The sequence below is a fragment of the Vigna unguiculata genome, chromosome 4, assembly GCF_037176805.1.
Source record: "Vigna unguiculata cultivar grain cowpea cultivar isolate G323 ecotype 2 chromosome 4, ASM3717680v1, whole genome shotgun sequence".
Lineage (NCBI taxonomy): Eukaryota > Viridiplantae > Streptophyta > Magnoliopsida > Fabales > Fabaceae > Vigna > Vigna unguiculata.
The window spans coordinates 32,751,283-32,823,371 of record NC_140795.1 but is presented as its reverse complement, the minus strand read 5'-3'; the positions used below and the strand labels follow the sequence as shown (position 1 = coordinate 32,823,371).

The window sequence follows — 72,089 nt, the reverse complement described above, 5'->3', positions numbered from 1 at the left end:
TTCTTTACATCAAAGCCCTCTACGAGGCTATAATCATTGATTTCTATGTTACATCAAGACCCTCTCTAATGGAATGGTCATTGATTTCTTTCTTTCCATCAACGCTCTCTGTGAGGCTATAATCATTAATTTCTTTGTCACATGAAGACCCTCTCAAATGGAATGGTCATTGATTTTCTTATGTTTACATCGGGGTCCTCTGCAAAGCAGTGATCATTGATTTATTTGTAGCATTGAGATCTTCTTCGTAGGAATGATCACCAAATCATTTTATATAAAGAGCCTCTTCTTAGGAATGGTCGAATTCACGTATAAATTTTATTTATTTATTTATTTATAAAGAAAATCTAAAAAAAAGGGAGCAAAATCTAAAAAAATATTTCTTTCTTTAAAAACAAAATCTAAAATAGAAAAAGTCAAAATTGAAAACAAAAAAGAATTTTGGAGTTTGGCATCACGACCCTCTTTAATAAAATGGTCAGTGAGTTCTTTCTTTCCTTTTGGATAAGACCTTTTTCTTGAGAATAATTGAGTTTGTTTTTACTTTCCAAATCATGACTCTCGTTATAGAATCGGTCTTTGCATCCCTTTGAATTGGTTTTTATTCACCCTCTTTCTCTTCCTCTTCCTCTTTAAAACTCTGACGAAATTGGTGTCTCATCTTTACTTATCTTTTATTATTATAATTTAAAAATATTATATTTTCATATTGTCTAGTAAAATCTAACTAAATAGGAGTAGTTATCCACGCCCAATCTCATCTTTTACTTATCTTTTTTTCTTTTCTTTTCTCTCTCTCACATCCGTAGGACCCACACTCTCTCACACACATCACTCATTCACTCTCTCACTCACTTTATTCACGTCACACACTCCTCACAATATCACTTTTTTATTCTTTTCGTTTCTTTTCTCTCTCTAACATCCGTGGGACCTACACTCTCTCACACACATCACTCATTCACTTTCTCACTCACTTTATTCACCTCACTCACTTTACACTCTCTCACTCGCCATTTTCATACACTTTTTGGTCTAATGGATACATATTACCTCACATTTGAATTTAAATTTTTCATTCTTCCGAGACAAAAGAAAAAGAAAGAAAGCCATCAACACACGCATCTACCAACAACATTAATCATCATTTTTCTCTCCATCAACATCATTGAACATGCTAAATTGACTCCTCGGGATTCTCAAAGGAAGCATGCTTCCACTCCATTTTTTCACCCGCACCTTCATCCTCACAAGTTAAATATCATATCACCTCCATTATCTTTGGGGGGATCGGGAGACAAAGGAAAAAACATACTTCCTTCACAGCCTCAATTGACCGAACCAACACCACCAACTCACGGCCAGTACAACAGAAATTCTTTTGGCAGCTAGAGGAAACCACTGTCCTCTTCATCTTACCATCACTCTCAGCTTGACAACACTATTGGTTATCAAAAATCTCTGCCCATTCTCCCTATTGGTTTTCACCCTTATCATCCAACACCAATCTTTCCTTCTTCATTTTTTTCACCATCCACTAAATCTCAATGACATTCACAAAGCCCAAGCTCACACACAAACATATCCATTATGCACTATCAACCAACACGATTTCCTTCGCCTCTCCCTCTCCCGGTTGTCATCCATTCACCATCGGGTCCCTCCAACACTAGCCACCGCTCCAACATTTCCGGAATACAATACAAACCAACACCACAAAGGAAAATAGAAAGAAAATAGACAATTGTCGGCACCAGCATCGCTGCTGGTGAGTCGGAGCTTCGGATGGAGATGCGCGACAGTGCCATGCGAAGAGTGAGAAGTTCGGGTGACGCCGGTGGAGGCTCCGACTGCGATGGACATTACCGACGATGGCTTTCGCCAATGCGGTTGTTGTGTTTCAAGCATTCCACTGGAGGGAAGGAGGATGATGCCACTACAGCACCGACGATGCCTTCTGTGATGGCTAGCGACGTTAACGGGCACTCCGGTGATGAACGGCTTTGTCGGTGGCGAACGTGGTACGTGCAGTGGCTGTAGTTTCTGTTTGCATTTGTGATAGTCTGCGGGGGTGCTTGGTGGGGAGACGTCCCACGCTGCATGAAGGAGGAGAATAATCCCTTTAATGGCTTTCTACAAAAGATAGAAGAAAGGGCTTCCTAAACCAATCATTTTTTCGTGCACCCCTGGTTTCATCTCTTACACCTCCTCATTTTGTATTGACTTGTTCTTGTGCACGCATATTTTGTTAATGCGCACCCATGTTGACTTTGTTTATTGTTCTGGGCCTGTTTTTGCTCGTTGTACCCTTACTTCCATTACACACACTTCACAATGCACTATTCTTTTGTTATTCCCACATTTCATGTTATTTTTCTTTTCTTTTCTTTTTTGTTATTCGGACCCATTCAGAAATTTTCAAACAGGCACAATCCAAAAAATAAATAAATAAAAATATGTTTTAAAAGTAATTATAAAAATAATAATTTTCTTTCTAAGATAATATAAAAAAATTATAAAATGAAAAATGAAAAAATAATTAAATGTGTCTTCAAAAGTATGAGTACTTGTGTGATCGTCTGCATCGTCCTAGTACTTAATATATTTCTTTTCAAAATAATTAAATTCGTTTTCAAAGGTATGAGTACGTGTGATCGTCCGCATTTGAGTACTTATTTTTTTCTTAAATAATTAAAATACGTTTTAAGGACCTGAGTACTTGTGTGATCGTCCGTATCCTTCTAGTACTTGATACCTCTTCCTTTTTTCAAAATAAAAAAAATATTTTATTCTTTTGTCTTTTGTTATCTGTCTGACCGATCGTGTCGTGTGATACTTATTTTCAAACAATTCAAAAATATTAAAAAATATGAAATTTTTCAAAATATAAAAATATCAACATTTTCAAAAAAAGAGTCTTTTTTAAGAACAATGTGATCCTTGATTCTCCATTATAAGATACATAGAAGCAAGGTCAGTTCTTGTCAAGTTCACCTCTAAAAAAAATCAAATCATTTTTTTTGTTTTCCAAAGATCTTGTAAAGAACTACGTAACCCTGATTTCTCACTTTAAATGAGAATATGTAGGACCAAGGTCAATCCTTGTCGGGCCCAAAAATAAAAAAAAATATTTTTGTTTATTTTTAGTATTATTTGTCTCATTTTTTGGGGAAAATTAAAAAAAAAACATTTTGTTTCTTTTTTGGTTCGTCATCCCGTCGCGATTTCAGTTGTGACACTATCAAAATTGGGTTTTAGAACCCTAAAAACAGAACATAGGAGAGTGTTAGAAGGCTGGAAGGAGTGCCCGAGGGTGTAGATCAAAAAGCACTTTTGGAGCTGGAATTCTAGGTTAGGGGAGCTTCCATTTCCTGTTTTAATGATATTATATGCAATTGCGTTATATATATTGATGCATGAAAGTCTTTCCCAAAACCAAATTCTTGTTTCGTTTAACTTCTTGATGTTTGTTGTATATGGTTTTAGAGAGAGTATACATGTGCTTGTGGTTTCCATTGTATTGAGTTGTCTTTCTGAACTCATCACTTCTATGATTATTATGATTCTTCTTTTTGCCTTGGCGTAATGTTTAGAGTTTTTCTTCTATATACGACACACTTATGATTATTATTTACTATTATTATTATTATTATTATTATATTACTATTATTATTATTATTATTATTTTATTATTATTTTATTTTACTATTATTTTATTGGTATTTTTATTATTATCCTTGTTTTATTTTAATGATTATTTTATTATTATTATTATTATTTTATTATTATTGTTTTATCTTATTAATATTACTATTTTATTTTTATTTTTCATTTTATATTTTTATTATTTTCATTATTTTTTTATAGTTTCATTTTATTGTTATTATTATTTATATTATTATTTATATTTTATTATTGTTATTATTATTATTATTAATTTCATTTCATTTTATTTTATTTTATAATTATTTTTATTAGTATTATTGTAAGGTCCACTTTTTTTGCTCCTAATGTTTAAAGGCCTAGCCTTAACTATTAGGCCTAAGGCTAGCCCAATGGGTACCCTAAAATCCCATTTCCAACCCTAACCCTCTCATTCTGTCGTTTTCTAGAAACTGTTCCTCTCCTTCCTCTAACAGCTGAAAAATAAAGCTCTACTAGGGTTTGAGTGAGCTCTTCCCTTCCTCCAAGCTTGGTGAGTGTTTCCCTCCATGTAAGTTGAGCTCCAACTTTAGCCTTTCTTTTTCCAGTCTTTTTGCTCTGGTTCAAAAATGGGTTCTTTCCAAAACCCCACCCTCGTGCTGGTGTTCATTTCTTTTTAGTTTTCTGGCGTTCTTGAAGCTGTGGTGCCCTTCTGCTGGTGTCTAAAACCTCCTCTTAGTAGCTTTTGTTAAAGTAAGGGAAGCTAGGGTTTTCTTATTTTTAAGTTATTTTGCCTATTGGGTTTGTTTTACATTATGGGTGTTTGATATATATTGTTGGTCGTGTGAGAATACATTGTTTGTGCTCATGGTGTTGTCTGAATCTGGTTTGGCATGCGTGAGAGCAGGTGGATTCTGCTGAACTTGCCAAGGCGAGCTGGGTGGTCGCTCAAAACGAAAATTGGTTGGATGCTTGTATGTTCCCAATAATTGGTTGGTCTATTGTTTTAAAAAGCTCAAGTATGATGCCTTGTATGTTTTATATGATATCATGGGATTGGAATTGATGAGTTTGGTATGAATAAAGTCATGAATCATGATTGGTTGGTTGGTTGGATATTGGCATGAGATTATTATGCCTAATAAACTTGTGGTTGGTTGGAGAGACATGACTGTGGTATAAGATGGACGTAATTCCATGAATCTCGTGGTGAGATTTCATGGTGGTGTCGTAGTGTATATAATTAGGTAAGGATTCAAGTAAGGATTACATCCTGAAACTCTAACGAGTCAGTTAGTCTTACTAGAGCAAACTGAATCAAGCGCAGGCATCCGGTGAATCCGACCGATTATATGTATCCGGATAAATTAAGTCTTAGAGTCATGTTGTTTTCTATTACATGCTTGGATGATTGATGTGTTCTTGATTTTAAATCACATGCCTAATTGTATGATAAAAATATGTTTACTCCAGCTTACCTTATTTGCTTGTGTTTATCTTCTTGTGTGGTTTTCCTTTTTACAATGATCACCAATTTCTTTGTGTGAGCAGATATAGGAACCCTTGGTAATCGTAGTGACGATGGGAATGCTGCAACGTAGTAGTCATGCGATGATGTTGGGCTCACTGTTGAGCTCACGTTTGAACTACTTTTGTAGTTTTGTAATCCCTTCCTTATGAGCAAGCTCTTTTTGATAATTGTTGAACTTTTAAATTTTGTTCATGGCATTGTGTTATGTCTTAGTCTTTCTTTTCGAGTATATTTTGAATAACTGTAATGGTTGATACATATATACTCCATGACATTGCTCTTTTATATTATATCATATCTGATGTTTCATTTATAAGATTTATTCTCTATTAAATGGGATGTTACAATTTTTATTTAATTTTATTTACTATTATTTTATTATTATTGTTATTATTATCATTGTTTTGTTTTATTGATGATTTTATTATCATTATTGTTGTTTTATTATTATTGATTTATTTTATCATTATTATTATTATTTTATTATTATTATTATTATTATTTTTTAACATTATTGTTTTATTTTATTTAATAATTATCTTTATTAATATTATTATTTTATTATTATTGTTATTATTATCATTATTTTATTTTATTTATGATTTTATTATCATAATTATTGTTTATTATTATTGCTTTATTTATTATTATTATTATTATTATTATTTCATCTTATTAGTATTATTGTTTTATTATTATTATTTCATTATATTTTATTATTAATTTCATTATTATTATTATTATTATTATTATTATTATTATTATTGTTGTTGTTGTTGTTGTTATTTTTTTATTATTATAATTATTACCATTTTATTGTCCTTGCGATATTTTGGGGCAACTGTATGTGTTCTTCTTTGTTTGTATATTGTTTGGTTGTCCAGAATTGTGTGTTGGGTATAACATTTTGTTTTAATGGTTTTATGTAGATTTATTGTGATTCTCTAGGATGTATAAAAGCAAGAATATGGTTTGATGTATGACTATGTGATATTGTGTAGTTAAGTTCAACTTAATGATATGAAAGTATATTTACCTGTCATGGATGCATGCTTTCCGTGAACTGAGTGTCTTGTGTAAATCATTTTATTGCCCGTGCGATATTTTGGGGCAACAGTTATGTGTTCTTCCTGGTTTGTATATTGTTTGGCTGTCCAAGATTATGTGTTGGGTATAACACTTTGTTTTGATGGTTTTATGTGGATTTATTGTGATTCTCCGGGATGTATAAAAGCAAGAATATGGTTGTGTTTGATGTATGACCATGTGATATTGTGTAGTTAAGTTCAACTTAATGATATGAAAGTGTATTTACATGTCATGGATGCATGTTTTCCGTGAACTGAGTTTCTTGTGTAAATAGGTTCATTAGAACCTATTCTAGAGTGTCAAATACTAGTAAATTATCAGTTATTGATGTGGCATCTGACATAACGGTGTAAACCGCCAAGAGATAGGCCACAAAGTGAACTCTAGAGTAAAACCCGAGAGTAGGTGCTTGGCGACAGAAGTGGTCTCGCCAGGTGGTGTGTTGTAGAATTGGGCTTGGACCAAAATGCAGTGGGTTAGCGCCAGCGGCGCCAAGTGTTTTACCAGGTGGTCTAGAGTGCGAGTTAACCTAGCGACGTGGATGTTGTGCTAGGCAGTTTTGGATGCAGTGGTGGATTATGTGAGGGATTCTACACAACTTTGGATGGAGGTCTTGATGTGATGCTTTGCTGGGGGCGTAGTTATGAGTGCAACTTGTATTGGGGTAACACATGGCCACTCGAGGTTGTAGCTTGGTGGTTTTGGAAGTCCAATGAAGTGTGCGAAATCGTGGCTTGTACGGATGGGTTCTGGAAGATTGCCCTCCTCGGTGTTATTAGACGAGTTTGGTAATTTTGGGACAAATACGGACTATGGTTCGTATTGGGGAATTCCACTTGGTGTCGCGGATCGTGACCGTGGTAAATTTATTCTCACGTGTGGACTATTAGGTGGTGGCCTATAGTCGGAGGGGCGAGTAGACACTCGTGGTAGCAAGGATCGATCAATGTAATCATCAAATGGTGTAGAATCAAGAAGCGTCCAGAGGAAGATTTGGAAGTCGGGGATTAAGGATTATGCCTTGTGAGTCTTAGGAAAAGCAACACTCTTATTGGGTTTTGGTGAACAGGTAAAGGTTGTGCTCTTGCTAGATTTTGGTGAGCAGGCAAGTGTGGTTGCTTGTAAGTCCTAAGGAAAGTAATACTCTTACCGAGTTTTGGTGAATAGGTAAGGGTTGTTGCTTGTTCTTCCGAAGAGGCGTTAGGGTGTAGGAAAGGAAACTGGTTGGTTATGAGAGAATATTATACTATGTGATAAGACTTGGGAGTATTAGAACTGTTGGAATATTGTATGGTTATTTATTATATTGTGTAGTGCAGTTTTATTCTATTGAGCTCACCCTATCTGCTTGTGTTTGGCGATGATCGTGTAATACGTTACATGAGAGCAGATGATGTTACAGGTGGTGTTGGTGAAGCATAGATTCGGAGAGGGGCTAGCTTGGGGAAAAACCTTTATGATGTTTTATTGTTTTATAGATTTTAAACATTTTGTAATCAGTTATCTTACTAGATTCATAGTTTGTAATCGACAATCATAGTTTGTGGATTTTGATTTATTGCGGTATAATAAATTGTAAATTTCCTTGCATTTTGGGAAAAGGAATTATTATAAATGCGATTTCATACTTTTCCCTATTCTAATTATTTAAATTAGTAATGTCCAACCAGAATGTTACATTTAAGAAGTAGCAGCCCTAATATAATCGAAAACAAAAATGGTAGGCTCCAAAGAATTAATGAGTTGCACACTAGTTACCTAGGATTTCAATATCCTTTACTATTTCCATATGGTGAAGATGGATATAGACATGATGTTAGTCACCGAGATATAACGATTGGGAATAATACAAAGAGAAATTGGCTAACAATTAGAGAATGGTTCTATTTTAGAATTCAGACAAGACAGAAAGAAGCATAAACAGTACTAAGATCAAAGAGATTGTTTCAACAATTTGTGGTTGACAGTTATACTATGATAAAGTCTAAAAGGTTGTCATTTATTAGGAATAACCGATCAAATCTTAGAGTGGATAAGTACAATAATCTTCGTCAACCAAGGTCCAATATGCAAGAAGAAGGATCAAATAAGGGGAAAAGGGTGGTGTTACCTTCGACTTTTGTTGGAAGCACAAGATTTATGAATCAATTATATTTTTATGGAATGAAAATTTGTAGTTATGTTGGTTTTCCATATTTGTTTGTAACTTTCACATGCAATCCTAAATGGTCTGAGATACGCAGGATACTATCTAATATGAAGTTGACACCTTCTGGTAGGTAAGACTTGATCTCAAGGGTGTTTAAAATTAAATTTGATCAACTTCTAACAGACCTAACCAAGAATCATTTACTTAGAAAGGTTATTGCATGTTAGAATTATTTCAATTTTTATGACGAATAAATATTAATAGTTCCTTATCTCATGTTATAACTTTAATATGTTTTGAATGCAGATATGTATACTATGGAATTGCAAAAGCGCGGTCATCCACATGCACATCTACTACTATTTTTTCATTCCAATTGCAAATACCCAACTGTAGATGATATTGATAGGGTGATATCAGCTGAAATACAATGTACTAAACAAAAACCAAAATTATACCAATGTGTCAAGGACCATATGATTCATGGCCCATGTGGATTATCAAACAAATCTCTACCTTGCATGAAAAATGGTAAATGCTCACGATTTTATCCCAGGATGTTTCAAAAACACAACTACTATTTCTAAAGCTGGTTTTTCACACTACCATAGAAGGGATAATTCAATAACTATTGTAAAGAATCATATATCCTTAGACAACCAATCTGTTGTTCCATAAAACTCAAAGTTGTTGCTTAAAGATCAAGTTCATATCAATGTGGAATGGTGCAATAGAAGTACCTCGATCAAGTACTTATTCAGATACATTAACAATGGTTATGACACAATAACAACAATTATAGTTGATAATACCAATCTTTCTTCTGTTTTACATCAACTTGTAGATGAAATCAAACAATATGTTGATTGTAGATATATATCTCCAAGTGAAGCATGTTGAAGAATATTTTAATTTCCCATTCATGTAAGAAATCCAGTTGTAGAAAGACTATTTTTTAATCTTCTTGGTGAGCAATCAGTGTATTTCAAGGATAACGATTATATTGACGATATACTAAGAAAACCTACTATTGCAGAATCAATGTTTACAAATTGGATGGAATGCAACAAAATGTATGACGGTGCAAGAAAGTTAACATACCCACATTTTGTTTCAAAGTTTGTATATGTAAAAAAGGATAGATGTTGGAAACCAAAGAAAATTGACAACATAATTGGAAGACTAATTTGGGTTCCACCAATAATAGGAGAACTTTTCTATCTGAGGAGTATGTTAACTGTAGTCAAAGGGCTATTGTCTTACGAAGACATTAGGACAATTAACAATATAGTGTACCCAACATTTAGAGATTCCTGTGACGCTTCTGGATTCTTATCAAATAATAATGAATACATAGAAGCCATTAAAGCAGCGAAAGATTGGGGATGTGTTCACTTCCTAAGGAAACTATTTGTAATAATGTTATTTTGTGATAATCTTAATAGATAAGACCAAGTATGGGAAAAGACGTGGCATTGGTTATCTGATGGTATATTGTACAAGGAAAGAATAACTATTGCAAATCCAGGTAAATTAAATATATTCACCAAAGTAACATTGTTATTTAACACAAAGATATTATGTTACTAATTCAAATATTATTGATGCAGAACTACAACTAAGCAATGACATCTTAAAAAATTTAACTTTATCTGAAACATAGCACCTTCTACAGATTAATAGAAGAAGCTTGAAACAGTTTCCATCAATCCCTTATCCTAATCATTTTGTAATAACAAATTGTGACAGTAGATTGATATACTCTGAACTTGATTATAACATGGTCGAAAAAAATAATATATTTCAAAGAAACTTCAATTGCATGACAGGTAAATCATTGTCATCTAATTTCATGTAATGACTTGGTACTAAATATTTAAAATAATTTGTTGTTTATTAATCATAACGTCAATTGACTTATTTAATTGTATAGGTGAACAAAAGAACATATTTGAAAAGGTAAACCAGGCTGTTATGAACAACATTGGAGGACTCTTTTCTTTGTACGGATATGGTGGCACAAGAAAACCTTTCATGTGGTTAAGATTGTCCTCAGTGCTACGATCATAGGGAAAAATTGTCCTAATAGTGTCATCAAAAGAAATAGCATCACTTTTATTACTTAGAGGAAGAACATCACATTCTAAATTTAGAACTCTCATTCCTACACTAGAAAATTTGATTTGCAACATCGAACAACGTTTTAATGCAACACAACTATTAAGACTAACTCATCTTATAATATGGGATGAAGCACCAATGACACAAATTTTGTTTTGAAGCTCTAGACAAAACATTATGAAAGACCACATCACATGTAATTCAGCTTTTGGAGGAAAGGTTGTTGTATTTAGAGGTGACTTTAGGTATATTCTACATGTCATTCCTAGAGGAACTCGATCAGACATTGTCCACGCAACTGTTAATGCATCATACCTATGGGATCACTCTCAGGTATTCACATTGACCAAGAATATGCGATTATTACAATCAAGACTACAAAAATCCACAACAACAAAAATTCAATAGTTCTGTGATTGGATAGTTAAACTTGGAGATGGAAAGTTGTGTGAACCAAATGATGGAGTAGTTGATATTGAAACACCACATGAATTCTTGATAACATAATTCAATGATCCTATTTAAGCTATTGTGGCATCCATATATCCATAACTAATTCGAAACTATAACAACGAACATTATCTGAAGAGTAGAGCGATATTAGCCAATATAATCAAGATTGTTGATGAAATCAATCAGTACATTTTTTCGTTGATTCCTGGTAAATGCATTCTTATTTACTTATCTCCATATATTTATTAATACCTTCTACATAAAAAATAACTATTATTAATATTATTATGTAGGAGAAGCAAAAAATATCTTAGTGCGGATTGCATTGATAAATCTGATAATTTTACAAATGATGACATGAATGTCATTACTCCAGAATTTCTGAACTCATTGACTACTTCAAGAATGCCAAGCCATAACATCAAACTCAAAATTGGAGCACCTATAATGTTATTAAGAAACTTGGATCAATCAAAGGGATTGTGCAATAGAACCAAGTTAATTATCATAAGATTAACTAATCATGTCATTAGAGCAAGGGTTATTACGGCAAACAAGAATGGAAATAAGGTATATATACCACGAATGTCTATGTCTCCATCTTAGTCTCCATGGCCATTCAAGCTAATTAGAAGATAATTTCCAATTATGTTATCCTAGGTCATGACAATAAACAAATCTCAAGGTCAATCATTAGGTTTTGTGGGATTATACTTGCCCACACCAATTTTTAGCCATGGACAACCATACGTTACAGTTTCTAGGGTTTAGAGTAAATCAGGATTAAAGATATTAATCCATGATAAAGACAAAAGACTTTGATTCATACAACAAATGTTCTATTCAAAGAAGTCTTCCAGAATGTGTAACAGAAAACAACTTAGATCTATATGAATGTTTTGTATGTCAACATTATTTACTATTTGCATTTTTCTATATCTATTGCAGATCTACTATAAATAAATAAATAATAAACATAATTGAACGCTTAAATGGCCAACATGATCCTCGCAACATAATTGAACAAATTTTAAAACAAACACATGTATATATTTATACAACATTATTCAATTTTTTCAATTTAATACCTATTAAAACAAAGTCCAACAACTATATAAACAAAATCAAGACAAAGCATTACTTATTCTCAATTCAAAACAGGAATGAAATCTAAAGAAACGAATTGCAGCGGTTTCGATCCTTACCAATAAAGTTGTACTATGCTTCCTTTTTCACTTTTTTTTCCTTTCCATCTTTATCTGATACATTGTATAAAATAATCTTACCCAAAAATCATCCTTTATCATTTAAAACAACAACCAACTATAACATCCCGACCAGATATTACGGATTTAAATATTAAAATAAAGAAATATAATTAAACTGCATTTAATGAAATATAATTTCCCAAAAAATGCGGGAAATTTTAAAAAATTTATTACCTCGACAATAATCCAAAATCCATAATAATAAATACTATTATAATTATCCAAAAGTCTAGTAATATCAATGATTACAATTTATTTGAAGTCATAAAAACAATATAAAAACTCTAAGAAAATCCTTCACCCAAGTCTAGGCTCGTTCCGGCTCTATACCTCACCAAACCCACCTGTAACATCATATGTTCACGTATACCACGTATATGATCATCACCACATACAAGAAGATATGGTGAGCTAACAGAATAAACATATATATAATACATTTATATACATAACACAATCACACCAAATGAATTTCATCCTTTGCGAGCCACAACTAGCACACTCACACCGACAACACTCGCCAAAATCATTTAAGAATATAATATCACGCCCCACAACCAAAATATTATATAAAAAAATTATATAATTAAAGTAATTATAATTTAAATAGCACATAAATGACACACATAGGACTTGAACTCAAGTCCTCTCACAACAACTAAGTACTCTCAACCATTTGAGCTAGTACTTTTCCACATCATACTTGTCAGAATTAAATGCCATAAAGGCTTCTATTGCACGCATTTATTAATTAATTAATTAATTAAATTTAGCGGATCTCACACTAACAACCTAACCAACACTATAACAATAAATGATTAAGTTTTTGACCCTAATGACACCTAATATATTTCTATATACACCACCACAAATTAAATACTAACAATATTATCATTAATACAGTTACCAATAAGTTGTACACATATAAATATTCAATATACATGTTCTATTTCAATGGACCTCTTATTAAAATATGGTATTTTGCAAAGTCCACCATCAAAGAACACATACTAAAGATACAAAAATAACATCTCCAAATTATATTAGCATCTTAACAAAAGAAACCACTATAAACTTATTTGTGCAACTACATCACACTTTCTTCTTACAATCAAATAATTCATCTATATTTTCAACTATAATTGTACCTACTAATATATCTGGATAATCAACATTTTTTCATTAATGTTATTCGGTTTTTATCTAAGTAATAATTACGACGTTTAAATATAATTAACACATTTTATAACTTCATCTTTATCAAATCATTTTATGTATTCCTTTTCATTGCTTGACTAAAATTTTGTAATTATTACAAAATATTAAATTTCCTTTCAAATAAATAAAAAAACGTAAAGATCAAGCATATTGATCATAACGTGCCCACAATTTTCATTAATGTATCAGTATTAGAAAATCGTTTAGTCAAATTATTTTTATATAATAATAACTCATATTTATTTAATTACTACAAACTCATTATTATATTTTCAATATTCATCAATATCTCATTTACAATGAAAAGTATTAATTATCCATCAAATTATCTTACACCTTAAACAAATGTAAGTAACATGTTAGCAAGTTAAAGAATGAATATATATAGTAAATTAAACACTATAATGTGAAACCAAATTAAAATAACGAAGACAAATTTAGGTGGGAAATTTCATAGTAACTTAAACAAGGTATGCAATATATAATATCCACAATGGCAAACACTATATTGTCAGGGATAAACAACATTTACTACGATATTTCCCATAAGTCTAACAAAATAAAACAAACATTCCTTCATAAGCCATCTAGTTAAGCAGTGGCAAACCGACCAACTTGGTCATGTACAAAATCCACCGAACTCAAAACTTCTATGCACCAAGACTTTTATGGTACTCATTTGGGGGCATTTGTAGGTCATTCCAACCAACATATTTCAAAAACCACGAAATTCATTTTTTCCCAAAACTCCCTACTAAGCAATCTAGCTAAGTCGTGCCACACCGACCAACTTCGCCAAGTGCAAAACCCACCGAACTCAAAATGGTTTGTGCACCAAGACTTTTATGGCACTCATTTAGGGGCATTTGTAGGTCATCCCAACCACCATATCTCAAAAACCAAGAATTTCATTTTTTTCCCAAAACTCCCTACCAAGCCATCTAGCTAAGCCATGCCACACCGCCAAAAGTAGTCAAGTACAAAACCCATTGAACTCAAACCTTTTATGCACCAAAACTTTTACGCTACTCACTTGGGGACATTTGGAGCCAATCCCAACCACCATATCTTAAAAACCACGAATTTCATTGTTTCCAAAAACTCCCCAACAAGCCATCTAGCGAAGTCGGGCCACACCGCCAAACTTGGCCAAGTACAAAACCCACCAAACTCAAAACTTTTGTGCACCAAGACTTTTATGGTACTCATTTGGGGAAATTTGGAGGCCATTTTAACCACCATATCTCAAAAACCACGAATTTCATTTTTTTTTCCAAAACTTTTGTGCACCAAGACTCCTCGCTCATTAGTAGCCGACGGGAACTCAACCAGTTCCATGCCCATCATGTGTCGAACCACCGAGCACATCCCAGACCCCTATTGGACTTAGTCCTTCAAGCCCAAACACCACACCACATGCATATACATCCTATACCTAGGATAAAGAAGCCAAATCATATACACAAGCACACACAAACATGGAATTTCGCATAAACTCGCTTAAGCTAGGGACTCTCGCCAAGGCTAATTTACCTAGCCTGAGCGAGCTTAAAACAACAACCTCATCACGTTATCTCGCTTAGGTGAGATCCTCTCGCCTAGGCGAGATCATCTCTCGCCCAAACACCCAATTCAGTCTCACGTGAGTTATAATGCAAGCACACATCCACTTGGATCGCGACATCTCACTTAGGCGAGACCGTCTCACCTAAGTGAGACCCTGGTTCGTTCAAAACCCACAAAACTCCTTGTCTAGATGAGAAGTCGCGCTCAACACGCGCAAACTTCATCACTACCTCGCTTAGGCGAACCTGACTCGCCTGAGCGAATGTATGTGTCGCTCAAACCCAATCCTCATCGCCTGAGCGAGAAGCTCGTGTGGCAACAAGTTTGCGTTTCTGCTAATCTCGCCTAGGTGAGCCTGGCTTGCCTGAGCGAGAAATGCAGACTCCTACACTGATCACGCATGCAACAACAGCAACCAAAACACCAATTCACACTCCACTTCATACCAAAGCAGCTCGTATCGATTGCAGCAAACATACAACATATTTTAAATACAATACCGTTCCCCAACCCTTACATTTTCACAATAGCAGCTTACCTAGTGCAAACATCCATCATGATCATACATTTAGGTAAAAAAAACACCAATAGAACAATACCCAAATAGCAACCCGTAATTCCTCACATGGGGAACACGAAATTTCATGGCAAAACAGCATCACAAGCATGCAATATGACCAAAAGCATACGATTACAGTTCAGCTCCCCTAACCTGTAATTTTAGAATGAGATTGAGACAAAGAGAAAGTTCCTTGTTCACCAATACCTTACTTCAGCCCTTTGCACACCCAATTCAACCTTTCACTCTCCAATTTCGCTCTCCCCTTACGCTACCACAAAACAATTGCAGAAACCCTTCTTTCTACCTAAAGTTTTCCTTTTATAGGTGTCTTTAAAATGGGTTTTAAAAATAAAACGAAATTGGGCTTTATTGTGGTTTTAATTCCCCTTCAAGGTTAATTATTTGGTGGGTTTCCAACCCTGCGCAATTCTGCTAGGTTCTCTCTACCTTTCCACATTCATCCCAAGCTAAGTTTAGTAAAAAAATAAAAGTTAAGTTTCGTCTACCAAGGTTTGAACTCGTGACCCTCCACTCATAAGGGCAACACACAACCATTATGCCACTTCATGTTTGGTGATACCCTCCAATCAATAATAGTTTACATTATCAATCCCATACTCATACATATTATTAAAAATTAATAATAAAACAACAACACATAATTGACATACATAGGACTCGAACCCAAGTCCTCTCACACAAACAAAGTACTCTTAACCACTTGAGCTAGTACTGTTCCACACCATATTAAACAATAATTAATGCCATAAAGGCGCTTCCTACCCACATTTATTACTTAAGTAATTATTTAATTAATTAATTTTTGCGGGTCTTACAACCACCATATCTCAAAAACCACGAATTTCATTTTTCCCAAAACTCCCCACGAAGCAATCTAGCTAACTCGTGCGACATAGACAAACTTGACCAAGTGCAAAACCCAACGAACTCAAAACTTTTATGCATCAATACTTTTATGGTAATCATTTGGGCGTATTTGGAGGCCATCCTAACCACCATATCTCAAAAACCACGAATATCATTTTTTTCCCAAAACAAGCCACCATGCTTTGTAGTCGCGGTACACCGCTATACTTGGCCAAGCGCAAAACCCACCCAACTTAAAACCTTTTTGCACCAATACTTTTACATTACTCATTTGGGGACATTTGGAGGACATCCGAACCACAAAAATCTCATAAACCAATAAATTCATTTTATCACAAATCTTGGCACCATGTTAGCTATAGCTAAGTCGTGACACACCGTCTTACTTGGCGTAGTGCCAAACCCAACCAAATCAAAACTTTTATGCGCCATAACATTTACAATAGTAACTTGGGGACAATTGGAGGCCATTCCAAAAACCAAATCGTAAAAAACACGAATTCCATTATGCCCCAAATCTTGGCACCGTGCTAGCTAAACTACTGTAAATGGCAACATTATAGTCTTTTGCTTGTGACAAATTAGTGTTAGCCTCTATAACAAAAAACTTACATTTTTTTTAGGATAACAAAGACATTTAGATAAACTTTGTGTTTAAGGAGATGAAGGGGAATGAAGGGGAGGGACGATTCAAAGCAATAAGGGCTGAATCTTAGTGGATCGTGGCAGCAAGGCCACTCTACCATTTACAATACCCTATCGCGTATTTAAGGCGTTTGCAAAGGATTCTACCCGTTGTTCGATAGGATTTGCGCTTCAAGGCATCTCGCAAGGATGATTCTCCTTACAAGGTTCACCAACGACACGTGCCTCTTGGGGGCCAAGGCCCCTACTACTGGTCGGCAAACAAACAACAGGCACACACATCGCTTCTAGCCCGGATTCTGACTTAGAGGCGTTCAGTCTGTTGGCAAAAGCAGAAGACAAGTTAAAATGCTAAAGCAAGATTTTGATGATGATAAAAGAAACCTAAATGCCATATGGAAGATAATATGAAGACAAATGTTCTTAGAATGTGATAATTGATTATGACTTAGGATAATTGATTATCCTGAGCTGAGTTCAATTTTTCAAAAAAGCACTAGAATAATCGATTATCCTTGTCAGTTTGAATGTTACTGTTCAGTTTTTGACCTAATTTTTGAAACCCTTATTTAATGAACATCAGAGTTACTTCGAACTTACCTTTTTGAGAAGCTAGAGTATTGGTGTTGTGATTGCAAGAGAATTCTTTGAGTGTTTTAAAAATAGCTTTGAAAAACCTAGTATGGGTAGAGCGATAACTTTTCCTAAGAGGGTTTCTAAGAGATGGAGTGTTGTTGCTGTTGCTATGAAAGCTAGGTCAAGTTCTCTGTGTGATTCAGAGAAAGGATGTTCATCTCTTGTGGCTTCAAGAGAGGTGTTTTCTTTCCCTATTATCTTGTTATCTGATTGTAATCTGATATTTGTTAGTGATTGAGTTAATCTTTTTATTTAAAGAGATTAACAACTAGACCTAGGATTTTTTTATCTGAACCAATATAAATATATGTGTCAATTCTTCTTCTCTATCTCTTTATTCTTATCTATTATTGCTTTTAAGGGAACTGATATTTAAATTAATCGGTAAAATTTTAGAAAAATTTTAAAGCATTAATTTTAATACTAAAAACCAATTCACCCCATCTTGGTTTTTGTCCAAACGGCAAACATTCCGCTACGCGGTACCAACACAGTCATAATTTAACGCACGGTAGCTTCGTGCCACAAGCTTTTCAACCAAGCGCGATGACCAATTGTGTGAATCAACGCTTCCTCTCGTACATGTTAAATTACTATTGTGACACTGTAATCAGTAGGTTAAAACTAACCTGTCTCACGATGGTTTAAACCCATCTCACGTTCCTTATTGGTGGATGAATAACCCAACACTTGATGAATTCTGCTTCACAATGATAGGAACAACCGATATCGAAGGATGAAAAACCAACGTCGCTATGACCGCTTGGCTGCCACAAGCTAGTTATCCTTGTGGTAACTTTTCTGATACCTCTAGCTTCAAATTCCGAAGGACTAAAGGATTGATAGGCCACACTTTCACGATTCGTATTCGTACTGGAAATCTGAACCAAACGAGCTTTTACCCTTTTGTTCCAAACGAGATTTCTGTTCTCGTTCAGCTCATCTTAGGACACATGCATTATCTTTTAACAGATGTGCCGCCCCAGCCAAACTTCTCATTTGACAATGTCTTCCGCTCGGATCGACCGACCGAAGTCGACCTTGGGTCCAAAAAGAGGGGCAACGCCCCACCTCCGAATCACTAAATAAGTAAAATAACTTTAAAAGTAGTGGTATTTCACTTTCGCTATTTCCAACTCCCACTTATCCTAATCCTCTCAAGTCATTTAACAAAGTCGAACTAGAGTCAAGCTCAACAGTGTGTTCTTTCCCCCTGATTTCGCCAAGCCTATTCCTTTGGTTGTGGTTTCGCTGGATAGTAGACAAGGATCGTGGGAATCTCGCTAATCCATTCATGCATGTCATTAATTAGATGTTGAGGCCTTCGGCTACCTTTAGAGAGTCATAGTTACTCTTGTCGTTTACCCGCGCTGGGTTGAATTTCTTCACTTTGACATTAAGAGCACTGGGCAGAAATCACATTGCGTCAATATTCGCAAGGACCATCACAATGCTTTGCTTTAATTCTTTTCAGGGGGGCCTCCAGACTCCCTAACGTTGTCGTCAGCCGCCACGTCTCAGTTAAGGAATTTTAACCCGATTCACTTTCGGAGTACGCATAGAAAGCACTATTAGACGGGCTTCCCCTGTCCCTTAGGATCGACTAACCCATGTGCAAGTACCGTTCACATGGAACCTTTCCCCTCTTCGGCCTTCAAAGTTCTCATTTGAATATTTGCTGCTACCACCAAGATCTGCACTGATTGTAAGACTCGTGGAAATTAATTAATTAAATAATTAATTAATTAATAAATGCGGGTAGTGGGAGCCTTTATGACATTTAATTCTTATAGGTATGACATGGAATAGTGCTAGCTCAAACGGTTGAGAGTACTTAATTGTGTGAGAGGACTTGTGTTCAAGTCCTAAGTGTTCAAGTTATGTGCTATTTAATTATTATTAGTTTTAATAATATGCTTGACTGTGATGAGTGATAATGTAATCCTATATTTATAGCAATTATCACGAAACTTGAATTAGTTGAATGGTTGTGCGTTGGTTTAACAACGATAAATATGAAAGGGAAAAACAAAATAGAAGGAGAAGATGAGAATAAGACGGAAAAATGAAGGAAGCACAAGACTAGAAAAGAACCTTACCAAACCGTGAGAGACCATGGTTTGATGGCTCTTGATACCGTTATGGTGGAGCTCCAAAGGTGCATGAAGAGCTCCATGGGCAGCAGAAATGGATGAAGGAATGGAGGCAAGTTGGAAGGCACTTGCAAGCAATGGAAGGTGAAAGAGGTGATAGGATTTCCTAATCTATGCTAGCCTAAGGAAGGTGGCTAGAGGTAGAGAGAGGAAATCTCTAGAAAGTGGTGACTCTCAAAGGCAATAGAGGGAGGAGTGCTCTCAACACTATGCTTCTATTGCAAAATTCAAGAGTGTCTACAAATGAGTGAAATTTTGCCTTTTATATGAAACCATTTACACATGAGAAAGGAGAGCCTTTGGATGGAGTGGGCCTTGATCTTTGCCCTTAGATCAAGCTTGGAGAAGGAGGCTTGATCTTGGCCATTGGATGATGCCTTGGAAAAGGAGGAAGCATTCCTAACCCTTGGATGCTTTGGATCCATGAGGTGTAGGAAGAAATGTTGACTTCCACTTGGTCCACCTTGGCTCTTTTGATAGCTCATGGCCAAATCTCCTATTGGGCTCAGTCAAACCCAATTTTATCAATTCAACTACTTATTGTTTGACTTATTATTCTAGAAAGCAAAGCCTAAACAATGGGCCAATATTATTGCTATTCTATTGCTCTTTGAGACACCTATTCAAATCTTCACATCTTCTTTGGCCCATGTGAAGAGTATAAGAAGTCTATGTGGGTTTGGGCCATCTTGAATGAAGCCAATTTGATCTTTTTTAGCATGCCCCTTGTTATTGGGCCTCTTGATGGGCTTGGGCTTGAAGGTGCATGATGGCCATGGATTGGGCCTTGAGCATGATTTGGGCCTAGGCGTTGCCTAAGCTATAAGCCTTGTTGGGATCACATCAGCGCGAGTCATCAGCTCGTGTTGACTACGTCTCTGCCTTTTATACACAACGTTCGTCGCTCCTACGGATTGAATGGTCCGGTGAAGTGTTCGGATTGCGACGACGTGAGCCTGGGCAGAGCGGTTATCGGTGAAACATTCTGTCTGGATATTACGGATTTTAATAATAGAATAAAGAAATTAATAATTACGCGTCATGTATTAAAACATCATTTCCCAAAAAAACCCGGGAAATTTAAACTTTATTATGTACGTATGAAATACCTCAATCCATAAATATGAAACTCAATTACAAAACAAAGTTTGATAATAGAAAAAGTACAATCTTATTCAAAAACCATAAAACATAAAACTCTTATAAACTCTTTTCCCAGACTAGCCTCCGCTCCACTACTAAGCCTCACCAGATCCACCTGCAACATCATCTGCTCACATGTACCGCATACACGATCATCGCTAAACACAAGCAGATAAGGTGAGCTAACAATCAAACAAGCATATATACAACATATATATATTACAATCACACCAAATGATTCCCTTCTTTGATTCCATACCTGATGAAGGATTATGTTGTTCCTTTTTTAAGATTATTGAATATGGTGTGAGTTGATTAAGAAAGCTAAGTGAAATCCCCACTGGACATTAAGATAGCAAGCTATCTAGATGTGAAGGATCCTTTCTCAAAGCTCAAGAGAAGAAGATGATGGATTGATTCAAAATAAAAAGGAAATGGAAAGCACATAAACCATAGAAAACCAAGAACAATTAAAGGAAGAAGAAAACATAAAATGGAAAGGAAAGGAATGGTAAAAATGTGAGAAGCACGACACTACAAGGCTAGGCTAGAAGCCATGACAACCTTGAAGATGAGTGGATGTGTGCCGCCACTTGCTATGCAAGATAAGGCTTAGAGGTATTCACTCCCAAGGGAGGAAACTCTCACAAATGGTTGAGACACAAGAGTGTTTTTACTTCAAAATGTTCAACCCTTTTACATGTCTAGGAGCACCCCTTATATAGAAGAGTTTAGGGGCCTCTAAGCAAATAAAAGATACCTAAGGATGTCTCTACAAAAACCTAACCCTAGCTTCTAGAAACTAGGTCAAATAAGGTTACAAAAATGAGAGACAAAAGAGCTAACTATGGTGTGTGCAAGGCTAATTTCGTTCTAGCACAAAAGGAGACAAAAAATGTGTCTCATATGTCTCCAAAAAGTGGCCATAGTGTGCTAAAAACAAAGGAGACCAAAGGTACATAGGTACACTTGCTTTATGCCTTTTTCTTGATGCTTTATGCCTTTGCTTTACTCTCTCTTGCACATCATTTATGCTCCCCAATCACCATGTCCCACCTAGCATTGCTTTCTTACTCCTAATTAACCTACAAAGCAAATAAACATAGATTAGCATGTTGGCTTAAGTCAAGTTAACTATAGTCAACAAGTGAAACCTAGTCAAAGGTCAACAAGTCAACTAAAGTTGATTCAACTATGTCAACTTAGGGAATCAAAAATAACAAACACAAATGAAAGGGATGAAGGATTAGTGAACTTTCTTTCTAAACATGCTTAGTCTTCTTAAGCATGTGCCTTCATCCTTGGTTGGGGTCAGTCCTTCATCATCCTCCCCTCCTTGGAGAGAATTTGACCACAAATTCTTTAAGCCTTTGTAGATGGAGCTTGACTTGATTTGGGGGAGGATATGCACCTGCCTTTTGTGAGCTTTTGTTCCATCCTTTCTAAGGGTATTACCCCTAGCTTTGGTTAGGCCATCCCTCTTTTCTAGACCATTTTTCCTCTCATGCTTGGGCATTGGGTCTTCCTTTTGAGCCTTGGAAGAGAAGGAAGAATGGTGATGTCCATCTTGCTTTGGAAATCTTTTTTTAGAGGCAAATAACACTTTGGAGGTAACTTGCTCTTTTTCTTTTTCATCTTTTCTCTTATCTTTTACTTTATTTTGGTCCTCATTTGCTTGATTGGGTAAGAGAGGTAGGAGTGTGAACTTCTTGCCTTGGAAGGAGAAATCATAGGTGTTAGCATGGCCATCATAAAAGACTTTTCTATCAAATTGCCATGGCCTACCTAACAAAATATGAGTTTCTTCCATAGGCACAATTGATCTTTAAAATTTCCAATTGAAAAGTTAATGAGGACTTGTTGAGTTACTTTAATGTCTTCTTTCTTAAGCCATGATAGCTTGTAGGGCTTGGCATGAGGGATAGTTTTCAAGCCAAGCTTGTCCACAACCCTTGTGCTAGCCACATTTACACAACTTCCATTATCTATGAGGAGGGGACATAGTTTGTCTTTGATATGACACCTTGAATGAAAAAGGTTTTGTCTTTGAGAAGGGTCAAGTTCCTTGGAAACTTGTCTTAGTTGGTGCCTTATCATTAACAATCCACCTTCAAGGGGTTTAATCCTTTCACTTGAAGAAGAAGTGTGGGAAGAAGTACTTTTGGTGGAAGGGGGAGAAGAATGTTCACTCTCTACTTCTTTTTTAAGGTTTAAGGCCATGGTTCTTTTGGTGGGACAATTTGAAGCTATGTGCCCATATCCCAAACACTTAAAACATTTTATAGAACTTGTCCTTGTACCTTGAGAAGAATTAGGAGTTTCATTAGAAGGCCTAGACGAATTAGTCCTAGGAGGTGGGTCTTTGGAACTCTTGAGTGGTGATTTATCATGTTTTCTTTCTTTATCTTTCCAAGTACTAGAATAGTAGTCATTGTATGAACCACTCCTCTTGGCCTCTTTTTTCTTTTGCAATTGAGTTTCAACTTTGATGGCCAAATGTAAAACTTTGTCAAGAGAGGAGTACTCATATAACTCTACTAAATCTTTTATGTCCTTCCTTAAACCATTAACAAATCTAGCTACCTTTTCCTCTTCACTTTCAAATTGGAGTCCTACTTTTAGAAGCATGGACTCCATTAACTTGTAATATTCATCCACACACATGGACCCTTGTTGAAGCATTTGGAGCTTCAAAAGAGTCTCCCTCCTATAGTAGGAAGGAACAAATCTAGTGCGCATCAAATTTTTAAGGTCCCTCCAAGAAGTCGTGAGTGACTCTTGGTTAATATTGTCCATACATAATTGATGCCACCAAGTCATGGCATAATCCTCAAACTCTAAGACTACCAAATCTACTTGCTTTTGATGACTAACTACATGAATGGTAAAAATTTGGTCTACTTTTTGTTCCCACTCAATGTAGATGTTTGGGTCATTTTCTCCTTTGAACTTAGGAATCTTTGGAGTTTGTTTCTCTTGTGATGGTTTGTGCCTAGAATGCCCTCTTTTCCTAGCCTCTCTTTCTTGCTCCTTAGCTTCAAGCCTTTGAATGTGCTCTTGGATTCTTAGGTCACTTTGCTCCTTGTCCTTTCTCAATTGTTCAAAGGCCTCCTTCCTAGACAACTTCAAATCCCGAAGCAATCTCATCAATGTATTGTTTTTGTTTGTTGTAGGTGCATTTGATGAACTTGCCATGATTTCTACAACAAAAACACTCAAATTCGAGACAAAATAAATGGATTAGGGGTTACACAACATGAAAATCGAGACCAAATCTAGCCCAAAATGCAACCCAAGTGTTTAGATCACACTCCCAAAGTAACAAGGCAAGGCTAGCACTCAAAATCCACCAAAGGAGTGAAGCAAACACTTTTAAAAACTTGTTCAAAACCTTTCAAATGCAAGACAAGTGATTCGGCCACAACACCCCAAGAGTTTCAAGAAAAGAAAACTACTATGACACAACAAAGAACATTTAGTGACAAGCAAGAAAAGCACAAAAACAAGAAAGTTTAACTTCTAAGGAAATTTTGTTTTAAAGACAAAACTTGAACAAGACTAAAGCAATGAAAAACACTTTTAAAGACTCTATGGAAAGCATTTGAACAAGTCAAGATTATACCTCAAATTATGCATACACCAAAAAAGATCATAACCAAGTTAAAGCATGGAACTAATTTGCCAATATCACCCAAAATCCAAGTATAAAATTTGGTAGCATAGCACCTAGTAAAAATGGCCAAATGGATTCACCAAGCAACACATTAGCTCTCGGCCAAACTGTTTTTGGTCATGAAAATAATTTTTCTTTTCAAAACTAGGTACTTCAGATGATGAGAAGGATATTTTAGTGTGTCTTGAACACTTAGGTCAAAATCAATTTCAAGGAGCATGCTACAACAAAAGGCATAGATCTCATGCAATAGGTCAAATACTTAGAAACAAGAATAAAAAAACTCAAAGAAGCATATGACATATGACTCAAGCAAAAGTTAGACACATTTAAAGACTCAACATGACATACAAAAAGACACAAACATGTAGCTATCATGCATTTAAACTCATGGATTTGAGGCTCAAAGACTAAGCATCCAAAGACATGTTATCCAACCACATTTAGGAGTAAGAAGAGTAACAAAAACAGTAGCCAAAACTGCCCAACATAACCTGAAAAACGTTGATTCGCGGTGATCTCGGCAGCTCTGACCTTTGCTCACTATTTCAATCATAACTTCACAGAACTCCAAATGCATTGATTCTTTTTTTGATAAAAACTAGACTCACAGAGCTTTTTTTTGACATCAAGAACGTAATTTTTGACATCACAGAGCAGTTTCTGTCAGCATTGTTTTTATGTGGACCATTCAAAGATAGCTACACGAGACAATGTTAGAACATGAAAAACACCATATTCAAGATAACCTAGGCTCTAGATACCAAATGATGAAGGATTATGTTGTTCCTTTTTAAGATTATTGAATATGGTGTGAGTTGATTAAGAAAGCTAAGTGAAATACCAACTGGACATTAAGATAGCAAGCTATCTAGATGTGAAGGTTCCTTTCCCAAAGCTCAAGAGAAGAAGATGATGGATTGATTCAAAATAAAAAGGAAATGGAAAGCACATAAACCATAGAAAACCAAGAACAATTAAAGGAAGAAGAAAACATAAAATGGAAAGGAAAGGAATGGTAAAAATGTGAGAAGAACGCCACTACAAGGCTAGGCTAGAAGCCATGACAACCTTGAAGATGAGTGGATGTGTGTCGCCACTTGCTATGCAAGATAAGGCTTAGAAGTATTCACTCCCAAGGGAGGAAACTCTCACAAATGGTTGAGACACAAGAGTGTTTTTACTTCAAAATGTTCAACCCTTTTACATGTCTAGGAGTACCCTTTATATAAAAGAGTTTAGGGGCCTCTAAGCAAATAAAAGATACCTAAGGATGTCTCTACAAAAACCTAACCGTAGCTTCTAGAAACTAGGATAAATAAGGTTACAAAAATGAGAGACAAAAGAGCTAACTATGGTGTGTGCAAGGCTAATTTCGTTCTAGCAGAAAAGAAGACAAAAAATGTGTCTCATATGTCTCCAAAAAGTAGTCATAGTGTGCTAAAAACAAAGGAGACCAAAGGTACATAGGTACACTTGCTTTATGCCTTTTTCTTGATGCTTTATGCCTTTGCTTTACTCTCTCCTCCACATCATTTATGCTCCCCAATCACCATGCGCGACCTAGCATTGCTTTCTTACTCCTAATTAACCTACAAAGCAAATAAACATAGATTAGCATGTTGGCTTAAGTCAAGTCAACTATAGTCAACAAGTCAAACCTAATCAAAGGTCAACAAGTCAACTAAAGTTGATTCAACTAAGTCAACTTAGGGAATCAAAAATAACAAACACAAACATTAAATCAAGATATTAGCCTCTTTCCAGGCTTAACAAGTTTAAGTGGATCCATCCAATCTATTATATGTATTTATATGAGCTTTTACTTCCCATATCACTAGCACATTACAATGAATTCCATTTATCATCTAACTAGTCACTCATAATTACAATTTACACTTCACTGAACATCCCCCATATTCCTCTGCACCTACTGCATTAAAATAATCCCTCACTTTACCAAAGAATGGATTAATTCCCATTTCTCATTTGTACAAGTCATCACCAACACTTATATCCAAATACTATCTCTAACCCCGCATTTAGCAAGAACATAACTTTCAAGAATCCCATAACCATCAAAATTCTCGCAACCACGCAAAGATGGTTGTCTTTGCGATGATGCCTTACGGCAGGCCCAGTGCCGCTAAGCAGTGTATAAGATTTCCGGGCAGTTCCTCCAAAATTCCTGCACTTGCGAAACCCCAACCTTTCGCAGTTTTCCCTTCCTTGCGGATTTCAATCAATTCTCGCGCGAATTCAATTATGATTATAATAATTCAGTCTACACACATCCATTAACATTTTCCAAAGCAATTCAACCACTAATTATTCTCGTGACATCAAAACCCCAATTGTTAAACCCTAAAGTCCCCTATTCACACTGATCCATCTAATTTAGTCATCAATTACATGAAATTCATTGAAGTTTGACATCAAATCATGCTATAACAAATTAAAAATGGCTTTCCCTCCAGTCAGAATCATCCTAAAACACGCAAAACATCAAAATCGAGTCAATTCGACTCGCGACGCCTGACGGATGTTCATCACCGCCAAGCCCTCCAACCAAAAACCCAACAACTGGGTTGACATACATGTGTCGCCTGGCGGTCAGGCTCACACCGCCAGGCAGTTCCTCATCTAAAACCCAGAAACAAGCACAAAATGATAAGTCGCGTGGCGGTGATGCATCACCCAAGTGGTGGTTCATCACTCGCTAGGCAGTTTTTGGAAAATTCCAGAAATATGAAAACACACAAAATAGGCAAAGTCTATACATCCAATTCATTATACATTTCATGCAATTATCAATACGAATAAAAGTGACGGAGTCCAGCTCCCATAACCTGGAATCCTTGCTTAAAACTTGAGAATTTAAAGCTTCCCCTTAGTCAACAATGTCTTCCCTTGGTGCTTCCAACAACAGCTCTCAATTCTCAAGAAAATGCAGCTTCCCTTTGCTCAAAATTCTATTTCATATGATTCCCTAAGTTGCGCTATGTTTTCCAGCCTCCCTTGGCTACTAGGGTTGCCTTGCCTTTTCACATTCATGTGAAAAGAAATTTTTTCAAAAAGAAAGTTTAGTGTGGATTCATGCAACTATGAGATTACAAGAGTGTTCTACGCTCTATTTGTAGATTTGCTTGCTTGCTATGGTTCACATCATTTACTAGCTTTCCTTTACATTTCAGCACCATTTTATTGCTTCCATTGTGTTTTTTGTCATTTTTATTCGGTGATTTTTTTTTCTTTTCAATTTCCACCGTTCAAGTTGTGTTCTATGTCTTGTTCATGCTTTCTTTTACATGTTTCTTCAATTTTCCACCGTTTACAATCATTTTCTGCACTTGCTTGAGTGAAACCGTGCCAAACTCCACTCCTAAACGCAATGAAGCTTCATGCTATGCGTGTGGTTGTTTGAGTCAGCTTTCCTCATTGTTTTAATGCCATTTCACCGATTGGTTTGTGCCTTAGAGTGTCCTAAGATGTTCATCTTCATGTATGCTTGATTCTAGATCATAATCAAGCTCCAAATCGAATTGATTTGTCCATTGAACATTTTCCTCTTTCACTCTGCTTTTGCTTTTGTTTTCAACTTTTTTTTTCCACTGCACACCTTCTGTTTGACAAGTGTCACGAGTGACTCAGTGCACCAAAATTTAAGCTGATTGTTGCTTCGAAAAGCTAAGTCATAAACGAAAATTCTCCAACAAGAATCATTCCATTATGTTGAGAATTGAATTCTATACAAATTTTTGAAGTAGAAGCAACTTTCTGCGTTTTTCAGTGTCAATTTGCTGTTGTTTTCACTTGTGTCCTGACGCACACTTTTCTTGTGTGATTTAACTGGAACAATTCATAGCAGCGAATCACCTTTTGATTTTTTCCTAATTTTCTTAACATCTGGACGAAAAATTAGCAAAAAGAATCATTGAAATATGTCCAGTACAAAAAATATGAAAAATCTGCAAAGTTAAGGCATCTGTCAGCGTTTTCTGGTGTTGTGCTTTCGGGAAAATCACTATTTAGTGCGTTTTTGGTGTGTTTTGCTTCTGAATTTCAGTGCTCTTGCTCTATACATTTGCTTGTTTATGTGTGTATTCCATATTGCCGTCAATTGCTTTCATTTGGAGTGGATTACTTCCCTCACATTGGCACTGCAGTTTCTGTTTTTGGTTTTTACTCTATTCTAGTTCCATTCTAGGATTCCTTTTGTTGTGCTTTCCTTTCTTTCAAGCCTTAATTTCTTGCTTGTCCTTGTTTTTGGCTATTCAATTCAGTCTTGTCAAATCATACTCAATGTGGTTTAGCTTTCTTAATTAGCTTTTCTTGTGTTATACATTTCAATTGGCAAGTAATGTTGGCTTCAATGCTCTTGATTGTGAATTAAGTGATTTTGTTTTCCAAATTGGTTGCTAGTCTAAGGTAGCATTTTAGGTGGTGGTTGAGAAGTAAAACTCTAGAGAGTGTGCTTGAATTCTTCCTCTCACCTTCACCATATTTTGGAAAGTTTTGAGCCATCAATTTCTTGCTTGAGTGAGGGCTAACCAATGCCTTTGGCATAGCTTGTTTGCTGTTTTTGTTCATTATTTTGGCCAGGTTTTGTTGCTGTTTGGTGTTGCATTTTGCATCCACAAAGGGTCCAAATATTCCTCCAATTGGTGTATACTTCAAAGCCATCAACTAAGGCTTCATTTGGCACCAAAGTGCTCTTGGGAGTGCATCACTTTGCTGTCCAAAATTGTGGTGTGATCAAGTTGGCCTCGGGAGTAGCTTCCAACACCAATTTCAAGCATTTTTTGTTGGCCATTGTGGCTTGTAATTGTTGCATCTTTTAGTTTACTAGTTTTTCTACAATTTGGTCACTTCTTTTGGTCAATTTGGAGCATCCTTTGTGCCTTATTTTCTACTCAAAGTTCTCTAAAAGTTTAGTGCTCTTGGGTTGCTCCTCTTTGCCTAAATTTTGTGTACCAATTTTAACTCTCTTTGAACTTGTATTTTGGCCTACTTAGGTGTCTTGGAGAACCACAAGGTGTTCAATCCCATCTCCTAAGTAGAACCTTTATCATCCATTAGTAATTCGCTTTAGTTGTAAGTGTGTTGAAAGTTCTAAGTGTTTTCTCACCTTACATTAGGCCGCATAACTATATTCATGTTTTCACGTTGCATAGAGGCTTAAGTGTGAGACCAAAGTCTCTAATCTTTTGCCATTTATGGGTCCGTTTTTAGTGTTAAATTTCTTTGAGTCTTGTTTGCTTATTTTGTGCTTAGTGACTCAAGTGATTCTATTTACTTAGCACTTAGACAATTGTGTGATCTTTGACACCTTTTACAAGTGTATCTTGGCAAGGATTGGCCTTGGTATTTAAAAAGACTTAAAGACTCACCTCGCCTAACCTGGAGGTCCACTTGTGATTGATTTCCTCTACCACACTTTGTTCAAGTTGCATAAGTTCATTCAATCACCATGAGTACATATTCTACATATAGTCCTAGGTTGCATAAGCATGGTAGTCATGAGTTGCATCATACATTTCATAGTGATATTCCATTCTTTGGGGAGGATATAGGACCAATATCATTTAGAGATTGGATGTGGGATAGATATTGGTGCAACCATTGTTTAGTAAATATAGTCAATTTGACATTCTTAGACATGTTACTTCAAGGTTTATAGGACGTGCATCCGAGTGGTGGCAAGAGAGGCAGTATAGAGCGAAAAAGGGGAGAGAATCATGCATTAACACCTTTTATGAATTGAAAGCATGCATGTGGAAAAATTTCATTCCCCCTTCATTCAGGATAACTAGAGAGCAACAATCTAGGATAGAAAACTTCATTGACATAGGGGATGCTTTCATCCAAAATCTTGCTAAGTTTTCAAGACTAGAAAAAGATTTTAAGCACAATTTGGACTTGCTCTTGAGTGAACAAAGAAAGAGAGCAAAACATAAGAAAGAGCATGCAAAACTTAAAAAGCTTCGAGAGTATGAAAAGAAGAGAGCAAAAGAAAAGCTTGAGAAGCTTTGTGCTAAAAGAGAACAAGAGGAAAAAGAGATAAAAGAGATAAAAGAGAAAAAGAAAAGAGATGAAGAAGAGAAGGCAAAAGAGGATAATATTAGAAAAGCCAAAGAAGAGAATGAGAGAAATAACTTTGAAGCAAGAGAGAAATTAAAAAAAGAGAGTGAGTTTGAAAGAAAATCAAAAGTGGTAGAGTTAAAGAGTAATTCAACTTCAAGGGAACTCATTGTTAGGGATTTGGTGTGTAATCCTTCACCAATTCCTTTCATGAAGACCCAAGTTCCAAAGGGAGTTTTCCCATCTTTAAACTCTTCTCACTTTTTCATTAAATCTCTTGCTTTGTTTCCTTCTCAAAATTTTTGTTCTTTATCTCATTCCCTTATTTCATCCTCTTCAAAATATAGTGCCAAAATACACTTTGACATTAAAATTCTTTTCAAAAATCATCCAAGTCAAAGTGTGAAACACTCTTTTTGTGAAGTGGGCCTAATACCAACTTTTTCCAAATTTATAAGCCCACTTTCACACATTTCCCACTCAATTATAATGCATGGTCTTCATGATTTTAATGCCATTTTGTTTGACGACTATTGCAGATATGTTTTTGATCCTGGTGGCACCCAATTTTAGTTGTTGTGAGCCTTAAATAACCCTCTTGATCTGAGGTCAGATCCTCTTCAAGTGGGAGGGGATGATGTGATCCCAACAAGGCTTATAGCTTGGGCAACGCCTAGGCCCAAATCATGCTCAAGGCCCAATCCATGGCCATCATGCACCTTCAAGCCCAAGCCCATCAAGAGGCCTAATAACAAGGGGCATGCTAAAAAAGATCAAATTGGGCTTCATTCAAGATGGCCCAAACCCACATGGACTTCTCATACTCTTCACATGGACTAAAGAAGATGTGAAGATTTGAATAGGTGTCTTAAAGAGCAATAGAATAGCAATAATATTGGCCCATTGTTTAGGCTTTGCTTTCTAGAATAATAAGTCAAATAATAAGTAGTTGAATTGATAAAATTGGGTTTGACTAAGCCCAATAGGAGATTTGGCCATGAGCTATCAAAAGAGCCAAGGTGGACTAAGTGGAAGTCAACACTTCTTCCTACACCTCATGGATCCAAAGCATCCAAGGGTTAGTGCTTCCTCCTTTTCCAAGGCATCATCCAATGGCCAAGATCAAGCCTCCTTCTCCAAGCTTGATCTAAGGGCCAAGATCAAGGCCCACTCCACCCAAAGGCTCTCCTTTCTCATGTATAAATGGCTTCATATAAAAGCCAAAATTTCATTCATTTGTAGACACTCTTGAATTTTGCAATAGAAGCATAGTGTTGAGAGCACTCCTCCTTCTATTGCCTTAGAGAGTCACCACTTTCTAGAGATTTCCTCTCTCTACCTCTAGCCACCTTCCTTAGGCTAGCATAGATTATTAAATCCTATCACCTCTTTCACCTTCCATTGCTTGCAAGTGCCTTCCAACTTGCCTTCATTCCTTCATCCATTTCCGCTGCCCATGGAGCTCTTCATGCACCTTTGGAGCTCCACCACACGCTTACTAGGAATTCCTCGTTGAAGACTAACAATTGCAATAATCGATCCCCATCATGATGAAATTTCAAAGATTACCCGGACTTCTCGGCCAAGGTCATAGACTCGTTGAATACATCAGTGTAGCGCGCGTGCGGCCAAGAACATCTAAGGGCATCAAAGACCTATTACTGCCTCAAACTTCTGTGGCCTAAGCGGCCATAGTCCCTCTAAGATGTTGGCCGTGGAAGGTTACCTCCACATAGCTATTTAGCAGACTAAGGTCTCGTTCGTTAACAAAATTAACCAGACAAATCACGCCACCAACTAAGAATGGTCATGCACCACCACCCATAGAATCAAGAAAGAGCTCTCAGTCTGTCAATCCTTACTATGTCTGGACTTGGTAAGTTTTCCCGTGTTGAGTCAAATTAAGCCGCATGCTCCACTCCTAGTGGTGCCCTTTTGTCAATTCCTTTAAGTTTCAGCCTTGCAACCATACTCTGCCCGGAACCCAAACACTTTGATTTCTCATAACGTGTCAATGGAGTCCTAAAAGCAACATCGGTTGATCCCTGGTTGGAATCGTTTATGGTTGAGACTAGGATGATATTTAATGAAAACATCTGTGGCAAATGATTTCATAGTTGTTCGTCTTTCATAAATCCAAGAATTTCACCTCTGACTATGAAATACGAATGCCCCCGACTGTCCCTGTTAATCATTACTCCGATCCCGAAGAGCAACAAGATAGGATCAGAATCCTGTGGTGTCATCCCATGCTAATGTATCCAGAGCGTAGGCTTGCTTTGAGGACTCTACTTTCTTCAAAGTAATAGCATCGGAGGCACGACCAGACCAGTTAAGGCCAAGAGCGCATCGCTGACAGAAGGGACGAGCAGACCAGTGCACACCAGAGGCAGACTAATCAACCCAACCCAAGGTCCAACTACGAGCTTTTTAACTACAATAACTCAAATATACGCTATTAAAGCTGGAATTACCGTGGCTGCTGGCACTAGACTTGACCTCCAATGGATCCTCGTTAAGGGATTTAGATTATACTCCTTCCAATTTTCAGACTCAATGAGTCCGATATTGTTATTTATTGTCACTACCTCCCCATGTCAACATTGGGTAATTTACGCACCTGCTGCCTTCCTTGGATGTGATAGCCATTTCTCAGGCTCCATCTCCAGAATCGAACCCTAATTCTCCGTCACCCGTCACCACCATAGTAGGCCAGTATCCTACCATCGAAAATTGATAGGAAAGAAATTTGAATTATATGTCAACGACACAAACGTCGTGTGATATCATGAATCATCAAAGCAACAGGCAGAACATGTGTCCCTTCCAAAAGTCGGGGTTTGTTGTACGTATTAGCTCTAGAATTACTACGGTTCTCCGAGTAGTAGATACCATCAAACAAACTATAACTGATTTAATGAGCCATTTGCAGTTCCACAGTCTGAATTAGTTCATACTTACATATGCATGGCTTAATCTTTAGGACAACATATGACTATTGGCAAGATCAACCAGGTAGCATTCATAGCCGACAACCAAGCACAAACCATGCCACAAGTTGTGAACAATAAATGTTGCACACTTCCAAAAAGCATGAACGGCAAGGTGTCATTCGTCATACAAATTCGATAGCATCTCCTTCTTTCTGACCTCGCACTTGACACAGGTGATCAGACCCACTTCCACACCACCCACGAGGGAAAAGCAATATATCAAATGTGGCTTACAGAACATCCCTCTTTTCCAACGTCATCCCCCCAAGTTGCCTTCTTCGTAGTTTGGCTAAGGTTCGCTCTTTTCCAACGCCATCCCCCCAAGTTGCCTTTTTCGCAGTTCGACTAAGCTTCACTCTTTCCTAACACCATCCCCCTAAGTTGCCTTCTTCGCAGTTTAGCTAAGTCTCCCTCGTTTCCAACATCATCCCTCTAAGTTTCCTTCTTCGCAATTCAATTAAGTCTTCCTCGTTTCCAACATTATCCATCCAAGTTGCCTTCTTCGTAGTTCAACTCAGTCTCCCTCGTTTCCAACAACCAAAAGGTCGTCTTCTTTGCAGTTCAACATCGCCTCCATCATTTCCAACAACCCAAGAGTCCATCTTCTTCGTAGTTCAACGTCACCTCCCTAGTTTCCAACAACCCAAGAGTCGGTCTTCTTCGTAGTTCAACGTCATCTCCCTCATTTCTAACAACCCAAGAGTTTATTGTATTTGGAGTTCCACGTCGCTTCCCAAAAAGCCAACTACCCAAAAGTCGATCGTATTTGGAGTTCAATATTCGCTTCACTCGTTTCCAAATTCCCAAAAGCCTGTCTTCTTCGCATTTTGGCTCAGTCTCCCTGGTTTCAAATTCCCCCTAAGTTGCCTTCTTCGCAATTTGACTAAGCTTCCCTCTTTTCCAACTTCATCCCCCCAAGTTGCTTTCTTCGCAGTTCAGTTAAGTCTCTCTCGTTTCCAACATCATCCCTCAAAGTTGCCTTCTTCACAGTTCAGCTAAGTCTTCCTCATTTCCAATAACCAAAAGGTCATTGTCTTCACAGTTCAACGTCGCCTCCATTATTTCCAACAACCCAAGAGTTTGTCTTCTTCGTAGTTCAACGTCGCATCCCTCGTTTCCAACCACCCAAGAGTCGGTCATATTTGGAGTTCAACATCGCTTCCCTCGTTTCCAACAACCCAAAAGTTCATCTTATTCGTAGTTCAATGTCGCCTCCCTCGTTTCCAATAAGCCAAAAGGTCGTCTTCTTCGCAATTCCACGAAGAGCTCGTCACATTTGCCACATTCCATTTCTCACGGGTTGTGAACAACACTATCTCACACTTCCCGCAATCGAGTATGTTGCTTGACATGCTAAACATCCCTCATTTCCAATGAGGCAAACCACAAGCTAATCGTCTTCTTCGCAGTTCTGCAAAACACATCTTATTTACCTCCCACTGCACTCAAGACGACGGGTTAAGTAAGAACGATATTGTTCACAACAAGTTCAAGGACAACGTCTCAATTAAGGAACCCAACCGATTTATGTTAGCTGGGTCGCTAAACTAAACCCGACTTCATGTAATGCACCACATCCAAAAGAAATAGCCCCAACACGTGCATTACATGCAACATGTGCGTGACATCAGGATCCTCCAACACCTCTTCAAGATGGAAAGATAGAATTCGAAACAGCCACACAAGTACCGTTTAGTGGGTATGCAACAAAGAGACTGATCAACCAATATCACCCAAGCCAGCAGGTGAAAATGGAAGAGATGCATACTTGACCATTGATGAGTCATTATTTTCTTCTATTCCACTAGCCTTTGTGCACCCATTAGACAGTTGATTAGTGCTTAATTGTTCATCATTAGAGTGTTTTTCATCTGTTGGGCTTTATTGGGCCACTGTTCCGAATTTGGACTAATTTCACATTATTTGGCCTAATTTTTGTTTTTAATTATTTTTAGGTATTTGGGTGAAGCAAATTTTGGAGCTTGGACATTAATATTTAGTTGAAGAGAATTTCCACATCATTGCGACATCATTTCCATGTCATTTCCACGTCAGCAAAGTCAATGGGTCAACATTTGAGGCACAGAGTGGCATTTTTGTAAATCTGAGTGGCAGAGTGGCAGTTTTGTAATTATGAGTGGCAAGGGTGATATGACCACGAATTAGGTCTGCATGAAAGGAGGCCAGCCGCTCCTTCTTCCTCTCCACTCTCTAAAACCTCCATTTTTGTTGTTTTAAAGCTTTGGAAGGTGACCCATGGTGGCACACACGAATTTTTCACGTTTTCCATTGGTTTTTCACGTTTTACGAGTCTTGGACAGCACATTGAAGTTGTATTAACGTTTTCTACCGTTTGGGTAGCATTTATATTGAAGCATTTTCGTTTTTGGTGGCTGTTTTTGTTGTTCTTCTCTTATCCCTTGCCCATTTCGTTTGCTGCACCATTTTAAGCTTTCAATATCAATTTGAAGTCATTTGAACGGTTGAATTGCAATTTCTGTTTCAGATTCGAAGTGGGTGATTGTCCATTTTCCATGTCTAGCTAAGTTTTTCGTATTGGTTCCTTGAAGAAACTGATTTGAAACCATGAGGTTGATGTTTTGCAGTGCACTCCAATTCCTAATTTCTCTTCATCCTATTCAATTTTGTAGCTTTGAATGAAATGGAATTTGTGATGCTTAATCATGAGTTTATGTTTTCCACAATTTCAGAATCCTTGTCATGCTTAGTGAGTTCGGGTTTTGGCCACAGTTGCTTAATCTGTGTGTGAGTGTGTGAAATTGAAAGAAGGATGTGTGCTATGCTTAATGGCGTAATGAAGCTGTGTTAATTTTCACATAGTTGATTAATTCAGATTTCATGAGAGTAAATTGGATAAGAGAATTGATTTAGTTACCTGTGATTGGTGGATTTTCAGTGGAATCAAGGAACCAGTACATTTTGAATTATGTGTTTAATTCAGTTTTGGTGTTTTTGTTAGAATTTAGCAAAGTTGAGTGAATCTGCCAAACCCCCCCTGTGTTTTATTGTTGTGTTCATCTGGAAAATTCGCTTTGAATGAAAATATTGGTCGTTGGGAGACGACTTGGTTCACTTTCATGTACTGCATTTAATATGTTTTAATTTGGTGGGGTACGACCTCTATCAAATTTGGCGCCGTTGCCGGGGACCAATCGTTTTGTTCAAAGTAAAATTTCCAATGTGTTTGTGTTTTGTGTTTTGGTCTGTGTGTGTAGTTCAAGTGTGGTTGAGTTGGTATATGTTCATTGTGATGTTAATGTTGTGTTAAGTTCAGTGCCTGTTTCCATTCCTGTGTGTTTCTGTGTAGTGTAGTGAATAGTGTCGCGGCGCGCATGAATAGTGTCAATTGTAGTAGTGAATAGTGTTTGAATAGTGTCCGAATCTGGCATTTAACTTCTGGATTTTTGTGTTGGTAGCTACGGAGCTTGTTTTGACTTGAAATTTTTTTCCCCCACTTCTAAGACGTTGAAGTTGATAGGAAAAATAGCTAGAGCAGTTGGTATGGTCTGAGTTAAGAGATTCAAAAAAATTTTGGATTGATTTTTAGTGAAACTTCAAAGGACCATAACTTTTGCTCTGGTTATCAGAATCACTATTATTTTATATGGATTTGGGGTAGAATTTGATTTCCCACCTTGTTGTAACCGGCTTCGCTGGTTTGCAAACTCAGAATCTCCAGAAAATGCCATTTTCTACATTTCAGCAATGTTTTTTGTGATTTTTCTTCATTTTTTCCACTTTTGAAAAATTGTTAAAAATACTTGTGCTTTGAGTTTTGATCTGATTTTTTTTGTGCTTCTGTTGACCACTCAAAGGAATATCCTACCAATTTTCAAGTCATTTGGAGGTCGTTTGAGTATACTTGTAGTTATACCCTTTGTTATGCCAATATCACTACAATTAGTGCTTTTTGGTGCATGACTAGGGGAAACCCAAGTGAATTACAACCATTTGACCCTGAGATTGATAGGACATTCCACAGAGGAAGTAGGCATCCTAGGAATCCATCTTTGCATGCTGAATATTCAGTGACATTTCCTGATTCTTCTGATTCTCATCACATTCCTGACACTCCTCATTCTTTGCATTCTGAGCATACTGTATATTCTGAGCATTTTCATACTGATAACATGGCTCAACCTCCTCCACCTCATGAGAGAACCATGAGTGAGCTCACTGCACCAGAGTTCACTTATGATAGTTTATGCATACAATACCCTGAGGAGGAGGTTCCATATGTGCTGAAAACTGGTTTGATACACTTGTTGCCAAAGTTTCATGGTCTTGCAGGTGAGGACCCGTGCAAACACTTGAAGCAGTTTCATGTCGTCTGTTCCACCATGAAGCCTGCAGATGTACAAGAGGACCATGTATACTTGAAGGCTTTCCCTCATTCTTTGGAGGGTAATGCGAAAGACTGGCTGTACTACCTAGCACCCAGGTCCATCACAAGCTGGGATGACCTGAAGAGATTGTTCCTTGCCAAGTTCTTTCCTGCTTCAAGGACAACAGCCATACGGAAGGAGATTTCTGGCATCAAGCAGCAATCTTGGGAGACCCTTTATGAGTACTGGGAGAGGTTCAAGAATCTTTGTTCAAGCTGTCCACACCATCAGATTTCTGAACATCTCCTCCTGCAATATTTTTATGAAGGCTTGCACCACATGGATCGAAATATGATTGATGCTGCAAGTGGTGGTGCCCTTGGTAACATAACCCCAGCTGCAGCCAGACAATTAATAGAGAACATGGCTTCAAATTCTCAACAATTTGGCACAAGGAGTGATGCCATAGTTGTTAGAGGTGTTCATGATGTAGGAGCAGCTGAGTACACGAAGAAGTTGGAGAGTAAGATTGATGCTCTTACCACACTGGTCAACCAACTTGCTTCCAATCAGAGAGCTCCAGCTGCAAGAGTTTGTGGCCTTTGTACATCTGTTGATCACTTTACAGACTCTTGCCCAGCATTGCAACAACAGGCTTCTTCTTCTACACCAGTGGATACCCCTCAGGCCTATGCAACAAATATTTTCAACAACAATAGGCCCCAACAGCAACAACAAAACCACCATGATTTGTCAACCAACAGATATAATCCAGGATGGAGGAATCACCCTAATTTGAGATGGGGAAACCAAGGTAACCAGCAGCCCCAACAATTTCAAAATGTGCAACCACCTCCACAACAAAGAGTTGCACCTGCACCACAAGCTGCTCCTGTTCCACCTGTACCCACACCAGCTCCTGCTGCAGCACCTGCACCTTCTTCTTCTACTTCATTGGAGGAGTTAGTAAGGATGATGACCCTTCAAAATATGCAATTTCAGCAGGAGACTAGGGCCTCAATCCAGAGTTTGACAAATCAAATGGGGCAGATGGCCACTCAACTAAACCAGGCACAGGCTCAGAATTCTGACAAGCTTCCATCACAGACGGTGGAAAATCCTAGGAATGTGAGTGCCATTACTTTGAGATTTGGGAAGAATATTGAAGTTCCCACTTCCGAGCCTACACCTCCAAAGGAAGCCGACCCTGCCACACTTTAGAGAAAGCATGATGCTCATGCAGCTGGTCCTTCCACATCTGGTGCGACTTCTACACCTTCCACCTCTACTGCTGCACCTTCCATACCTCTTCCTTTCCCTCCAAGAGCCATTCCAAGCAAAAAGATGGAAGAGGTTGACAGGGAGATCTTGGAAACTTTTAGGAAGGTTGAGGTGAACATACCTCTGTTGGATGCCATTAAACAGATTCCCAGATATGCAAAGTTCTTGAAGGAGCTATGCACGCACAAGAGGAGGCTAAAGGGAAACGAAAAGATCAGCATGGGCAGAAACGTGTCAGCATTGATAGGTAAATCTGTTCCTCAGATTCCTGAGAAGTGCAAGGACCCAGGTACATTTTGTGTACCTTGCATCATAGGTAACAGTAAATTTGAAAATGCAATGCTTGATCTTGGTGCTTCAATAAATGTTATGCCTCTATCTATTTTTAAATCTCTTTCTCTTGGACCCCTGCAACCTACGGGTGTGGTGATTCAGTTGGCAAATAGAAGTGTTGCCCACCCAGCAGGTTTGGTTGATGATGTTTTGGTTCGTGTTGGTGAATTGATTTTCCCTGCTGATTTTTACATTCTTGATATGGAAGAGGGATTTTCACATGGTTCTGCACCAATCATTTTAGGCAGACCATTTTTGAAAACTGCACGAACCAAAATTGATGTCCATGCAGGTACTTTGTCTATGGAGTTTGATGATATTGTTGTGCGATTCAACATTCTGGATGCCATGAAACATCCTTCTGAGGATCATTCTGTTTTTCACGTGGATATTATTGATGATGCTGTTGATGGATTGATTTCTGATTTCCACTCTTTGCATACATTAAAACATTCATCCGTGTCTGAGTTATCTGAATTTGCATGCATTGATGTTCTTGATTCTGATTCTGATTCTGATGATGCTCAATATGATGTGGATAATGTTGAATGTACAGAGTTTGACTCTCTGGATGTTGTACCTATTCACTTTGATGTTATACAATCAGGTTGCACTAACCATGTTGTAGGAAGTACATATGCATCTGATTGTTATGCTCAGGTACAAGCTGTGGAACCCATTTCTCCCTCCCTTCTGGTTCCTGATATTCAGCCAGCATCCAGTACTCCAGAGTTAAAACCACTGCCAGACAACCTCAAGTATGTCTACTTAGAGGAGGAGGACAAACTGCCTGTCATCATTTCCACCTCCCTCACTGCTGAACAAGAGCAGAGGTTGTTGCAAGTTCTTAAGAAGCATAAGAAGGCAATTGGATGGACATTGGCTGACATCCCTGGTATTAGCCCATCAACATGCATGCATAGGATATTGTTGGAAGATGGAGCAAAGCCAGTGAGACAGCCACAGAGGCGACTCAACCCTGTCATCTCGGATGTTGTAAAGAAGGAGGTGACCAAGCTTCTACAAGCTGGGATCATCTACCCCATTTCTGACAGTCAGTGGGTTAGCCCCATCCATGTTGTTCCAAAGAAGACTGGCCTCACTGTAGTCAAGAATGAAAAAGAGGAGCTAATTCCGACAAGAGTGCAAAACAGTTGGAGGGTTTGCATTGACTACAGAAGGCTAAATCAAGAAACCAGAAAAGACCACTTCCCCCTGCCTTTTATTGATCAGATGCTTGAGCGCTTGGCAGGTAAGTCCCATTATTGCTTTCTTGATGGGTTTTTTGGTTATTTTCAAATTCACATTGCACCTGAGGACCAAGAGAAAACCACATTCACCTGCCCCTTTGGCACTTTTGCCTATAGGAGGATGCCGTTTGGCCTATGCAATGCCCCTGGCACATTCCAGCGGTGCATGCTTAGCATTTTTAGCGATTTTCTTGAAAAATGCATAGAGGTGTTTATGGACGACTTTACTGTATATGGGTCCTCATTTGATGCATGTTTGGATAGTTTGGACAGATTTTTAAACAGGTGCATCCAATCTAACCTTGTTCTCAATTTTGAGAAATGTCATTTCGTGGTAGAACAAGGCATAGTATTGGGGCACATAATTTCAAAAAAGGGCATTGAAGTTGACCCTGCCAAGATCTCGATTATTTCACAATTGCCTTACCCCTCTTCTGTGCGAGAGGTTCGTTCTTTTCTTGGCCATGCAGGGTTTTACAGGCGCTTCATTCAAGACTTCGGTAAGAAGGCCCTCCCACTGTCCAACCTATTGCAAAAGGATGTTGACTTCATCTTTGATGAAGGATGCAAAGAGGCTTTTGATTGCCTCAAGAAGGCCCTGACCACAACTCCAATCATTCAGGCGCCCGACTAGACAGCCCCATTTGAGCTTATGTGTGATGCATCCAACTATGCACTAGGGGCTGTTCTAGCTCAAAGGATTGATAAGCAGCCGAGGGTAATCTACTATGCCTCCAGGACATTAGATGTTGCCCAATCAAATTACACCACAACAGAAAAAGAGCTCCTTGCGGTAGTTTTTGCACTTGAAAAGTTTCGATCTTATCTGCTTGGTTCTCCTGTTGTTGTGTTTACTGACCATGCAGCTCTTAAGTACCTGTTGAAGAAGGCAGAATCAAAACCTCGGCTGATAAGATGGATGCTCTGGCTCCAAGAATTTGATTTGGAGATCCGTGATAGGAGCGGAGCACAAAACCTGGTTGCAGACCACCTAAGCAGGATTGAGAGGTCTACTGATGACGCTTCACCGATCCGGGATGACTTTCCCGATGAAAGTTTGTTGACACTCTCTACTTCTTTCTCACCTTGGTTTGCTAACATTGTTAATTATCTTGCTGCTTCTGTTTTTCCTCCCCTAGCATCCAGAGCTCAATGTGATAAACTCAAGAGCGATGCTAGGTATTACATTTGGGATGACCCCTATCTATGGAAAATGTGCAGTGATCAGGTTACCAGGAGATGCATTCCGGACCATGAGATTGACTCGGTCCTCAAATTTTGTCATTCATCTGCACCTGGTGGTCACCTTGGCACACAAAGGACAGCTCGTAAGGTGCTAGATTGCGGATTTTATTGGCCCACCATCTTCAAAGATGCGTGGAGGATTTGTAGCACATGTGAGGAATGCCAACGAGCAGGAGAAGCCATTTCTTGGAGACAACAGATGCCTCAACAACCCATGCTATTTTGTGAGGTGTTTGATGTTTGGGGTATAGATTTCATGGGCCCTTTCCCTGTCTCTTTTGGTTTCACTTACATCTTACTTGCTGTTGATTATGTTTCAAAATGGGTGGAAGCCAAAGCCACTAGAACTAATGATGCTTGAGTTGTTGTGGACTTTGTTAGGTCTCACATATTTTGCAGGTTTGGAGTTCCTCGAGCTATTGTTAGTGACCAGGGCACCCATTTTTGCAACAGATCCTTGGGGGTTTTGCTTCAAAAGTATGGGGTTGTGCACAAACTTTCTACACCATATCACCCCCAAACTAATGGGCAAGCTGAGATCTCAAACAGAGAAATCAAGAGGATCTTGGAGAAGATTGTGCAGCCCAACAGGAAGGATTGGAGCAATAGACTTGAGGACGCTCTATGGGCTCACAGGACTGCTTACAAGGCACCTATAGGGATGTCTCCTTATCGGGTTGTCTTTGGTAAGCCATGCCACCTTCCAGTGGAGATAGAGCATCGAGCCTACTGGGCTGTCAAGTCATGCAACTTCTCTCTTGATCAAGCTGGGGAGGAAAGGAAGCTGCAGTTGAACGAGTTGGATGAGATCCGTTTGGAGGCATATCAGAACTCTATGTTCTACAAGGAGAAGACCAAGAGATTCCATGATAGCTCCATTGCTAGAAAGGAGTTTGTTGTTGGTCAGCAAGTTTTACTGTATAACTCCAGACTTGGACTCATAGGGGGTAAGTTGAGATCAAAGTGGATTGGTCCTTTTGTTGTCACTAATGTTTATCCTTATGGTGCAGTTGAAATCAAAAGCCAATCCACAGATAAGAGCTTCAAAGTGAATGGGCATCGTCTTAAGCCATTCCTCAGCAATCCTGCCTTGGTGGATACTGTTGTGGAGGAAACTTCCCTGCTTGACCCCACTGCTGTTTCACCATGATTCAGGGAGTTTTCTTTCCCTTTCTTCTTTACTTTTATTGCACTTGTCTAGGTCTGTCTGTCTGTTGTTGTTTCCGTTTGTTTGATTCCTTTTTGTTAATTTGTGTTAGTTAGTGTTATGTTTTTGCTTTCTGTTTGGAACACTCACTTCACTTTTGGAGGATGAGTTGTTGGTTATTCTGTGAACTGATATCCTTGCTTTGTCTTTGCATGTCAAGTTGCTTTTGGAATTGTTTTATCCTGTGTGAGAATTTGAGCCACTCTCTGTTCTTTGTTGTGTGATACCGCCTCTTGAATGCTTGCACAGTGGTCTTGGCTTGACTCTTTCTGATACTTTCCTGATACACATGCATGTTTGGATATGATTTAGGCAATTTTGTTTTGTGAGCCTATAGCCAGATGAGCCTACCTCGAACTATTTCTGTTGATACCCCTTTTTGAGCCTGCATACCCTTTCATTGTTCTACAGCTCATTACAAGCCCTTAGCCTGAAAAACCATGATTATTCCTACCTTAGGAAATTTTGGAGCTTTGGAATTGTTTTGGGAATGGGTGCTCAATTAAGTGTGGTTGTGCGCGCACTTGTTGTTGGTTGGTTCTTGGAATTGCTCATTTGCACACCAAAGTGGGATTTCAAAATTGTTGTTTCTCTGCATGTTCTTTGTATAAAAAAAAGAGAGAGAAAACAAAAAGAAAAGAAAAGAGAATAAAGAAAAGAAATAAAAAGTAGTTTGGATTTGAGCATTGTGTGAGAACCGAAGTTGGAAGTGTTGGTGTTTGGGATTACTTTCATGATTGATTGAGACTTATTCCCCATTGCTCCTCTATTTCCTTGGTTGCTTAGCTACTTATCCATATGTTCCACACCTTGTCCTCAGCCCCATTACAACCTTGAAAAGTCCTTCTGATCTTGACCTGCATGTGTTTCTGGTTTGGTTGTTCGTTCTAGAGGCTTGCCAAGTCTGTTTGATGTTTGTTTTTCAGGGGTGCTTTGAGAGTAAACAGTAGCCTAGAGATTTGAGTGATACAGTGCATATTTCGTGAGGTTATGTTGCTTTCAATTCTCCTTAAGCTGAACTGAGTACTTGACATGTTTTGAATTGCTTGGATGATGTTCATGGATACCTTGCAGCTTTGAATCCTTCTGTGTTAGATGTGTTTCCGTTTGTCATGTGTCTGTTTGTCTTGTGTCTTTTTGTCTCTCTTGTTATGTTTGTGATGTCCTTGCTTTGCTTTACTCTTTAATTTTGCCCAGGAGTGCAAAAGGGTAAGTGTGGTCGATTTTGATGAGTCATTATTTTCTTCTATTCCACTAGCCTTTGTGCACCCATTAGACAGTTGATTAATGCTTAATTGTTCATCATTAGAGTGTTTTTCATCTGTTGGGCTTTATTGGGCCACTGTTCCGAATTTGGACTAATTTCACATTATTTGGCCTAATTTTTGTTTTTAATTATTTTTAGGTATTTGGGTGAAGCAAATTTTGGAGCTTGGACATTAATATTTAGTTGAAGAGAATTTCCACATCATTGCGACATCATTTCCATGTCATTTCCACGTCAGCAAAGTCAATGGGTCAACATTTGAGGCACAGAGTGGCATTTTTGTAAATCTGAGTGGCAGAGTGACAGTTTTGTAATTATGAGTCGCAAGGGTGATATGACCACGAATTAGGTCTGCATGAAAGGAGGCCAGCCGCTCCTTCTTCCTCTCCACTCTCTAAAACCTCCATTTTTGTTGTTTTAAAGCTTTGGAAGGTGACCCATGGTGGCACACACGAATTTTTCACGTTTTCCATTGGTTTTTCACGTTTTACAAGTCTTGGACAACACATTGAAGTTGTATTAACGTTTTCTACCGTTTGGGTAGCATTTATATTGAAGCATTTTCGTTTTTGGTGGCTGTTTTTGTTGTTCTTCTCTTATTTCTTGCCCATTTCGTTTGCTGCACCATTTTAAGCTTTCAATATCAATTTGAAGTCATTTGAACGGTTGAATTGCAATTTCTGTTTCAAATTCGAAGTGGGTGATTGTCCATTTTCCATGTCTAGCTAAGTTTTTCGTATTGGTTCCTTGAAGAAACTGATTTGAAACCATGAGGTTGATGTTTTGCAGTGCACTCCAATTCCTAATTACTCTTCATCCTATTCAATTTCGTAGCTTTGAATGAAATGGAATTTGTGATGCTTAATCATGAGTTTATGTTTTCCACAATTTCAGAATCCTTGTCATGCTTAGTGAGTTCGGGTTTTGGCCACAGTTGCTTAATCTGTGTGTGAGTGTGTGAAATTGAAAGAAGGATGTGTGCTATGCTTAATGGCGTAATGAAGCTGTGTTAATTTTTACATAGTTGATTAATTCAGATTTCATGAGAGTAAATTGGATAAGAGAATTGATTTAGTTACCTGTGATTGGTGGATTTTCAGTGGAATCAAGGAACCAGTACATTTTGAATTCTGTGTTTAATTCAGTTTTGGTGTTTTTGTTAGAATTTAGCAAAGTTGAGTGAATCTGCCAAACCCCCCCTGTGTTTTATTGTTGTGTTCATCTGGAAAATTCGCTTTGAATGAAAATATTGGTCGTTGGGAGACGACTTGGTTCACTTTCATGTACTGCATTTAATATGTTTTAATTTGGTGGGGTACGACCTCTATCAACCATTCGATATGCAAGGCATGGAGCCTGCTAGCAGGTACATCTCCATCACAACTCACACACCCTCACGTTCGCAAGTCACCACACCACAAGACGGTCCACCCCCCACCTGCCATGAGCAAGCAAGAAAATGGAAACATCAAATGACGCAAAGTCTGCATCGCTAGGCATGAAAATAATTTTCCACAATATCCTAGGGACTAGCTTGCTAAGCTGCACCAAGGGTCAGTGACGATCGGGTGTTAAAAAGCTCAACAATTATGAAGAGGCTAAACGTGCCATGAGTAACATGTTAACGCACGTACCACGTGAGAGGGGAGGCCTTATCACGCTCCCTTTAAAACCAACCAGTGTAGAGTTGGTCGGCTCAATGAGCACTCCCCCCTATAAGAGGTTAATATGCAAAAGGCAAATTTGTACAAGTATATACTTTTTTTTAGTAGACATAAGTCCATATTTTGAGCTACACTCTGAATTTTGATGCGATTTTTTGTAGTAATTCTTAGAAAAATAGTATCTCCTTGTTCACCAAATTTCATGATTTTTCTAATAAGGGAACAATTTGTTTTATTTTTTTTAGTTCCTTTGTATGCGTAAAATCGAGAAAAATCGAAAAGCACATGTTGAGTCCGAATTTCGACCTCATGTTTTCAAGTCCACTACTTAACAACATAAGGAACCTCTCCACCAAATTTCATTCTGTTTGCCCATGGTATTGAAATTGACCAATTTTGACACCAATCTATCTAGTCGCGACACACTAACCAACTTGACAAAGTGCAAAATCCATCTAACTAAAAACTTTTGGGGACATTTAGAGGCCTTTCCAAGACCATATCTCAAAAACCACGAATTTCATTTTTTTTCACAAAATTCCCCACCAAGTATCTATCTAAGCCGTGCCACACCGACCAACTTGGCCATTTGCAAAACTCACCGAACTCAAAACTTTTGTGCATCAATACTTTTATGGCACTCATTGGGGGAATTTGTCAGCCATTCCAACCACCATATCTCTAAAACCACGAATTTCATTTTTCCCCAAAACTTCCCACCAAACCATCTAGTTAAGCCATCCCACACCACAAAACTTGGACAAGTGCAACACCCATCGAACTCAAAACTTTTGTGCACCAAGACTTTTATGACACTCATTTGGGGAGATATGGAGGGCATTACAAAAACCATATGTAAAAAATCACGAATTTCATTTTTTTCCAAAACTCCCAACTAAGCCATCTAGTTAAGCTGTCCCACACCGACCAACTTGGCCAAGTGCAAAACTCACAAAACTCAAAACTTTTGTGCACCAAGACTTTTATGGTACTCATTTGGGGACATTTGGAGGCCATCCCAACTACCATATCTCAAAAACCACGAATTTCATTTTTTTTCCAAAACTTCCCACCTAGCCATCTAGCTAAGCCGTGCTACATTGCCAAACTTGGCCAAGTGCAAATCCCACCGAACTCAAAACGTTTGTCCACCAAGACTTTTATGGTACTCATTTGGGGTATTAAGAGGCCTTTCCAACAACCAAATCTCAAAGACCACAAATTTCATTCTTTCCCAAAACTTCGCACTAACCCATCTAGTTAACCCGTGCCACACCGCTAAACTTGGCCAAATACAAAAATCTCCGAACTCAAAACTTTTGTGCACCAAGACTTTTATGGCACTCATTTGGGGCCATTTATAGGCCATCCCAACCACCATATCTCAAAAACCACAAATTTGATTTTTTCCCAAAACTCCCTACCAAGCCATTTGGCTAAGTCGTGCCACACCGACAAACTTGGCCAAGTGCAAAACCTACCGAACTCAACTTTTGTGCACGAAGACTTTTATGGCACTCATTTGGGGGTATTTGTAGGCCATCCCAACCACCATATCTCACAAACCACGAATTTAATTTTTTTCCCAAAACTCCCTACCAAGCCATTTGGCTAAGTTGTGCCACAACGACATACTTGACCAAGTGCAAAACCCACTGAACTCAAAACTTTTGTGCACCAAGACTTTTATGGCACTCATTTGGGGATATTTGGAGGCCTTTCAAACCACCATATTTCAAAAGCCATAAATTTCTTTTATTCCAAAGCACCACACCAAGCCATCTAGCTAAGTTGTGCCACGTCAACAAACTTGGCCAAGTGCAAATGTCATCGAACTCAAACATTTTCTGTACCAAGACTTTTATGGTACTCATTTGGGGATATTTGTTGGCCATCACAACCACCATATCTCAAAATCCACGAATTTAATTTTTTTCCTAAAACTTCCCACTAAGACATCTAGGTAAGTCATGCCACACCGCCAAACTTGGCCCAGTGAAAACCCATCGAACTCAAAACTTTTTTCACCAAGTCTTCTATAGCACTCATTTGGGGATATTTGTTGACCATCCCAACCACACCATATCTCAAAAACCACGAATTTCAGTTTTTCCTAAAACTCCCTACCAAGTCATTTGGCTAAGCCGTGCCACAACAACAAACTTGTCCAAGTGCAAAACCCACTGACCTAAACACTTTTGTGCACCAAGACTTTTATGGCACTCATTAGGGGACACTTGGAGGCCTTTCAAACCATCATATCTCAAAAACCACGAATTTCATTTTTTTCCAAAACACCCCACCAAGCCATCTAGCTAAGTCATGCTACACCGACAAACTTTGTCAAGTGCAAATCCCACCGAACTAAAAATTTTTGTGCCACAAGACTTTTATGGTACTCATTTGGGGACATTTGGAGGTCGTTCCAATAAGCAAATCTCAAAAACCACGAATTTAATTTTTTTCCTAAAACTTCCCACTAACACATTTAGGTAAGCCATGCCACACCATCAAACTTGACCAAGTGAAAACCCACCGAACTCAAAACTTTTTTTCACCAAGTCTTCTATGGCACTCATTTGGGGATATTTGTTGGCCATCCCATCCACACCATATCTCAAAAACCACGACTCTCGGTTTTTCCCAAAACTCCCTACCAAGTCATTTGGCTAAGCCTTGCCACAACAGCAAACTTGTCCATGTGCAAAACCCACTGAACTAAACACTTTTGTGCACCAAGACTTTTATGGCACTCATTAGGGGACATTTGGAGGCCTTTCAAACCATCATATCTCAAAAACCATGAATTTCATTTTTTCCAAAACACCCCACCAAGCCATCTAGCTAAGTCATGCTACACCGACAAACTTTGCCAAGTGCAAATCCCACCGAACTAAAAACTTTTGTACCCCAAGACTTTTATGGTACTTATTTGAGGACATTTGGAGGCCTTTCCAACAACCAAATCTCAAAAATAACGAATTTAATTTTTTCCAAAAACTTCCCACTAATCCATCTAGCTAAGTCATGCCACACTGCCAAACTTGGCCAAGTGCAAAACCCACCAAACTCAGAACTTTTTTTCACCAATACTTTTATGGCACTCATTTGGGGATATTTTTTGGCCATCCCAACCACTATATCTCAAAAACCATGAATTTCAAGTTTTCCCAAAACTCCCTACCAAGCTATTTGGCTAAGTCGTTCCACAACAACAAACTTGTTCAACTGCAAAACCCACTGAACTAAACAATTTTGTGCACCAAGACTTTTATGGCACTCATTTGGGGACACTTAGAGGCCTTTTAAACCACCATATCTCAAAAACCACAAATTTCGTTTTTTTCCAAAACACCCCACCAAGCCATCTAGCTAAGTCGTGCCACATCAACAAACTTGGCCAAGTGCAAATCCCACCGAACTCAAAACTTTTGTGCCCCAAGACTTTTATGGTACTCATTTAGGGACATTTGAAGGCCTTTCCAACAACAGAATCTCAAAAACCACGAATTTAATTTTTTTCCAAAACTTCCCTCTAACCCATCTAGTTAAGTCATGCCACACCGCCAAACTTGGACAAGTGCAAAACTCACCGATATGAGAACTTTTTTTCACCAAGACTTTTATGGCACTCATTTACGGATATTTTTAAGAATTTCGAAACACCATATCTCAAAAACCACGAATTTTTTTTTTTCCCGAAACTACCTACCAAGCCATTTGGCTAAGCTGTGCCACAACAACAAACTTGGCCAACTGCAAAACCCACTGAACTAAACACTTTTGTGCACCAAGACTTTTATGGCACTCATTAGGGGACATTTGGAGGCCTTTCAAACCATCATATCTCAAAAACCACGAATTTCATTTTTTCCAAAACACCCCACCAAGCCATCTAGCTAAGTCATGCTACACCGACAAACTTTGCCAAGTGCAAATCCACCGAACTAAAAACTTTTGTACCCCAAGACTTTTATGGTACTTATTTGGGGACATTTGGAGGCCTTTCCAACAACCAAATCTCAAAAACCACGAATTTAATTTTTTCCAAAAACTTCCCACTAATCCATCTAGCTAAGTCATGCCACACTGCCAAACTTGGCCAAGTGCAAAACCCACCAAACTCAGAACTTTTTTTCACCAATACTTTTATGGCACTCATTTGGGGATATTTTTTGGCCATCCCAACCACTATATCTCAAAAACCATGAATTTCAAGTTTTCCCAAAACTCCCTACCAAGCTATTTGGCTAAGCCGTTCAACAGCAACAAACTTGTTCAACTGCAAAACCCACTGAACTAAACAATTTTGTGCACCAAGACTTTTATGGCACTCATTTGGGGACACTTAGAGGCCTTTTAAACCACCATATCTCAAAAACCACAAATTTCGTTTTTTTCCAAAACACCCTACCAAGCCATCTAGCTAAGTCGTGCCACACCGACAAACTTGGCCAAGTGCAAATCCCACCGAACTCAAAACTTTTGTGCCCCAAGACTTTTATGGTACTCATTTAGGGACATTTGAAGGCCTTTCCAACAACAGAATCTCAAAAACCACGAATTTAATTTTTTTCCAAAACTTCCCTCTAACCCATCTAGTTAAGTCATGCCACACAGCCAAACTTGGACAAGTGCAAAACCCACCGATCTGAGAACTTTTTTTCACCAAGACTTTTATGGCACTCATTTAGGGATATTTTTAGGAATTCCCAAACACCATATCTCAAAAACCACGAATTTTTTTTTTCCCGAAACTCCCTACCAAGCCATTTGGCTAAGCTGTGCCACAACAACAAACTTGGCCAACTGCAAAACCCACTGAACTAAACACTTTTGTGCACCAAGACTTTTATGGCACTCATTAGGGGACATTTGGAGGCCTTTCAAACCATCATATCTCAAAAACCACGAATTTCATTTTTTCCAAAACACCCCACCAAGCCATCTAGCTAAGTCATTATACACCGACAAACTTTGCCAAGTGCAAATCCCACCGAACTAAAAACTTTTGTACCCCAAGACTTTTATGGTACTTATTTGGGGACATTTGGAGGCCTTTCCAACAACCAAATCTCAAAAACCACGAATTTAATTTTTTCCAAAAACTTCCCATTAATCCATCTAGCTAAGTCATGCCACACTGCCAAACTTGGCCAAGTGCAAAACCCACCAAACTCAGAACTTTTTTTCACCAATACTTTTATGGCACTCATTTGGGGATATTTTTTGGCCATCCCAACCACTATATCTCAAAAACCATGAATTTCAAGTTTTCCCAAAACTCCCTACCAAGCTATTTGGCTAAGTCGTTCCACAACAACAAACTTGTTCAACTGCAAAACCCACTGAACTAAACAATTTTGTGCACCAAGACTTTTATGGCACTCATTTGGGGACACTTAGAGGCCTTTTAAACCACCATATCTCAAAAACCACAAATTTCGTTTTTTTCCAAAACACCCCACCAAGCCATCTAGCTAAGTCGTGCCACATCGACAAACTTGGCCAAGTGCAAATCCCACCGAACTCAAAACTTTTGTGCCCCAAGACTTTTATGGTACTCATTTAGGGACATTTGAAGGCCTTTCCAACAACAGAATCTCAAAAACCACGAATTTAATTTTTTTCCAAAACTTCCCTCTAACCCATCTAGTTAAGTCATGCCACACCGCCAAACTTGGACAAGTGCAAAACTCACCGATATGAGAACTTTTTTTCACCAAGACTTTTATGGCACTCATTTAGGGATATTTTTAAGAATTTCGAAACACCATATCTCAAAAACCACGAATTTTTTTTTTCCCGAAACTCCCTACCAAGCCATTTGGCTAAGCTGTGCCACAACAACAAACTTGGCCAACTGCAAAACCCACTGAACTAAACACTTTTGTGCACCAAGACTTTTATGGCACTCATTAAGGGACATTTGGAGGCCTTTCAAACCATCATATCTCAAAAACCATGAATTTCATTTTTTTCCAAAACTTCCCACTAACCCATCTAGCTAAGCTATGCCACGCCGCCAAACTTGGCTAAGTGCAAAACCCACCGAACTCAAAACTTTTGTGCCCCAAGACTTTTATGGTACTCATTTGGGAACATTTGGAGGCCTTTTGCAACAACGAAATCTAAAAAACCACGAATTTAACTTTTTCCCAAAACTTCCCACTAACCCATCTAGCTAAGCCATGCGACATCGCCAAACTTGGCCAATTGCAAAACCCACCGAACGTAAAACTTTTTTTCACCAAGACTTCTATGGCACTCATTTGGGGATATTTGTAGGCCATCTGATGTGACCCCAACAAGCCCAAGCCCATATCAAGGCCCAATCACTAGAAGCATGATGAGAAAAATTCACATGGGCCTCTCACAAGATGACCAAGTCAATCATGGGCTTTTTACGTTATTCACATGAGCTAAAGAAATCTCTAAAATATGAGATGATGCATGAAGAAAGTAGTCTAGATTTAAATTGGGCCATTGTTTAGGCTTTGCTTTCAATAAAAGCTAGAATACTTTTTGGGATCAATTGGGCCGAGCCCAATTTGCTACCTTTGGCCGAGAATTGCTTGAGTGACTCTCCATTTGGATGCAAGCAAAGCATGAACTAAGCAAGGAGAATGTGATGGAAGCATGGTGCATGTGACTTGGGCAAGGAGAGTATGATATGCCACTTGGCATCATCAAGACTCATCTACTACATCACATGGTCTCCAATCAAGCTTCTTCTCCAAGCTACATTTGCATTTTATCTTTGTTTCATTTTCTCTTCGACCGGCCATGTGCCTATAAATAAAGAAAACGAAGAAGGGGTGATATTGATCTCAAAATCAAATCAAGGAAATACCAAAGGTATTTTATTTCTAGTCAATCTTATTCAAAAACCTTTGTTAGTCTCTACGTATAATTTTGGTTTTCTCTTCGACTTGTTTATATTTAGTTTTTTCTATCAACAATAAATGATAATAAAATATTTGGAGTATTTAAACTGGTTTACATAATATGTGTACACATTGTTCTTCCTCTACATTGAATATATAAACTTCCTGTTTACAAAATTCAATACATATTCATTTATTCACACAATAAGAGGTATACAAAATGTATCAAATTATATGAAAGTGATGATTATTTTCTAATGTCACTCTTAATCATTATGTTGTAGGAAGGACCAACAAAAGAGATGAACATTTCAAAATATTGCAGATGTTCAAAAGTTAATTTCTAGATGCTAATAGTTGAGCCTGAAGAGGTTCCATATATAATTTTCAATGCAACATACAAAGAATTGTTTGTAGAATCTGGAAAAGGGAATGCAGAATGTGATGCTTATCTTTAGGATGAAATGTGGGTTCAAAGGAGATCGAAGACAAACAAAGATGAAAGAAGATTGGTAAGAGCTACCATGGAATAGGTTAATGAAGAATAAGAGAAACATTTTGTTGATGATTTGTAAAATTTATTCTAGAAGAAGAAAGAAATTTTGAAAAAATGTAATTTTAACTTTTCAATGTAATACTACAATTTTATTCCCATGATAATTATCTTGTAAAGAAGAAAAATCAAGTGTCATTTTAATTTCTAATGCTTTATCTATTATGTTTTCTGTTTAGTTAATAAGTGTAATTTTAGTTTTTCAATAATTGGGTAACTTTTGTAAAATCATTATTCTATTTCCTTTTTTTTACTAGCTTTTGAATGGGTAAAAACCCTAGGGCGACTTTTATCAAATGATAGATACAGTCTATTTTTATTTTCATTTATACACTTACTAATAATATTTTTAAAATTCTACAACTCTGTTGCATATGTTTCCATCAAAGAAGTGTTAATAATAAAGTTTTGTAGAGTTGTTATTATACTATTTAATGTATTCCCTTGTTTCCTCATCCTTGCTATGACTCAAAGTTAGTAGCTTCTTTTATGTCGACAAAAAGAAATATAAAATATGAAATATTTAAAGTAGTTTAACCTTTCGAAATACGGTTTAAAACATAGAAAAACAAACTAAAAAAACAAATAAAAAACTATAAAAGAATTATGACATAAAAAAAAACCTCTTCTATATTCTATCATTTTAACACAATTCTACACAACTTACTTAACTTTTCTTTAAAACCTAACACCTGCACAAAACAAAGATCTTTCATCACAATCTTAGAGGGCTCACAAAATGGGCAAACCTTAGGGAAAATACTACCATGTATGAATGAACTTCAATAGGTAGAGCAGAGAAGCTATATAGCAAATCAACACTCAATGCCTATGTGGGGGGAAATCCCGCATTGAAAGAAATAAAACTTCAGCAAGGGTTTATAACCTTCAAGCCTCACTAAGAACAACAATCAACGTGCAAAGGCTACTGGTCCTTGGGGTTTCTTTTCTACTTAAAGGTTTTTGATTTTGACCTTTGTTAAACCTTTTACTTATAGATTTTTCTGAACTAGGTCTAAAATTTGTATTTAAATAAATTGTAAGGGATTTCTTTTTCTACATGGAGATCGTTGAATTTGACCTCTGCCAAATCTCTTTTATTTATAGATATTTCAGAACTAAACTAGACTTAAAATTTGTAGTTAAATATATCTTTCATTTTTTGAGATTTTAATATTTTTTATATATTTTTCAAATTTTATGAGATTTTCACTTATCTGCAAAATATAAATAAAATATTTATCCTTTTCAAAATTATTTAATAAATAGTTGATTATTTGAAAATAAAATAATAAAAATACCAATAAAAATAAAAATAAACAAAATAAAAACATGACAATGTCGATTAACATTTAGATTTGTTGCTAAAGACTTGTTACATAGTGATGTGAATACTAAAATTATAAATTAAAAATTATTATAGTATTTTTATATTGATTTGATGCATGCACTAGTGCAAAAATGGTATATTACAACAAGATATTACATCAGTTACACGAAAAATGATCTAGTACAGTGCCCGGTGGCATTTTTGAAATTTCTGCGAACTATATTACATCGGTTCCTCAACACATCTGATGTAATACCCATTTTTAAAAAAAAAATTAAAAAAAAAATAGGTTTTCTGCACAGAGCAGTTATACTACATCGGTTCCCACGTTTAACCGATGTAGTACGCATTATTTTTCTCAGCAGGGGTTTCCCCCTCATTTCTCCTTTTCGTCTTCGCGCTTTCTTCATTCTCTTTGCATTCTCTTCGCTCTTCGTTCCTAACCACCACACCACACCACAACAGCACCGCACGGCCACTGCCCCACACCAGCACCGCACGGCCACCGCACCACACCAGCACAGCACGGCCACCGCACCACACCAGCACCGCACGGCCACCGCACAACACCGCAGGTTCTCCTCGCGCGGCCGCTCCTCCATGCAACAACTCCTCCGCGCAGGCGCTCCACACCAGCACCGCACGGCCACCGCACAACACCGCAAGTTCTCCTCGCGCGGTCGCTCCTCCACGCAACCACTCCTCCGCGCAGGCGTCGAGCAGGCGCTCCTCCGCGCAGCCACTCCTCTCCTTCGCGCTCACCCTCTTCGCGCTGCCGCTCTTCGTTCAACGCAGCTACTCCTCCACCTTCGCGAATCGTGCCACCATTCACGGAGCCGTTCTCCGCTATTCGAACAACGACACCGCTGCTTTGGAGTTCCTCCGCCGTTAGTAATAGGGTTCACTTGTGTTGTTATTGTATTATTCGTATTGTTATTATGTGTAATCTTTTAAAGTCCAATTTGTTTTGTACTATTGTTAAACGAAGAAATCAATTAGTTTGATTATGTTGATATTAGTCCCAACATGTTCAAAATGACATCTTAATCTGAGCATTGAAGTAAGTGATATTGATCTAAGCTTGGAAAAAATTAAATTGATCTAAATCTGAAAGAAGTTAAATTCATAACGTTAATTCGTCCTCATCAAAATGCGCTACATCAATGTTTCACAAAAGTGAATTTGAAAGAAGTTTAAGGAAAGTCAAAATGCAGTACATCAATAATGAATTCTACATCAGAAATTCCAAAAAATAACTAAGACGTCTGTAGCTGCTATCATGGCCTCCTCCTAATATGTAATTTCATCCTAAACTACTGAGATGGTTCATTTGGTGTTAGTAGTGGTGCTGCTTGATTCTCCACTTCATTCCTTGGTGGTTGAGTTGTTTGAGTTTCAGCAGTTGTTGCATTCTCAGTAGTTGGTGCATTCTCAACCGTTGGTGCATTCTCAACAGTTTGGGCATCTAGTGCAGTCTCAACAGGTGTTGCAGTCTGCTCATCCACTACAAATCGGAGTTAATCAATTTCTCGTTGAACCACCAAAGTGCACGAAGTGATACAACACAATTGCCTCCAACGATTACAACCAGAGGTAAAGGAAGAAGATTGAGACCGTAACATACCTATATAATGGGATTGCAGGTAGAAGAAGATTGCAGCAACACCAATTGGGAATGGAGGAACAAGATTGTCAAAACTCAACAACTGCCCAAACATTCCTTACCAAAATCCTAGGTCACTTATTTATCCCCAAATATCTAATTACCATTAGCACATACACGTAACATACCCTAATACAAACCGTGCCACCTGTATAGTGCTCCATTAATGATTTAAACGACGTTACAAAAAAGGACCAAATAAAACACGAATTACAAAAATAAGGATCATTTTAAACATTGGGTAAAAATGATGACCATTTTAAACATTCTGTCAAAATGAGGACCATCCGCAACAAACACTACGAAAATAAGGACCAAAAAGGTATTTAAGCCTATATTATAAAAGGTAAAATTGGTAGTATGAGATGTGGACACAAAAAATAGAATCTTCTTTATATATTGTTATAGATATAGGAAATACACAACTATTTAAAAATCTTTAATAAAGAGGGTGAGAGATGATAGATTCAACTCCTTTCACCACAAAATAAACTATCATTTATTGATAAAAAAAATCATAATATTCATACAATAATTCTATATATATTATGTGAAAATTAACTTTATGTTTTCTTTTATGATAATAGTTATTGTGAGAGTAAATACTGCATGTTAAATAAAAGTTATGAACAAGAGGTTTTTGCATATGCGCGTAGAATTAAAAAAGAAAAAGCGGTATTTTGGAGATATGATAGGTAAGGTTTTACGGTATTTATTATATAATACATTAATTAAATAAATGCACATATTAATATTTTACACAAATAAATGAATAAATAACTTATGGTTATTTATGTTATATTTATTATTTTGGTGTAAAATATTTAGTGATAGTACTTAAATAATAAGTCGTGCCACACCACCAACTTGGCCATGCGCAAAATCCACCGAACTCAAAACTTTTGTGCACCAATACTTTTATGACACTCATTTGGGGGCATTTGTTGGCCATTCCAACCACCATATCTCAAAAACCACGAATTTCATTTTTTTCCAAAACTCCCCACCAAACCATCTAGTTAAGTTGTCCCACACCACCAAACTTGGCCAAGTGCAAAACCTCACCGAAATCAAAATTTTTTTTGCACCAAGACTTTATAACACTCATTTGGGGAGATATGGAGGGCATTACAACAACCATATGTCAAAAGCCACAAATTTCATTTTTTCCCTAAACTCCCCACTAAGCCTGATGTGATCCCAACAAGGCTTATAGCTTGGGTCAACGCCTAGGCCCAAATCATGCTTAAGGCCCAATACATGGCCCACATGCACCTTCAAGCCCAAGCCCATCAAGAGGCCCAATAACAAGGAGCATGCTCAGAAAGATCCAATTAGGCTTCATTCAAGATGGCCCAAACCCACATGGGCTTCTCATACTCTTCACATGGGCCAAAGAAGATGTGAAGATTTGAAGAGGTGTCTCAAAGAGCAATAAAATAGCAATAATATTGGCCCATTGTTTAGGCTTCGCTTTCTAGAATAATAAGTCAAACAATGAGTAGTTCAATTGATAAAATTGGGCTTGACTAAGCCCAATAGGAGATTTGGCCATGAGTTATCAAAAGAGCCAAGGTGGACTAAGTGGAAGTCAACACTTCTTCCTACACCTCATGGATCCAAAGCATCCAAGGGTTAGGAATGCTTCCTCCTTTTCCAAGGCATCATCCAATGGCCAAGATCAAGCCTCCTTCTCCAAGCTTGATCTAAGGGCCAAGATCAAGGCCCACTCCATCCAATAGCTCTCCTTTCTCATGTGTTAATGGCTTCATATAAAAGCCAAAATTTCACTCATTTGTAGACACTCTTGAAATTTTAAGCAATAGATGCAACTTGAGTTGAGAGCACTCCTCCCTCTATTGCCTTTGAGAGTCACCACTTTCTAGAGATTTCCTCTCTCTACCTCTAGCCACCTTCCCTAGGCTAGCATAGATTAGGAAATCCTATCACCTCTTTCACCTTCCATTGCTTGCAAGTGCCTTCCAACTTGCTTCCATTCCTTCATCCATTTCCGCTGCCCATGGAGCTCTTCATGCACCTTTGGAGCTCCACCAAAGCCATTTAGTTAAGTCGTCCCACACATACCAACTTGGCCAAGTGCAAAACCCACCAAACTCAAAACTTTTGTGCACCAAGACTTTTATGGTACTCATTTGGGAAATTTGGAGGCCATCCCAACCACCATATCTCAAAAACCACGAATTTCATTTTTTTTCCAAAACTCCCCACCAAGCCATCTAGCTAAGTCGTGCCACATTGCCAAACTTGGCCAAGTGCAAATCCCACCGAACTCAAAATGTTTGTGCACCAAGACTTTTATGGTACTCATTTGGGGACATTAAGAAGCCTTTCCAACAACCAAATCTCAAAATCCACGAATTTCATTCTTTCCCAAAACTTCGCACTAACCCATCTAGCTAAGCCATGCCACACCGCCAAACTTGGCCAAGTGCAAAAACCTCCGAACTTAAAACTTTTGTTCACCAAGACTTTTATGGCACTCATTTGGAGGCATTTGTAAGCCATCCCAACCACCATATCTCAAAAACCACGAATTTGATTTTTTCCCAAAACTCCCTACCAAGTCATTTGGCTAAGCGTTGCCACACCACACATACTTGACCAAGTGCAAAACCCACTAAACTCAAAACTTTTGTGCACCAAGACTTTTATGGCACTCATTTGGGGACATTTGCAGGCCTTTCAATCCACCATATGTCAAAAACCACGAATTTCTTTTATTCCAAAGCACCCCACCAAGCCATCTAGCTAAGTCGCCCCACGTCGACAAACTTGGTCGAGTGCAAATTCCACCGAACTCAAACATTTTTTGCACCAAGACTTTTATGGTACTCATTTGGGGATATTTGTTGCCCATCCCAACCACTATATCTCAAAAATCATAAATTTAATTTTTTTCCAAAATTTCCCACTAACCCATCTAGCTAAGCCATGCCACACCGCCAAACTTGGCCAAGTGAAAACTCACCGAACTCAAAATTTTTTTTCACCAAGACTTCTATGGCACTCACTTGGGGATATTTGTTGGCCATCCCAACCACCATATCTCAAAAACCACGAATTTCATTTTTCCCCAAAACTCCCTACCAAGCCATTTGGCTAAGCCGTGCCATAACAACAAACTTGTCCAAGTGCAAAACCCACTAAACTAAAAACTTTTGTGCACCAAGACTTTTATGACACTCATTTAGGGACATTTGGAGGCCTTTCAAACCACCATATCTCAATAACCACGAATTTCTTTTTTCCAAAACACTCCACCAAGCCATCTAGCTAAGTCGTGCCACACCAACAAACTTTGTTGACATCCCTAGTCCTCGTATGAGAGCATGTACACAATTTTCTATTTCTTTCTCTTCCTTCCCATCAGAAGTGAAAACCAAGAGGAAACTTAAAGTGCTCTAGGAAGACCATATACCAAATTTCATTTATTGTTCCCAATGACCAATCTTAGTATGCTTCTGCATTTAATTCTTTGAGGTATTGACAACTACTTAATTAACTATAGGGTTAACGGTAGGGTTTATTTCTCGTTTACGTTTTCTTAATCTAACATATAATATATAAATGAGTGCAAATTCCATCGTACAAACTGATCTCATAGGATTAAGTTAAAATAAAGTGGCTTCTTGTTTTTCTATTTTCATGTTTCTATATATTCTAAAATCACTTAGAAGATATCTCCTTAGGTGTTATAAGAGGAAGTTGTCAAAATATCATTATCCGCTGAAGATATGTAGGTAAAGTTTTATGATATTTCTTATATAATACATTAATTAAATCAATGCATATATTAATATTTTACAAAAATAAATGAATAAATAAATTATAGTTACTTATGTTATATTTATTATTTTGGTGTAAAATATTTAATGATAGTACATAAATAATACAACAATATTAATTAATATATTACGTTAATAATATTAATGACTTATTAATGACATTATTTAATAATTAAATGTATGTATTAATTACTTTTTATTTTATATCCTTTTGAAACGAAATTGACTAAAAGACATTATATTAATCCTCGTTCAATGAATTACTCAAATGCTCTCTTTTTTACATTTATATAAAGGGGACACTTATAGAGTTTCTCATCACACTTATCGTATCTTAGAGAATGACAAGAGGTATTTTTAGTTGTCCATGAATATTTAGAGCTTAGAGAAATGGGCAGCATGGAGAAAGATGAAGAGGAGGAAGATGCAGACATAAAGTTCTCAAAGAGAGTGATGATATTGATCTCAAAATCAAATCAAGGAAGTATACCAAAGGTATCCTATATATATATAACCATTTGATTCATTAGATCCACAACGTTTTTTTTATTATATTGTTGTGCTTTATTTAGTTATTCAAATTACAGAGGCATTTCGTGTGCATCCTTTTAGTGATACATATATTAAGTACTATTTCACAATTATTTTCTAAAATATATGTAAATCGGGATTATCTTCATAAAACATGTCAAAGTAATGATATATGGACTTAGGTATTCATATATGATCAAATCTTTGGCTCCACACTCATTCTACTTTTGTAACACAGTCTTCTGTCATCGATGCTGAGCGTGAGAGCAGCAAAGAGTTTGGTCCAATTTGGTTCTTCTTGATTGGTGCAGAAGAGAAGTGAGATTACGTTTGATGGGCATTTTAACATTCATAATCATATTCATTTTTTCAATCTCTAACCTTTGAATTTCCGTATACAGCAAAGGAATTGTACCATTGTCACAACTATCTTCTTGCTTTCTACGGCTCAAGTGAGTTTTATGTTCCTATTTTCTTGAGTTTTTTTTTCGTTGGTTGGTTTTTTTGTATAACTGATAACTTGTACTAATGAATCTTGAAAGCATTACAGGGATGGCAGTGTAACTGTTTCCTTTATTAAAAGGCATACCGTGAGAAGAAGCTGTAGTGAAACTGAGGTAAATTTGTTGTCTCTTTTTGCTAAAGTTAACACATTAGTGAAACGATGTTAGGTAATTTTGAGAGGCTAATTAATTTTTGTGGTTTACACTTTCAGGTGGAGATAAGATTACAAGGGAGGCCAGTTTTATCTTCATGGAAACTGAACAGCTTAGTAGAAATGTGGGTGCAAACATTGCCAAAGAATGAGACTCTTGTTGTTTAGGTTTTGTTTAAAGAATGTATGCAGAATGAACTTTTTTATCTTTTGGATGAAATGCGAATTCAAAGAAAAGTGCAGAGGACTTTATGATGGAAAGGATTAAAGGATAATAAGACAAACATCGATGATTTGTAAATGTAATTGTGATCTTAACTTTTCAATGTAATACTATATTTCATACTAGTTATTATATATGTAAGAAGAAGAAAATGTAAGAGTGATTTCAGTTTCTTTTATTAACAAAAAGGAATAAAATAAATAAAGCAAGACACTTGGAATTTCAGTACCAAACGTGATGTTTTCTTTTATTTTTACAGCAAAACAACAAAATATCATGATAATTCATAAAACTCTATTTCTCAATATCTTATTTTGTATCTTAAGCTAAGCAGGTTTGTTTTGTATACAAATAGCACCATTCAATACATGATAAGTGTCAATTTCAAATGGAAAATTTACTTATTCTTGACACTTATTATGTAAAAAGATAAAAGCTAGGAAATAGTTTATTTATTCATGGTAATAAACACACAAAAAGAGGTAAAAATGGACATTATCACTAGACATAGAATTTTTATTATTTTAGTTTAGGCTTGTCTACAACAAAATCGAGGCATGTTACAAACGATGTGAGTGTGAGAGACGGAAATAGGAATATATTGTTGGATGTCCTTACTTTGAATGGAATCCTGAAACCTAATCTCGTTGACGTTTTTATCTTATATTTTCTCAATTTCTAATTATATTTTACATCTTAATTTTACAATTATTTTTTCTTTAAACCACAAATGTTTTGGTATTCTTACCCTTTATCAATAACAAATTAATTAATTTAAACCACATTAGTCCATTTGGGATACAATATCTGGAGTTGTCTACTATAATACTTGTACGATTTGGTACAATTGGCAACCACGTAATAGAGATTGTGCAAAATGTTGGGAATCCAAGTGGGAGTCTAAGTCCCACATTGAGTAAAAATAAGAAAGTTGAGCACCATATAAGGATCAAGGCCCATAAACGCATCATGGCTTTAAGGTTTTGGGTTGAGAGTGGTGTCAATGTCTTTTGTGATTGGACTCAGGTCTCATTGGTGTTGTATCTCTCTAGTGAAACCTCCTCTGTAAACCTAACACAAAATATATAATACACTAATAGTTGTATTTGGATTTTGGATGATTCTAGGTTTGATAAAATATTTTGTGTTGTTTCTATCTCAATTTGTGTAGGTTTAAAATGTAGGAAGAAAAAAAACAAAAAAAAATTATTTAAAAAAACACCTACATTAGACTTCGGTTATGCCAAAACTGAAAAATAAAGAGGGTACTTTTGGTAAAAACCAAAGCCTAATACCTTTTTAAATTTAAAATTATTTAATTTTAAGGGTATTTAGTCTTGGTTTTGGTCATAACTGAGCCAAATATCCTTTTTAATTAAACAATTTTTTAAATAAAAAACCACCATTTTTTACTTTGTTAAGGTATGTTTTGGTTGTTGAACCGAAGCAAAATTATTAAAGGAATCGGTGCCAAAACGCTTTCCTACACTGGTGGGGATCTCACGCAAGATAACATCCAGACATCAGTCTTTGCCAACCACGTCACCTAATTAAAATTTATCATGGACTTAAAATTTAATTAAACCTAAATTATGGTTATTTATGTTATATTTATTATTTGTGTTTGATATATTTAATGAAATGTGAAATATAACATATATATTAACTTATTGCATTAATGAAATTATTTATTAATTAAATGAATACATTAATTACTTATTTTCTTTACAAGAAAATTTTTAAATAATGATCAATTTTAATCACAAAAATATGTTTAGAGACCAATTTAGATATCACTTTCCTAATTAGAGACGAATTTAAAGACTAATTTCTTTGGTAGTCAACACTTTGGCTAGTAATCACTGCAGTAAAATGTTTCATTAAAAACCAATTTTACTGACAAAAAGTTGTTAGTCACTATATTGACTAACTTAGATACAAATTTATAAAATCAAAAATTATTGGTTAATAAACTAGTCACTATTATGAATAAAAAATTCTAATTAGTTTCTAAATTGGTTTCTAAAATTTAGCTACCAAAGGAAATCGGTCACAAAATATTAACTATCAAGGTTTTTTTTTTATCAAAGGATTTGGTTTCTAAATTGGTCTCTAATTAATTAGTGACCAATTTAACGACCAATTATAATTTTTTTTTTCATAATAGTGACTATTTTAGTAACCAATAATTTTTTATTTTGTAAATTAGTATATAAATTAGTCACTATAGTGACTAACAACTTTATTACTAAAATTTCTTGTTAATGAAACATTCTTTTGTGGTGAATGTTAGTGACCGATTTAGATACCAATTCATAATAAAAACTATTTTGGTATTATTTTAGAAACCAATTACAATTTTTTATTTATAAAAGAAACTATTTTAGTTACAAAAATTTTTAGCTTATAAATTGGTGTTTATATTGATCACTATGGCAACTAATTAATTTTAGTCACTAAAATTGATCATTGTTTAAGAATTATTTTATAGTGTTTAAATCCTCTTGAAATGGAAAGTAATGTAAAAATTAATATTAAACCTCATTCAATGAACTACCCATCTCCTTGTTTTTTTCATGTATATAAAGCCAAGATTCATAGAGTTTGTCATCAAAGTTATCGAATTCGAATCAAAAACAAAAGAATAGATTTAGTTGTCTTTGAATATTTAGAGTTTAGAGAAATGGCCAGTAGCGTGCAGAATGAAAAAGACGAAAATGACGGAGACATAAACTTTACAAAGAGTGATCAGATTTTCTCATAATCAAATCAAGGAAGTATATCAAAGGTAGTATACATAACCATTTGAATAATTAGATCCAAACAACTATTTTTCATTGCTGTGTTTTATTTAGTTATATTCATATTAAAAAAACTGTTTGCATTTTTTTTTATACATATATTGAGTACTTTTCACATTTTTTTTTTCTAAAATACTTGTGAATAGGGATTATCTTCATAAAACATGTCAAAGTGAAAAGTGAACATATATGATTTAATCTTTGGCTTCAAACTCATTCTAAGCCTTTTTTTCTTCTGAATTTCGGTCGTCTGTTCCGCACATCAAAAAGAGATGGTGAAGTACTTTTCATTTTCATTTTCAATTTTCACTTTTTTTTATCCCTTTTCTTTTGTTACCTATACATTCAATTTTTGTTTTTCAATTCTTTTTATTTGTTGATTTTTTGTTAAGATTATCTTCATATGTGAAACTTAGTATTTGAATTGAAACTAATTCTATTTTGGTAACACAAACATTTATTATGAATTTCAGCATTGTGGTTTGGGGCATCACAATAATGAGTTGGTGGAGGTATTTATATGAGACTTGACCTAATTGTCTCATGTATACAAGTTTTCCGCATTGTTTATGCCATTTCACCAATATCTGGAGCTCCATTCTCAAAGATGAAGAACAAGAAAGCAGAGAATATTTCAGAGATACTTTTCCAGACATTTGCTTAATTATCAATTCTTCATCCGTCGGGTGAAATCCCAATTCAAACCAAAAACAAAACTGCAGAGAGAGATGTGTATGATGGAAAGGATTAAAGGAGAATAAGAGAAACATTTATTGATTATCTGTAACTATATGTCTGATTTTAACTTTTCAATGTAATACTACATTTGGTAGTAATTGTCATGTTATTAAGAAGAAGAAAAAGTGTGAAAGTGTGATTTCAGTTTTGAATGTAATATTAATTTGATCTGATGAATTAACATAGATGACACTCAATGTTTGCTTTTAACCGAATAGAATACAAAGTTTTCCTCTTACAATTTTTTATATAAATATTTTTATATTTATTTCGTTAATAATGTGTTCTGATAGAAGCTTTTCTGGATATAGTTTATTTAAGTTTGATCGTTTATCACTTTTGTAACTTTTCCTCATGTTGACACATAAACAACAATTTCATCCTCAAAGCTCATCTTTTTAATTTAAAAAAGATGTGATCCTCTCTAAGTAATATTGTGAGAATATCTTACAAGATGTCTTGAATAAAGCATTTGTTGGTTTATGTTTTTTTTTTTTTAACAAAAGTTAAAAGCAATTAAGCAAAATTTACAAAACTAGAATAGAAATAGCTTGGAGGATCTCCCCCTCAATGTTCCAGAAGCTCACTAAATATAATACACATTTAAGATTTGACAATAAAAGAGAAGAAGCTAAAATTGATCTTGAAAATTGCTTACTGATTCAAGACCAATTTTGGTATGATGAAGTCAATAATAACTAGATTACTCAATAAGATATTTTTCTTTATTCTGATAAATAATATATATATATATATATATATATATATTTACAAATAATGTAAATGAAAATAGATAATTTTCTAAACATATAAATTATGTTTAACGTTGATTCTATGCAAAACTTAATTACAAATATAAAAATATTTATTATTTCCTTTTTTAACTTTTAAATATATTTTAATAAACACAAAAACAAATATCAACCAATGTTCACACACGAGTTTCAAACTTAGTACATTACAAAAAGAACTATTAAAAATACCAATTTTATGATTAAAAATATATGTTTAGAGACCAATTTAAAAAAAAAAATTCTAATTCAAGATTAATTTACGGACCAATTCTTTTGGTAGCCAAAATCTGTAACTAATATTAGTGACCAATTTAGATACTATTTCATAATAGAAACTATTTCAATTACCAATTTACATACAAATTATAATATTTTGAAATTATTTTAGTTATGAATAATTTTTAATTTATAAATTAGTATCTAAAATTAATTTTTAATATTTTTAATTATTTTTTGTTATTAAAATTAATCATTAATCAAAGATTTTTTAATATTTTGTGTCACTAAATTTTAAGATAAAAGATATAGATAAATAGTGTGTCTAAAATGCGTGAAGAGAGAGAATAAGAGGGTTGTAGAGAGAAAAGAGGAACAAACATGACCGCTATTAATTATACTAGCGAACACATAGGCGCTGACAGCGCCTGTGTATTCGCATTTTTTAGTTTTCAAAAAATTTAAGATCAATAATAAATATATAATTTTTTAAATAGTTGTTAAATATAAAATTAAAAAAAATAAGATATGTAAAAAGAAAATTTAAATAATGATTTAAGACAAAAGAGATGTGTAGAAAAATGATTAAGAGTAAATTATTTATAAAATAATTAATTTCTAAAATAACTAAGGATAAAACAGGTATTATGAAATGTGGACACAAAAAGAAGAATCCCCTTTATTGTTATTAATTATAGATAGATTATAGATAATTAATTTTTAAAATAACTAAGGGTAAAACGGGTATTATAAAATGTGGACACAAAAGAAAAATCTCCTTTATTGTTATAGATAATAAACTAAATAAATGCATATATTAATATTTTACCCAAATAAACAAATAAATAAATTAAGGTTGTTTATGTTACATTAATTTATATTTTAATTTCGTGTAACATATTTAATGATATTACTTAAATAATATAACGTATCCTTTCATTTATTACATTAATGACATTATTTATTAATCAAACGCCTTCATTTACTTATTTTAAGTCTTTTTGAAACGGAAATTACTAATAAAAATTAATATTAATCTCTTTCCTTAAAATACTCACCTCCATTTTTTTAATCTATATAAAGGGGGAGATTCACAGATTTTTCTTATTCAAATTGTCGAAGTTTAAGCATTCACAAAAGTAATATTTTCGCTGTCTCTGAATATTTAGTATTTAGGGAAATGGGGAGCAGCATGCAGAATGATAAAGAGGAGGAAGACACATACATAAAGTTTAGAAAGAGTGATGAGATTATCGCAAAATCAAATCAAGGAAGTATACCAAAGGTAGTGTATATATAAGCATTTGATTAATTAGATCCACCATTTTTCATTCTTTTCTTTTATTTAGTTATTCAAATTAAAAACATTTTGTTAAGCTTTTTTTTTTTTTTTTTTATAAATGACAGGATCATGATTTGAGAGATTATTGAGAAATGGGAATAATTTTGCTGCCAAAGTTGTCAGCGGTGCATTTTCCCTTTTCTCTAACTTATCTCGCAAATATCTGGAGCTCCAACTTCAGATGGAAATTTATAGAGAGTGCGAAAAAGAGGGAATATAAAATCATTAAGCACTATTGAATCGTTGGAGGCTCACAACACAGATTTTTGTTTAAAGAAGATTACAGAATCAACTTTTCTGTATGTTTTACATGAATTGGAGCACTGTTTTACGTGAAATGCGAATTCAAAGCAAATTGCAGAGACCTGTATGATGGAGAGGATTAAAGGAGAATAAGAAAAACATTTATTCATCATTTGTAAATATACATGCATTTTAACTTTTCAAGATTGTGTTGACTTCCATGACTAACCCTAAAATAGTGCGAAGGAAGCTAAAATTCACCTTTAAAATTGATTATGGATTCAAGTGCTATTTTGGAAAGAGAAATCCAAAAATAATTAGGTTACTCAATTAGATAGTATTTTTCTTCTTTATCAGTAATAATATATATGGACTAAATATATCTTTACATTCGTCGATTTCAAAAAGTTCGTACAAAATTGATTTTCATGAAATATATCTTTCATAGTCTAGGACGTTAACTTTTAATATATCAGTAGTGTAGAAATTCATTTTTATCTCGTCTTATATGTCTCGGTTGTCTAGGAACCGAAGTATATAATGACGCGGTGACATTTTTGCAATTTCAGACAACTTTTATGTCTCAGTTCAGCTTAACCCAAAACAAAAGAGGCTCATATACTTCAGTTCGCCAAAAACCGGTGTCAAAGGAGGCTCATATGCTTCGGTTACACAGACCCGAAGCCAAAAACCCACTAGTCGTTACCTCTTTGGCCTCGGGTGGGTCTCAATCGATGCCAAATAGGGCTATATGCCTTAGCTCAATTAATAACCGAGGCCATATGGTGTAATTAGGGCACCAAATTCGCGAGCCCCCTTTCTCTTCTTCTTCCCCGCGCCCCTCTCTACAACAATACTCTTTCTCTTCTCCCTCCGGCATGGTTGTTCCAGGCGCGGTGGTGATGTCATCGACGTTCCAGATGCAGCAATGGTGGCTCTGGTGGTGCGGATTCGCTGCTGCTCCGATCTGTTCGAAGGTGGTGGTGGCATTGCGTTGTTGCAGTGGTGGTGATTCTACAACAATGGTGGTTCGTTGCCTTCGTTCGCGGTGGCGTTGCTCTCTGCATCTGGTGCGTCGTTCACGGTGGCGTGATGATCGTGGTCTGCATCTGGATGTGCGTTCACGTTTCGCGCAAGTTGTGGATCTGAGTTTCTGTTGGCTGCAGGTGGTGGCTCACGATGTTGGCTACGTTGCGGAGAAGAAGACGAAACTGTGCTGGCCGGAATGTTTGCTTCTGACAAGGGTGGCGGCTACCATGGTGATGGAAAGAGATGATGAAAATTAGGGTTGCTCGAGGCATGGTGTAGATGCGTGGAAGAAGATGGTGGTGGCTGCTGCATTTCGCCGGCGAGAATGATTGGCTTCGATTCTATTTTGACCCGAGTCAGAAATGGAACTCTATGACTTCAGGTAACAACCGAGGCCAAAAGGGGTGCCTTTTGGTCTCACCCCAATATGCTTTGGTTCCAGACCCAAGACAAAATGAGGAAAATAATCGGGGCAAAAGGTCTTTACTGCAGTAGTGTATATTAAAATTTATAAATTAGTTCGTTTAAATCTGTAGATGTGAATGAAATAGAGAAACAATATGAAAGTGAAAATTTTAGCCATCATGGGAGGCTTTCGACACACTAGTCTCCAACTTGGTGTCCCCTTTTTTCTGATGCCGTATAAGACCAAGCCTTCATTAAATGATATAGATGTTACAAAAATGAAATGTTAAACAGAAAAATAGCTTATAAATTTATAAATTTATTGTCTTAATGAGATTATGTGGGTGAAGGATATTAGGTTATGAAGTTTTCTTAGTATCTCGGTGTAGTAAAAATGGTGGTACAAGTAAAGGTTATTAGTAAAGTACTCGCAAGAGAGAAATATTTTCACTCAAGGAGAATGTATGAATGTTGAAAAAACTCAAATTCGAGAGGGAGTTTACTACAAATCCAAGTATGAATTTGACTCTTATATTAAGTAAAACCAAAAATATAAATATATTGTGTAACAAACAAAATTTAATAACATAAAATGAAAAAAACTTGTAAACTTTTTAGCTTGAGACTTTGAATTTAGGATAGTATTAAACAATTTCTTGTAGTGCTTTTATTTATGCGACTATTAGTAAACTGATAATTGGTATTATCGTATTTTTATTTTTATTTATTTTTATATTTTATTGTTATTTCATTTTTGTATTTTTGGATATTTCAGATTTTTTAATAAAAGTGTAAAAGATAAATTTTTTGGTTATATTTTGCAAATAAGTTGAAATCTTTGATATTTAGAAAAATTATCAACAAAATCAATGAAATATTGAATATTCAAATATTATCAATAACATTAGTTATCTACAAATTTGGTTACTTCAATTACAAGTCAGAATATTTGAAAAATATTTCAAGGATATTGAGTTTCAGAAAATTAAAAAAAGATATATATCCAGGATATTGTAGGTTCAATTCACTTCGAGCAATCCACCCAATGAATCATGCTTTACTCGCGCAGCGAAACTACTCGCCCAACAAATCATGCTTTACTCGCCCAACAAGCTAGTTCACCAAGCGAGTTGCATGTTGCAAAAAAATCCATAAATAGAGGGTGTGACAAAGATCAAAACACACTCTTGAACAGAAAGAACTTGATCGAAATACATATGAAGGTAAAAGCATATTCTGAATGCTAGAGGCATTCAATTTCATTATCATACATTTGAAGTTGATCACCCTTTTTTGAAAACAAATTCACCCTTGTTCGAGCCTTCGCTCTTTGACAAACGCGAACACCCTTCAACGACCATTACCTCTTCCTTGACAACCGACAACAAATACGAATAAAATGATGCCTTCAAGCCACGATAACAAATGCGAACGTGACAACAGTGCATGGTAGGCTCACCAAAGGGGAGGGGTTTAAGATAAGGAAAACATTGTTTATGAAACTGAAAAGGGGACGAGTTTGTGTTTGGGAATGATGTGAGGAATATGAAATTTTAAGCTATTACAGACAGATATGATCAATCGATAAATTAGCGGACAAAAAACATTAAAATTTCATACTCCCAAATTAATTCTAGATAATTAATGACGGATATATGAATCGGTAAAATAAAGAGGAATCTCTAACCAACCCTTAAGTAATTTGCAAATTTCTTGTAGTGGTGTCTAGGAGTAACTAACTCCCTCATTCACATGGGTTGGATGTAATGTATTCTTAATAATTCTTTTCTATCATCTCTTGTGTTTTATTCTTATTTTAACTACATAGTCTAGAAACTTTGCACAAGCAGGAGTACCTACTGATATAAAAATGGTTAGTAATGATTCATTTATATACCAATTTATAAACTAAAGATTATTGATTTCTATAAACTATCTATAATGAATAAAAAAGTATAATTGATTTGATAATTGGTCTCTGAATTTATTTGTCTAAATTGATATCTAATTAATTAGTGACAAATTTAGACACCGATTCTAAATGGTGTCTTATTATATATTTTTTTAATGTTATTAATCTTATTGTATATGGGTTGGGACAACCCAATTACCATTAATATATTAGTTTTTATTAATAAAAGGAAACATGTTCACTTCTTTTATATATATATATATATATATATATATATATATATATATATATATATATATATATATATATATATATATATATATATTAAATATGATTTATATTATCACTTTTGTATACAACCCATAAGCTTGATTTATAACATAAGTTTTTGGACCGGAAGACAAACAAAGTAATTATGTCTGATAAGATCTAATGGTTAAGAAAATATTACACTTTCTGAGTTTTGATGGTGTAATGTTGTATCAATTATGAACATGTGTGTAAATATAGAATATCATTAAGATTAAGGTAGTTAAAATTGATATTTAAATTGTAAA

At 36.3% G+C, this 72,089-nt stretch overlaps 1 protein-coding gene and 3 pseudogenes across 1 annotated transcript; 2 read left to right on the top strand and 2 right to left on the bottom strand.

Annotated features, from left to right (window-relative positions):
* Nucleotides 1-17,174: 17,174 nt before the first annotated feature.
* LOC146887044 (25S ribosomal RNA) lies at nt 17,175-19,274 on the bottom strand (annotated as a pseudogene).
* Nucleotides 19,275-32,796: 13,522 nt separating this feature from the next.
* On the bottom strand, nt 32,797-33,833 carry LOC146887043 (18S ribosomal RNA; annotated as a pseudogene).
* Nucleotides 33,834-37,722: 3,889 nt separating this feature from the next.
* On the top strand, nt 37,723-56,066 carry LOC146887042 (uncharacterized; annotated as a pseudogene).
* A 4,916-nt stretch (nt 56,067-60,982) lies between these two features.
* Nucleotides 60,983-62,235, top strand: LOC114180323 (E3 ubiquitin protein ligase DRIP2-like). The gene is made up of 5 exons (XM_028066618.2): nt 60,983-61,138; nt 61,413-61,492; nt 61,576-61,626; nt 61,725-61,791; nt 61,890-62,235. Exons 1-5 carry the CDS (start codon nt 61,034-61,036, stop codon nt 61,995-61,997), a joined length of 411 nt encoding a protein of 136 aa, XP_027922419.1. The 5' UTR covers nt 60,983-61,033; the 3' UTR covers nt 61,998-62,235.
* Nucleotides 62,236-72,089: the final 9,854 nt, after the last annotated feature.

Bases quoted from the DNA above. Each gene is read 5' to 3' on its own strand.
- LOC114180323 (XM_028066618.2), top strand. From the start codon at position 61,034: ATGGGCAGCATGGAGAAAGATGAAGAGGAGGAAGATGCAGACATAAAG. The intron at 61,139-61,412 runs GTATCCTATATA...TTTGTAACACAG, and splicing joins ATCAAGGAAGTATACCAAAG to TCTTCTGTCATCGATGCTGA. The intron at 61,792-61,889 runs GTAAATTTGTTG...TTACACTTTCAG, and splicing joins GAAGCTGTAGTGAAACTGAG to GTGGAGATAAGATTACAAGG.